The sequence below is a fragment of the Haemorhous mexicanus genome, chromosome Z (assembly GCF_027477595.1).
Source record: "Haemorhous mexicanus isolate bHaeMex1 chromosome Z, bHaeMex1.pri, whole genome shotgun sequence".
Lineage (NCBI taxonomy): Eukaryota > Metazoa > Chordata > Aves > Passeriformes > Fringillidae > Haemorhous > Haemorhous mexicanus.
This window is the reverse complement of record NC_082381.1, coordinates 37,879,521-37,951,609: the sequence shown is the minus strand read 5'-3', so window position 1 is coordinate 37,951,609 and position 72,089 is coordinate 37,879,521. Positions and strand designations below refer to the sequence as shown.

Genomic DNA, 72,089 nt, shown 5'->3' with positions numbered 1-72,089 from the left:
CCAGTGGGCCTCAAATCAACATGCTCTTGCTGCCAGGATCGGACTGAGACCTGGTCAAAAAAAAACAGATACAAGAGCAAGTTCAAAAGAAAAAGCAGAACACACACCACTGCAGCTATGGGCTTTCTATCTCCACTCGCTGTCTGAGATTTTAAACTTTTCTTTCACTACAGATAAACATCAGCCAGCACAGGTGTCACAGGCCTGTTAGGCAATCGGGAAGTAACTAATTACCTCGGTGGGGGTGCCCTCTCAGGTATTTTAAATACCTCTCAGGTATTTAAAACAACATGTCTGATGTGAGTACAGCCTGCCAGTGCACCTGGCACATCCCTTGCTCTGAGACCCTCCCCAGCCATGGTAGTTCAAGATCCAGGAGTGAATTTAACCAGCAGGACAAAGAAGGATGAGCAAGATTAGCAGGTCTAGGAAGACCATAATAAAAGTGTGTGTTACCAGTGTGCTTTTTCTTGGAGGACTGTGAGAATTGGAATCATTCAGGCACACCACATCAGAGTGGTGTGAGGGAATCAGCTCACGCACCACTGAGATGTATTTGTCATTGGGGGAAGTACAGCAGCTGTCTAGTCATGTACAGCAGCAATGTGTAACAGTTTTATGATGAGAATGCCTGAATTAATTGGACCTTTGGGGGAACTGGGGAAGGCAAAGTGTAATTACTAGAGCTGGAATTTATTCAACTTGAAAAAATCCCAGGTTATTCCTGGAAAAAGTATTATGTGACCTTCAATAGTGAAATCCATAGTTCGAAAGGAGCCAGGATGCTGGGTTACTATGTCCTATTAAAAGTTACCCAGTGCTGTAAAGAAATTGGTCAAACTCACTTTTCAAACACAAGATAATTGTAAGGGGTTAATCTCATGCAGGCAGGTCTGATCAATGAAAAATGCAAATCAATATATACCAATTGACTATCCGAGCAACAGAGCTTCTTACACTGATTTATAAATGCTCCATCCCTGGCTAAGGTGTGTTTTCTAGTTTGTTTACAACATGAGAGTAATTTAAATAAAATAAATAAGCATTATTTTCTTTCATTCCTCTGGCCACCCTGAAGGCAGCTGTCATGTTGTGGATGTGCAGAAGCCTATTGAGAAGTGATCTAGAGTTACTGTCAGACTGTGAGCTTCTGAGCAGGCACAATTCTCTATCATTCAGCAAATTTTGCACCAGATGTGATTGGTTTCTTATTTAAATTGAATTAGTTAAAGAAATATTAAGGTAATGGATGACGTTAAGCTACTATTAGGCTAGTGAGTAATTTAAATAGTACAAACAAGGCAAGTGTATCAAGCTGAACTGATCATGCTTTTGTGTTTAGACAAAGAGACAAATGTTCAAACTCAGTCTTGAGACTTACTTTTCAGTAGCAGGGTCTCTGCAGACAACTCACCTGGAGCACATGGTACTTCAGTTACGGAGCTGTCTTTGCAAAGCTACGTAAACTACGAGCTGTCTGAGCTGCAAGCATTGTTTGAGAGCCCATCAGCCACCTGGCACTTGCTGGCAGGATGGGCTGGTGCTGAACCTCCTGTCAGAAGCCACCTGGGATCTGATGCAGCTTGTGTGCAGCTGACCTGCCAGCCCCGGGGTCTTGTTGCCTTGTTCAGAATGAAAGCAAAGAGCAACTGAGGGCATGCTCTCACTGGAGGAGGCTCTGCTGTTCAGGTAGCAAGAGGACATCTTCCAGGACACAGTGTCCCACATCTAAGGCGAGTGGGATATTTTTATTATTAGAAATCTTATTTTTATATTTGCAAGCTTAGAAGGATATATATAAGAAACATAAATATTTGCAAGCTTCCTCTGGATCTTTTTACACTTTGTGGAACTAAAACTCTTATGCTATCCATACTGGCTTTTTTGTCACATGCTTTTGACAAACACAAACCCGGCAGTAAAAATCTTTATTTAACAAAACAAAACAAAACAAAAAAGGCAAAATTTGCAAAAAGGCTACTAAAATTTTTCTTGCTCATTCCCACATATTCATATACAGGCTTGAGTGAGCACAGGACAATCTTTTAGATACCATGTGCCTAGGGATGCTAGAATTCATGGAACTCTGATATCAATGAATTACAGTTTTGTGTGGTTCGTGAAAGCCGGGTGTTCCATTTGACACTTCATGTCTCAGATGTACATTTAAGAATTTGATCCAGTTAATACACACTTAAGCTTTTATCCACTAAAAATCTCCCTGGGACATATGGATTGACAAAGCTGATGACACTGTCCCAAAATTGGCTCTGAAGTGACAGTGGGCAGCTGTTACACAGCTCAGTGCTGAAAGCTGATCTGGCTTCATCTGCAGGCAGCCATGGAATTGCCTGCCCTCCAAACATTTCAGCAGAAAGAAAGAGGGATCGTAGCCAAAGGAAATGAGAAAGTGATAGGCAGAAAAAGTGGAATCAGCTCAAGTGCCACAGAGGGTGATGGAATAAGTCTAAACACAGGCACAACTTTGCTCTCCTAAGAGGCTTAGCACTGTCTTCTCAGGGCTAGCTTTCACACAAGGAAGCATTTAAGAAGAAATGAAGTGTTTAAAGGCATTTCAGGAATACCAGAACAAATTCAGTGCTAACATGATGGGGGAAATAGCTACCAGCAGCAAAACATTTGCTCTGCTAGCACAGTCATACTGCTGAATTTCATTCCTTATCTCTAAGTATTTGAGACACACTCCAGAAATAAAAATTTCAGGGGAAGACAGAGAAATTATCTCAACACCCCTCCACCAAGTCTCCTAGGAATGAATAAAAAGTAGTGGAAGTTCAGCACAGGTTTCTGCAGCAGCAGTGGTAACAGGGACTAGAAATGCACAGCTGCAACCATGGACATACACTTAGCTCAGATCCCATCTAGTAGGAGCCATTTTCCAAACTCAGGGCTAAATATGTGATGATGAGAGGAATTGCTACAGCACACTCTGACAGGACACCAGCTCCTGTCTCAGATCATTACCAGGTGTGAGAACAGACATCATCCAAAGAGGAAGCATAATACATGCCTTGCTCCCCCCACCCAAAGAGTAAGCACAGGGATTTAATTTCTTCTGAAGCTGTAATGTTGTAATGGTCTTGTCCACTAATCAGGGAGAGTCATATCCTGGTCTTCTGAGGTTATTAGTAAAATTTCCATTACATTTAACAGGATAAGGACAGGGCCTTTGATCACAGGGGATGAATCTGTCTAAAACATGTTGCTGAGGAATGTTTTATCTAGTGTTTGTCCCTGTGACTGATTATATGTTTTGCAGGTAGCACCTGAATAGGAAATGTGGAAGAGATCCTGACAGGGATGCAGGGTCTGAATGAATGCTAAAACACTACTAGAAACTAGAAATTAGACACTTTATTTGCTGGAAACAGCAATCCTGTGAAAGGCCACGGGATAACATGGCAGCTGGTGGCTCCCCTTGGCAGAATAGGGTGGGATTTAGGACAGGAATTCACAAAAGGAAAACCAATGCCCTTACTAGAGACACTCTACAATTTAAGTCCAAGGACTCCATGCCTCGTGGACTGTTCCCAGTGTGTTTAACAGGAGACCGTGTTATCCCTGAGGATAGCCTTGCCCCTGAAAGGAAGAAGAAACCAAGTGCAATGCCTGGGACCCAGGGCAAGAGAGTGCCTAGGAATCAATGACACACATTTGGTGAGAGTCTGAAAATCAGAACTGCAGAATCAGGAACAATGTGCTGTTCAGTGTTACTGCTGGGGCTGAGCAAGCCTCTGCAAGGAAATATGCAGCATGGGGTGTTGTGGTCACTTGGTCTTCAGATGTAGCTCACCCACAAAACCTTGCCATGATTTCATGTTCCCATAAAGAATTTCTGCTTTGGAAAATTATCAGCAGATACCAGGTCAGCTTCAGAAGTCAGACAGACTCTCAGGTACTGCAACATGCCCAAGTACCCCATCTGCTAATGCACCAAGCACAAAGGACATGTGAGTTTAGAACCCTGGGGGATCTTACACACAGTATCCTTAGAAACCATACAATATTCTTGGAAACAGATATTTAATAGTAAATAAAAGACTACTAAAAATTGTTGTGGTGTGAAGCTATATCCTGTCCCTCAGCTGTGTCAACTTCTTCCTTCCCTTCCCCCTGCCCCCTTGCCCGCTTTCTAACTGCTGTCTGTCAAGTTCCACATACCAGCAAGGTCATTGTGTGATTGGCAGAAGTTCAAAAGATGCTTCTCAGACCTGGGGTCATTGGCCTGTCCAGGTGTCATTGTCCCCTGAGACCCTCCCCCTCCCACCTGGTTGGTGGCTCACCTATTCTCTCCCTCCCCCCTCCCTGTGGGCTTAAAAGAGACTGAAGCCATGCGGTCTGTATTCTGTTGGAGTTGTTACTGAGATTCAGAACTCTGTCACCCTGGAATAAACTCTGGATTTAACCCTCCGGCAGAATCCGCTCTCTTTCTCTTCACCATCGCCTGAACTTTTCCACTAGAGGTAAACTGGGTTTCTACTTTGCTTGGACTCATTCTTTGTGCCTGACTGCCAGCCAGCCAAAGGTGTCTCTGAGGTGAAAAACCACAGCTGCTACCTTTGAGCATTAGGGCTGGACGAGCCCAGGCACGCTCCACCCGGCAATATTGGGATTTTTATTTTAATAAAAATATGACCACCTGATAGTTTGAAAAGGAACAACAACTGCAGCTCATCCAGTTGCACCCAGCAGTTGACAGGAGCACCCTGGTAGACGAAGTTGTTTTTTGGCAGGCTGAGCTCAGCCGATGGAGTAGCGTGCCAGGTAGGAGTCAGCAGAGCAGTGCCAGTGACCTCAGGAAGGCACCATGAAATGTCCAAAGGACCGCCAGAAAAAGAAGTAATTTCATCAATGTGACACAGGCTGCTTATATAAAGCTACTCCTCAGAAAAAAAAAAAAAAAAAGCTTTCAAACCCCCTGCTTAATAGGGCCCTTGGAGGCTTCTGGCAGGAAGAAATACAAGCTGATAGCCCTGTGCCAGTATTTACCTGCGAGAAGTGAGTCAAGAGCACGTTTTGTCACATGGCTACAGCAGAAGAATCTCCTGGGGGAAGTGCACAGTGTGCATTTCAGGGGCAACTGCATTCAGTCCTTACTGCCTTCTGGCTGTCAGCACTCAGCTCCAGCAGAGCTGCTGGGTACTGCAGCTACCCTATGTTCCACAGTGCCTTCAGTCTCAGGAAGTGGGTCACCAGCCTCCCAGCATTCAGCCACAGGGGAAAGCAGCAACACCCTCAAGGATTAGGAGGGAGAGGGCAGATAGCTACAGCAAATGAAGTCACACTTGATATTTGCCGTAGCTGCTTGCATCCAAAAAGGCTCAGACAGGACTGGGAAGGAAGTGTTTACACACAGCCAGCTTGCAACAAGGGATAAAAATCATAATGTGTGTGGCTTTGTGGAGCCTCTACAGCATAGCTCTGTTGCCATGAAACGGAGGAAGTGTTCCAAATTCTGGTCACACAGAATTTCTGGGAGTGAGGGAGAGTGAGGCAAGAATTACAGAAAATTAGGCGCTGAGAAGTGCAAACTGATGACCCCACTGATGTTTTTAGTTTTCAGTTCCTATGTGTTATCTTAGACAAGAATATAGGGATTTTAGTTTGGGATAGCATTTTAGAAAGAAAAGCATGGAAACACTCTTCTTCATCCACAAACATTGATGTTCTGTGTGCCTCTGAGCAGGTGGCTCTGAGCAGAGGACTTGTAGAGGGGCATTCCCAGTTCAATCAATTTGTCCAATGAAATTATGTATCCAAATTCACAAGCCAATTTCAACCAAACTTGGAAGCCAAATTAATTTCTCAGGCTTTAACCTAAGTTTCTGATGGTGTTTGAAAACAGGGAACTGGTTAGTATCCCCAGGGAAAAAGAAAACACATTAGATGTTCAAATATTCATTTCAAAGGGACTTTCCCAATTAATTCTAGTGACAACAAAACACCTGATCTCAAGTCATGTGGAGAACTGTATCCTGCTGAAAATCACACAGAGTATTTAGTTGCTGCTGTGGCACCACCATATTCCCCTGGCAAGGCCTTTCAGCTCATGTTCTTTGCTCTCTTTCCCCACCCAGAGCCCCGGTCTTCTTTCCAAGCTGTGCTATCATATGCTATGTAAGGTCCAACCTGCCATCTTTGCTGTCATCCACTCACTCTTAATTTGGAGTCAAATACTTCACCCTCACAACTGTAATTCATGAACATGAGGCAGTGCAGAGACAGAGAGAGAAGGTAAAATCCTCCAACGCGTTTTCCCATTAGGACAGATTGTGCAGAGAAAACCAAGATGCTTCTGGGCTCATTTTCAGCCCATGTCCCTACTTTGGTCCAGGCTACATCTGGCATTCCTGTAGGTTCCTGAAGACAAACTGATGCAGTTAGGTAGGGTCAAGCTTAACATTTGAAAGTTAAGGTGGAAAGGAAAGTCACTCCTTCCTGCCATTTGAACAACATAGGCTCCTTTTCTGATTCTGTTAGGCTTTGTGGGAGATCCTGTGAAAGCCTTGGAATTGTACATGTATCAGCATTTTCCAGTCATGGATGCAGGGATTGTTGGGCTAGCAGGAAGTTTGGTTCCTCAGTCCTCCTGAAGCAGACAGCGCTGATAATGTGGTGCACTTAGCACTCTTGGTGCTCAGTCTGCAGTCACCACAAATGACTCTGATGGGCAAATCTCATGCAAGAGCATTAACTGGCTCCTAAGAGCCAGCACTTGTAAGGTCACCTTCAGTTTTCAAAACTTCTGGACTTAGGTTAAAGCGAGGTCTGGAAACAAATGACATGACACAAAATATCAGAAGGAAGCATATGTTTTGCCTTGATAAAATGAGTGTGCTCTTTGGCAAAATTGTATTGACTTTTGGTGGCTGGGAATTCAAAATGTCTATTCAAGTTCCTGCTGTTTGCCACACATTAATCTAATGAGTTGCCTGTGAAATAAACCATTAGAAAAGCCCTTGTTAAATTGTATCAAAGTAAATGGTTATCTAAAATAGACACCACAGGGAGGTTCTTAATTAGTCTGTTGTCAGCTGGGACTGGAAATGCTTGCAGCAGCATGAGGCTAATTAATTTCTCATCCTGCCACATGGCAGCTTCCTGTCAAAGCACAAGGTAAGATTCAAAACACACCAATGGCTGGTTGCTCCTTTTCAGAGACCATAACAGCAGCAGGAGAGGGTTCTACCTTGGCTGTACTCACTTTCCATGGGGAGATGGGTTGAGGGAGTGTCCAAGCCATGTGAGTGTACCTGGGATAAACTGTCTGTCTAGACAAGGAGTCTCTGATGCCCATATTCTATAGCTTCAGCTGGACATTGCTTCCTGGATGGAAAAGGAAAGTTAGTCTTGGGAAGAGGGCATTTGGAATCAACTGGAAGCACCAAGGATGGCTTAGGCAAGGGTCTTTATCCTGTGTCAGGGTGACACTGTACGAGTTGCGCCCATCTGTTTGCGGTGCGACAGTCAGGGAAGCAGGAAGGACACTGGCTTCTCCTTTGGCAGTGTCCTTCCCTGCAGGCCTTGGGGCTAGACCTCTGACAGCTGTCCTGCTGTAACAGGGCTTCTGGGAATAGGCCAGCTAACGAGACAGTGCCCACACACCCTGGTGGCCCAAAATGCCATCAGAATCTGAGGAACCACTTGCACTTTGCAGGAAGGAGCAAAAAGTTGCCAAATTTCTATTAACATGTCTTTCCTACCACCATGCCAATGAAAAATGTATTCTTTGGTGGAAGTGATTTAAACAGTTTTGCACATGCTTTGGACAGTATTTCACCACAAGCCACAGAGCAAAAAGGGAACCTGCCATGTAGCCTTCTTTGTTGGCTGGAGTTCCCTCAACAGAGGGTGTAGGGGACTTGATGCCTGATACTGGATGTAGAGATGGAGCCTCAAACAGGGAATGGCTGGTGATGGGCTGTGAAGGGCCAGCAATAGTAAACACATTGAGTAAATATTCTCTGGCACCCTCTGCTATCTCTGGGATGTGGTAAGGAAAATTCCTGCTCAAATAGAGCTGCTCCAAGTGGCCTGAATTGTCTCTGCTCCAGCTAGAGTGCAGGGGAATGTGGGTGGGTAGAGGAACAGGTCTGGCCCTTCTGAGTCTGTTCTCAAGGCTTGGTTTGCACCAACCCCTCACTCCTGCAGGATGGATGGAGACCTTCATGTGCTTTGCTCCTCCTCTGCAACATTTGTGGCTCTTTTTACGGCATCCTTCCCCATCCTTCTCATTTCTTCGGAGATACAGGTCTGTTCTACGGAAAGGAGTGAAAAGCAGTGTATTTACACCCACGCTTGCAATCAGGAGCCATTTGATATCCCCTGATATCAGCATGCAAGGTTTTTACCAACTCTAAATGTTGCAAGCATTCCAAGTATACAGCAGTAAAAACTTTATTACACCCCTGCATCAAATGCCTTTGAAACATAAGAACACCCTACTGCATTGAAATGTGTGTAATGCTGGCAAAGTCCTTCCCCATCACTGCCCTTCACACCTTTGTGGTTACACACCTCCTCATGTAGTAAACTCCAGGATCTGTCTGTACATAAGGCATTCCCAGAGCTGTGCTCCCAGCGCAATGAAGACACAACCCTTCCTTTAATACTGCTCCCTGACACAGTACAGTACCACGACTGACTCATGCTTGTTGTTGTCATCTCACCATCTGCGATGGCTTAGTTGGATAATGGATACTTTTGGGTGCAGCTTATGGGAAAAGGGAACAAGTCCGTAGGAAGCAAATATTACTGTCTGTGAAGCTGTCCCCATAAGGTGCCTAATTAGTTGGTAGGGCAATAAGGTTAATCAGGTACACATTTAACCACTCTTATGAGTAATGTGTGTACAAGTCAGTTCCTAATTTTTAGACCGCGGTGGCATGAAAGGGCCATGGTGATGCACATGCGTTCTTCTTTGGACAACAGAACATCTAATTTTTCCCCACTCCAGCACAGAGACCTTACTACTACTACTACCACTTCCTACCCATTCATTGCACTATCCATGGAGGAAAACATCAAGATACTCCTAAAAACCATTTCTGTATATTCTTCCCCATAACTCCTCAGGGAGGGTACCTTTGGGTACAAACTCAAACACTTGTTTCCTCTGAACGCAGTCTTCAGCAGCATGTTCACTGTGTGGAAGGAAGCCTGGACAAACTTCTGTCACTTCCTGATCTTGGTCTCAGGTGTACCCAAAAGCCAAATAAAAAAAAAGGAAATTTCACAGTGTATATGTGCTTTGGTCTGATCCCCAGCAGTGCTTATTGCTAGGTATTGATCACTGGGACAGCAGAGCTGTCAGATACCTATCTCACAGCTCACCTCTCTCCCCTGGTCTTTAGAGAGGCCCTGAAAGCTCTTCCCAGTGGCCATCAACAGCAGCTAGCTGAGCTGAGGTGAGATGAGATGTCTCCCGAGGAGTGTCTGTGGCCCCACAGCTGCTGGAGGGCATTGGCTGAGAAACCTCCTCTCACATACTTGGCTTGCTGGGTGGCAGAAGGTGAAGTAGCAGGTATTTCCCAAAGGCAGCAAGAAGAGGGGCTGCCAGGGAAATGCCTGAGAGTGAGGGGCTGCCATGGGATCTCAGCAAGCCACTCCTGGTGCCTGCAGCCATGTGACAGCTGATGATCTGCTGCAGCAGAAGGTTCAGGAAAGCCATCACCATTTGACAGGTCTTAGACAGGCTGCCTCCTGGAAAGAAAGCGGATTTCATGTTATTCAAGAACACAGCTGCCCTGTGACATAGGTGTGCACTTAGTGCCCCATTGCGCACTTTTCCCCAGAGAATTCCTGGTGTACCATGCAGATTTCACCCCTTCAAAGAGAGATTCTTTCATCCTCATCTCCTGTAAAAAACGCTTTGCCTATCTCTCTCCAGTGCCTCTGCACACAGTGATGAGAGAGGGCTCAGTCGGTGCATGCACACATGGCCACACTCATCCATCATTTTCTCTGCCATAAACGAATCACAGAATGGTGCAGATTGGAAGAAACCTCTAATCAAGCATGGTCATCTATAGCAGGTTGTCCAGGACCATGTCCAGATGACTTTTGAGTATTTTCAAGGATGGTGACTGCACCACCTCTCTGGGCAACCCGCCCTAGTGTTTGGTCATCCTCACGATGGAAAAACGTATCCTGAAGTTCAGAGGGAACCTCCCATGTTTCAGTTTGTGCCCACTGCCTCTGGTCCTGTCACTGGGCACCACTGGAAGGAGCTCTGCTGTGTCTTCTTTGTGACCTCCCTTCATGCACTCATAGGCATTGTTGACATCCCTGAGGGCCTTCCTCTCTTCAGGCTGAACAAGCCCAGCTCCCTCAGCCTTTCCTCATTGCAAAGGTGCTCCAGTCCCCCAGTCATCCTAATGACCCTTCCGCTGAAGGGTCCATTGAAGTGTGGATTCTCTGCAATATGTTCACGGCTCTACTGTATCGAGGAGCGCAGAACTGGACAAAGTACTTTAGGGATATCCTCACTAGCTCTGCATAAAGGAGGAGGATCACCTCCCGGCTGGCTGGCAATACTCCTTCTAATGCAGCCTGGGACATCCTTCTCTTCCTTTGCCACAAAAGCACACTGCTGTCTAATGTTAATGTTGGTGTCCCCCAGGACTCCCAGGTCCTATTTTATCAAGATGCTTTCCACCTGGGGAGTACCTACCATATATTTTTTTTTTATCTCCGGGTGCAGGATTTGGCATTTCCCCTTGCTGAATTTCATTAGGCTCCTGTCAGCCCATTTCTCAAGGCCATTGATGTCCCTGTGATGGTAACATGACTCTTTGAAACCAGCTGCTCCTCCTAGTTTTATGTTCTCTGAAAAATTCCTGATTTTGCGATCTGCCTCATCATCCAGATCATTAACAAAGATTGTTGAAGGACCCTTGAGATACACTGCTAGTCACCACCATTCAGCTAGATGTTGTGCCACCAATCATCAGCATTTGGGTCTGGGCTTTCAGCCCAGCTCACTGTCTGCTCACCTAAGCCATACGACAGCCCCCTATCTAGGAGGATCTTATGGGAGACAGTGTCAAAGACCTTCCTAAGTCCAAGTACACAATACCTACACTCCCCTCATCCAGCAGGCCATACATTTCACTGTGAGCTATCAGGTTGATCAAGCATGACTTCCCCGTTAGTGAATCCATGCTGACTGCTTCTGATTATTTTCTTGTCACTCATATGCCTGGAAATATTATCCTGGATTAGCTGATACATCTTAGCAAAGGTGCAGATGTGGTATGAAGTAATCATGGGTCAGGCAATCAGGACTGCTACAACAAAATTTCATTTTTTCTTTCATATCCACAGCATAGGATGATTTTTTTAAAAGACATATTTGCATTCTTTAAATGAGCTATAGACTTTGATGATATCCATCCCCATTTAAATTTGCTTCAATTTTAATTGGCTTGGGAAGTTCCAATCTTCCAGAGCCTGCAAGGAACATGCATAGCCTTTTGATCAGTTCCCTTAGTTTTATACTAAATTTTCCTAAACAGACAGGAAGGATGTCAGCAAGCTTCACAGAAAGAATTAGTCATTGCAAGTACCCTAATACATGGTCATCATTATGCTTAAAACTGCTTTAAAAATGTTCCAGCATATCAAAAATTATTAGCTTCTTCTGCAGAGGTAGGTCAAGACAACCTATTTTCCCTTCCTCTTTCTCCACAGACAAGCAACTCAATTAGAGACCCCCTTTAAGAAGTGTTTTCTAAGTTCTCTGGGACAAAGCAAGCTACCCGTTATTCACCATTGTGCATAACGTGCAGTACTTGTGGGTGACTCCCCTGAGTTTACTGCATCTTTTGTGAGCAATTTTCGATAGAAGAAATAAAGTATATTTAATCAGAATCTTCCCAAAGGGAAAGAGCACATCAGGCAGAGCGATGCAGATAGATAAAGTTCCCAGTGAATTATATTGGCTAATTTATTGCCTGATGCCGTGACTCATACAGCAGCCTGTACCTCTTCCACAGCAATCCCGCTAAGTCCCCGAGGTCACCTCAAGACGGATGCATGACTCACTACCAGGGTTTCTGAATCCCACTCCTGGTGTGATGGCTCAGTGACAAAACACAAGCCCTTCAGGCATCTGATATTTCTCTTTTGCCCCTTGTTTATTGATCAGATGCTCTCATCAGCAGAGTCCTTCCACATCCGGCCAATTGGCCAGCAAGCAGCAGTCAAGCACAAATGATTGTCTACAAAGAGCAAGACCCAGGGGCTTGAGTGAACAGTCAGAGCCCAAAAATCCTCCCTCAGGTGAACTCCTTTTGCTTGAGGACATGAAGACCCAGAGAACTTTTGAGAGCAGTCCAGAGGCATGGAAGAGGCATCAGAAGTGGCTACACAGACCCCGTAAGAACTAGAAACAAGGTAATTATGGCATGTGAAGCTGGGTAAACAACAAACATTTTCAAATAGAGGAAAAAAAAATCTTTCAGCAGAGGCATATGAGGATCACAGCACATAGTAGCACATTACAAAAAAATTGTCAAGTATTTTCTTTTGTATATGCTGCCAAGAAAACACAATGTACAAAAAGGCCTGGAGATGGATGCTGCGCATTCAGCATCCACTTTCAGCATGGAGTACTTGCTGCAGACAGGAAGAACTTTTGTGAAGCAGCTCTTGAGCAGGTTTGAAGTGCCTGCCAGTGACCTCAGCAGAATGACTGACTGTCTCCTCAAGCTAATGGGGTGGCTCAACTATGTACACAACTGCATTAGTGTAAAAGCTTGAAACTTGAGTATGCACACAGAACTTGCTAGCAAAACAAGTCCCATGTTCCATATCCAAATTACAGATAGGACTTACATGATCCCACACTCAAAAAAAGTACCAAGTTTTAGCATTGCCACAGACCTTGGAAGGTGAAAATTAGAGTCTAATTTTACTTATGATGTTATTAAGGGCTTGTGGAGTTCTTGATTGGTATGAGATCTTATAAGTAAGCCAGCTGTCAATTGTAATGTATTAATTCAAAACTCCATCTGCCAGATCTTAGAATTTTTGGGATACTAAAAATTATGGCACACACACTTTTTCATGGATTCTGCAGTACTGCCTGGTCAGAGAAAGTCTTTGCTCTTGTAAAAGGCCATTGACAGAAGCAGATAATCATATCTGCAAAACAGCAAGTTCAGAGAAGGGTTTAAGAAAGAAGTACCAGGAAAAATTACCTGTCATTCAACTGGTACCCTTTCCACATCCATCTTGGTCCGTAGTTTTCTGATCTCCATCTTCAAACCTACATAAAAAACCAAAAGGAAGGTAATATATGTAAAGCTGCTTATCCAAATAGCTGTTTTGGTTGCTCCATGGTTATTAAGAGAGGTCAAAGAAAATGTACTCCTCTGATGACACGACTAGAAGACCGAAAACAATGGATGAGACGAGGCTGAGATACTCAGCAATTTTTTCATTGTCAGTCTCTCTTCCCACACCTCTTGAGTGGATGGACAGCAAGGTGGGGACTGGATGAGAAAAGTGCTTCCTTTCTTAAGAGGTCGGGTTCCTTATCACCTGAGGAACTAGAACATAGATGTCTATGGGATCCACTGAGATGCATCCCAGAAAGTCCTGAGAGAATTGGCTAATGTAGTTGCCAAATCACTCTCCACCACATTTGCAAAGCCGTGGCAGTCAGAAGAAATCCCCAGTGACTGGAAACAGAGAATGAATAGTGTGACCACATCAGTGGGCAAGGGAAGGACTGTGAATGTCATTTATCTCCTGTAAAGCTTTTGACATAGTCCCTTACAGCATCCTGCTCTTTACATTGGAGAGAGATGGATTTGATGAGTGGACTTCTAGATGGATAAGGAATTAGTTGGACTGTCATATTCAGAGGGTAGTGGTCAACAGCTCAGAGTTGCAATGGACATCAGTGACAAGAGATGTCCCTCAGGGGTTGGTATTGGGATCAGTGTTATTTAATATCTCATTCATGACATAGACAAGGGTATTGCATGCACCCTCCACAAAATTGCAGATGACACCAAGGTAAGTGGTGTGGTTGACACTCTTGAAGGATAGGATGTCATGCAGAGGGATGTGTGCAAGAGGGAGAAGTGGGTCCATGGGAATCTCATGAGGTTCAACAATTCTCTCAGCTTTTTATTGTAGGAAAGATGCTCCATACCTCTAATCATCTTGGCGGCCCTTCTCCCTATTCACTCCAACAGTTCCATGTCCTTCCTGTGCTGGCACCCCAGAGCTGGATGCAGTGTTCCAGAGCAGATCAGAGGGGCAGAATCCCCTCCCTCCCCTGCTGCCCACGCTGCTTTGGATGCAGCCCAGGACACGTTTGGCTTTCTGGGCTGTGAGCGCTCATGGCTGGGTCATGTCCAGCCTCCCACCCAGCAGCCCCCAGTCCTGCTCACAGGGCTGCTCTCCATCCATTCACAGCTTGTGTTGATACTGGGGGTTGCCCCAGGTGCAGCACCTTGAACTTAGTCCTGTTAAACCTCATGAGATTCCCATGGGCTCACTCTTCAAACTTGTCCAAGTCCCTCTGGATGGCATCCTGACCTTCAGTGGTGTCAACAGCACCACTCAAACCCCTCAAAGCAGGTTGGCTGCAAACCTGCCAATGGCTCTCCATTACTGAGGAAGACATTAAACAATACTTGTCCCAAGGCAGATCCCTGAGGGACACCATCTGTTACCAATCTTCATGTGAAGATTGAGCTGGGTTGACCACTACCCTCTGGGTATGACTGTTCAACTAATTCCTTAGCCACTAAACAGCCCACCCATCAAATCCTTTTCTAGACAATTTAGAGAGCTACTGGGTAGCTTTTAATAGGAAATGTCAGTCCAGGGAGGCTGAGAGATCAGTAGTTCCCACAGTTCTCTTTCCTACCTTTTTTAAAGGTGGGTCCAATATTTCTGCTCTTCTAGTCACCTGGGACTTCACCTGACTGCCAGGACTTTTCAAGTACTGTGGAGATTGGCTTGGCAACTATGTCATCTAATTCCTCTGAGACTCAGGGAAGCATCTGTCATAGTTTAACTCCAGCCAGCAGCCAAGCCCCAGTAGCCACTCACTCACCCCCCTACCACTGGAATTGGAGAGAGAATCAGAAGGGTAAAAGGTAGAAAAGTCATAGGTTGAGGTATATACAGTTTAGTAGGGACACTAAAGTCCATGCATGCAAGCAAATCAAAACAAGGAACTATTTCACTGCTTTCCATGGGCATGCAGGTGTTCAGCCATCTCCAGGAGAGCAGGGCCCCATCACACCTGACAGTGACCTGGGCAGACAAACATCATCACTCCAAATGTCCCACCTTTCCTCCTTCTTCCCTTCAGCCTTATGTCCTGAGCATGATGTCACATGGTCTGGAAATCCCTTTGGTCAGTTGGGGTCACCTATCCCAGCTGCGTCTCCTCGCAAGTTCCTCACCAGCATGCAAGAACAAACAGTAGAAAAGGCCTTGGATCTGTGTAAGCCCTGCTGAGCAATAACAAAAACATCTCTGTATTATCAACCCTGTGTTCAGCACAAGTACAAAATACAGCTCCACACCAGACTCTGTGAAGGAAATTAACTCTACCCCAGACAAAGCCAGTGCAGCATCTCATCCAATCCATAGACACATATGTTCATGTTCTTCAGGTGATCACAACCCTGATCTATTACAGTAAAGAGCACTTTTTTCCTTCAGTCCCCATCCTGCTGCCCACTCAAGAGGGGGAAAGAGAGGGTGCTATTGAAAACTGAGGTAAAAACACAGTTGAGTACCTAATTTTTGTGTACAGCACTGGAACAGAAACATACTTCACCTCAAAGGAGTAATTTTTCTTCTCTAGTTATGAACAGGATAGAAAATGCAACCATTTGCATTGTTGCTCAGTTGTGTTAAGTGGCACTTGCTGATCTCTTGATTTCTAGCTTGGGAAGACAATTTTAACAACCGTGGCATGCTTTCCTGGAACTGGGTGATTGTTTTCCCTTTCTATCCCCTCCTGCTGGAAGCATACAATCTTGTCTAGAAATCACTCACAAAGGGACAAATTGAAGACATTTAGTTCCACCTTTGTCCTGACATTTTCTGTGTTTTTCTGTCCACTAACAGCTTTCTGTTCCAAAGTAGATGTTCCCTCTTCCATCTCAGTAAGCCTGTTGCTTAAATTTGAAGGGCCATTTTTACTCCTGTTAGATATTCTGACATGTACTTCAGCTCTTACAGCAATTTTCCCCTCCACAAATGCCACTAATATTTACATTTCTGTGTCCTTTTTCTAGCTCTGAAGGACTGTTGATGAGTACAGCTCCAGGTAATTGCTTTTCCCAGCCATCATAATTTGTTTTTCAACAAAAGAACTATTTCCAATTTTTTGAAAAACTATCCAAATGCACTAGGGGAGTTGAAGGAAGGTCAGGGAGCAGGAACAGTGACTTTCATTGGCATTAGTTACCAACATACTCATAACTTCATAACTTACACTTTACAACATTTTAGTTACGTGGGACAGGCTTGTTGAAGGTTAATCACTTTCTTTCATCCAGAATCTAGACGATGGATAAAAAAAAGCATTATTCATTCCAAAGTGGGGACATAAAAGCTGTGTCTCTGAATAACAGCAGATGGAAAGAAACAGCAAATTTTCGCTCTGGAAAATAGGAGCTGAGAACACTACTGTCATTTCTCATACTACTAAATCCTGCACAGTGGCAAAAGTAGAAGTTAACTTGGGCTGGCTGGAAGGTTTTGATCTTTATGTCTTTCAGTCAAGAAAGGTATTTCTAACAGAGTCTAAAACATTCCTGTTTCAGCCCACTCTGCAACAGGTGAGAGGTTCAGAGTGAATTTTACTGGACAATTTTCTGGAGGACAAGTTGAAATAATGATCATGGTCCATTACAAACTTTTAATCTCAAACCCAGGCCGTTGCCACTGACTTAAAAACTCCCCACTGTGTACTTTTCCTCCCATTTATTCATCCTTCAAATGAAACAGTTAATACTATGACTCAAGACCCCATTTACAAAGTCTCCTGTAAGACAGAAGTTGCTTCCACTTGCAGAATTATATTCTTGGACTTGCTCTCTGCAAGGCAAGTTTGAAATTGACAACACAGAGGTGCTCTGTTGATGTTGAACTGTAGGGAGGGTAAATAAAACCCATGCTTTTCATGACCTGAGAAACATCTGAGTGTTTTCTAAACTGGCTTCTCCTAGCTTTCCAAGTTTGTAGTATGAGGAAAATCAATCATGTTAATGGGAAAACTTAAATGGGAAACCTTGGTTTCAAAATTTTAGTTCAGAGTGTCCTTTTCTGTTTCCTTAACTTTCTTGGAAGCTTTCTGGTATCACTCCTTTTTGTCTCCCAGTATCTCTTCCCCAGGTGAAAGCACTCAGTCTTTTGTATCACTGGCAACCTGCCTGAAGATGCTGCTGCCTTTCCACATTCCCACCTGTTTGAGATCCTTTTCTATACTCATTCAGCTGGTGGTGCTTACTTCAAATTACCATCACCAAAGTGCATCAAATCACAGGGACAGAACGTCACCATCACAGTCGGCAGGCCATGGATACCAAGGGACCCCAACAACTATGTTCATTCTTGGGGAGGGAACAACATCAGGAGATGCTTTCTCCCTAAGGGCCACCTTCAGGATGAAATCCAGCTGCCGCAGAGCATCTCCTGAAGCCTTGCTCTCCACAGGTGCCTAACTCAGAAGAACACTCGGGGCAGGACTGCCGTCTGCCCAGGAGACAATTCGTAAGCCCCGTCCCCACCGAAGAAGACGCTTTAGGTGCGGGGGCCCGTGCGGAGGATGCATATGCCGGCTTCCCGAGGAAGGACGCCCGTCGGGGGTCCTCTCCCCTTCGGCAAAGAGGGAAAGGCTGCCCGGGGTGGCGGCAGCAGCCGGCCAAGCCGTGGTGGCCATCAGGTAGGGGCAAGCCCGCCGAGCCCCCGCGCCGGCCCCGCAGCATCCCGCGCCGGGCGGTGCGCCTACTCACGGCTGTGCGGGGCTCCGGCGGGGCCGGCTGAGGACGAGGAGGAGGAGGCGGAGACCGGGCAGGTGAACCCTCGCGGCAGCTGTCTCCCCGGCCACTGCTGCTGGAAGCCGACCGGTCTCTCTACCCCCGGCCTTCGGCAGGGCTTGAGCCCACTGCGCCCGCCGCCAGCGTGGGAGGGCGCGGCGGGGCTACAGGCGGGGGAGCCGCTCCGACCGGCTCCGGGGAACGAGGGAACGAGCGAGGGAGGGAGGGAGCGAGGGAGGAGGCAGGAGGCAGGACAGCTCCCGGCCCCAGCCCGCCCTCCGTCTGCGGCTCCGCCGAGGGGAAGCCGAGCGGCGCCGGCTGTCGGGGTGCTCCGCGCCTCGCTGCCTGGGAAACTTCGGAAGCTTGCCGGAGAGCGTCTGTCCCCCGCCCCGAGGGGCGCTCCGGTGGAGGGAAGTGTCCCCGTGCGCAGCAGCTGGATGGCGCGGACCCTGAGACCCGACGACATCAACCCCCGGACGGGGCTTGTGGTGGCTCTGGTCAGCGTCTTTCTGGTGTTCGGCTTCATGTTCACCGTGTCTGGCATCAAGGGAGAGACCCTGGGAGACATCCCGCTGCTGGCCATCGGGCCGGCCATCTGCCTGCCGGGCATCGCCGCCATTGCCCTCACCAGAAAAACCGACGGCTGCACCAAGTGTCCCGAGAACATGCGTCCGTGCTGTAAGGAACTCAAGGACCGGGATGTCATGGAGCTGCTAAGGACCCCCTCGGACCTGGAGTCTGGCAAGGGAAGTTGTGACGAGCTGGCCAGGAAAGCTTACCGCAAGGACAGGAGAGGGCTGAGGGGAGAGGACACCGTGTTCATCTGCACCACCAGCACCGCCGCCGCTGCCACGGCAGAGGGCAAGAGCCTCGCCAAAAAGGTGGAGCAGGAGGAGATGCTGAAATATCTGGAGAGCTGTTACCCAGAGATGCCAGAGAATGTGTTCGTGGGAGATGGCTCCACATACAGTGCCTTGGAGAAGAAGAGCTCTTCTCCCAGCAGGGACAGCATTCCTTGCCCTGACATTGAAGACAACATTTTTGTGGCTCCTAAAGATAGTATCATTGTCTGCTCTTACAAGGATAACAGCCCTTATGACAGGTACTGTTGTTACATAAACCCCACTGGAGTCAATTCAGACCAGGAGACCATTGTGTGAAAGATGCATACTTTATATATATGTATGTATACAAAAACTGCAACTTCAACTTCTTGATAGGGGATAATATAGCTGACTGCATGGGACAATCCTGATACTATTTCAATTTAAAGTGGTATGTGACTGATACTCAAACCTTTTGTGCCTGAAGTACGCTTTCTGTAAGTAAACAAGCATGTTTAAAGGTTAAAGAATTCAATTTTTCATTTTTGGAAAAAAAGAAATTTAATTTTAATTTTCTTTTCTCCCTTTCCCTCCCTTTTTTTTTTCTGGCTGCCTGTTGTACCCAAGCCTGTAGGCACACTGGCAGGAGGGCAGCAGTGGCTGTCAGCTGAGATCAAGAGCTGAATGAAACTCTGGAGCTGTCTGTAGGAAAGAATGTGGTGCTCTATGGCTGAATAAGTTTTTGAAATACTGTCATTCATTTTGGGAGAGATTGAGAGCTGTCAGCATGAACTCCAATAGCTGCCTGATGTCAGGAAGTGTAGAAATCATTTGTCTCCCTTTGTCCTTGCTGGATTTTTTTTCCCTTTGTGTCAAAGAATAGGTGTCCTGACCCTGTGGGCTCTTCTGGAAGTCTCCTAGGAACCATACGGGCTCAGGAGAGTTTTCAAAGACTAATCCATCATCAACAGCACGAATAGAGATGTATTAGCTTAATTTGCCACTGGTCTGGAGTTCACTGAAATGTTTCTAATACTTTTGGATTTTAGAGGCATACTTGACAAGGGGAATGCAACATTAACAAGACAGAGTTCTTGCAGAGACTAGGAGCAGATGTCAGTGAACTCAGGTCTTTAAAATATATTTCAGTACCTCAAAAATCACTTCAGGAATAGACTTCTGTGAGTTATGTTCTGAGTGGGATCTGACTCTTCTGAAAATGCCATTTTCTTGTGCCTTTTCTAAAATGCCAGATATTTCTGTATGGGGGATGCATGGTGACAGTCCACTCAGGGGTCTCAAAGCCATGCTTTGCTGGGAGAAGGGAACAGAGGATCTGACTGACAGATGGTTTTTTCACAGCTTATGGATACATAGCAAGAAAATGTGAAGTGGGTAATGAAGATGAAACATTCAAATTCAGAGCCTGCAGTTTACATACTGAAATACAAACCTGGTTGTTCCGTCCAACACTAAGTTGCGTGTTCCATGCTGTGCATAAACATCTTACCTGGCCTCTGCAGTGTAGGGAACAGAGATGTGGTGTAACACAATGTGCATGCTAAGCAGCTACTCTAAGTGTTGAGGTCTTAGGATAATGGTTGCTAAAGCATAGAGTAATTTGCTAACATCTCACAAAGCTCCAGTTCCTATAACCAAACTCCCAGAACACCAAACAGCTCCTGTGTGATGAAAGTCTTAATAGCTGCTCCTACTTAAATGGTTTTTGTCAACCATAGGTTGTACCAGAGGAATGTATTGAGTTACCAGAGTAGGAAATAAGAAAAACAGGCTTTCATTTGTAGCAACCTGAGATGTTGTGTAGAAAATTAAAAGGAATTTTGCACTTAAATGAGGCTTTCCATGCCCATGGAATTGTTTGGAAAGTGAATGTAAATTTTATACATATGCTTATGTGTGTATTTGTTTGTTTGTTGAGAAACTTATGTCAAATCGTAACAGACAATGAGTGTCTGAACATGTTTCCAGAAGAAGGAAACAATTTTCTGGCTAGCTTGGTGTCTTTCAGACCAAATAAGATGTTAACCCTTTGGCCAGGCTTTGGTGGGGCATCTGGCTACTACTATGATAAAATCAAAAAACACTAGCTCTTTGAAGTCAGGCAGAAGCTCTGCATAGGTGGTTACAGGCAGCTGTGCTGCTCAGGCATGCAGCAACAGTACTGTGGTAATAAATGAACACCTGCACTTTGTGCAGCCCAGGTTTGATCCAATGAGCATAGGAATTCCACAAAAACAGTCCCTCTCCCTGACACGTTCAACTTCCACATAAAAGCACTCAGTTGTTGTCAGCAGCTTGCCTTCTGCTTAGGCTTAGTCACTACAGGACCTGATTCTGCAATGTGCAAAGCACATCTTTAATGGCACCAGGAAATCTTATTTCATGACCTGTGAAGCCAACAGCTAAAATACTGCTGAAATGAACGTGCTGACAAACAGGGTCTTTTGCTTTCTGCTTTTGAGCAGAGCAGGTGAGGGTTCTCACTGTGTTCCCAGGGGTGTTCAGCCTCCCTGGAGATCAGACCCACCATGAGAAAACAGGCTACTGGGTCCTGCCTGCTGCCTTTGACAGGGTTGTGAGTAATCGCTTGCCTTGCATAAGAGAGCAAGGCACCAGCCCGCTGGGAACCTAGATTTGTACAGTTCTGCAAATATATATATATAGGAAGAAATCAAGTTTTTCCATTTTGTCTAGGATTAAATGTTCTCTGTCAAAAGTTACATGGGCTTTTTCAAGACAAGACAGCAAACTCTAGTGACAAATGGAATAGTAAATATATAACTTGAGATACAGACATGCAGATCTGAGTCATGTGCTTTATTCCATTTGTAGTGTAAAAACGAGAGAATGCTTGTATTCAAGCAAAGTTTAATGGGATTGAAAACTTCTCACAATATAGAAAGAGATAAAAAAAAAGTGTTTAAAGTTTTACGGGCAATGTCACCCCTCCATTCATTCAGCTGATTTCACAATAAAATATAACTTTAAGCAATATTTCTAGGCTAATATACCATAATTCTCTAGATTTTTTTATTGAAAGTGTGAGAATTTGAAATTAGAGAAATGAATTAGTACTGCCTCTGAAATCTTTTATCTTTTTGTTCCCTGTTAGTTTAATGGAGGATGAAATGGAAATTGCTTAATTTGGCCATTAAAATATGAATTTTAACATTTGAAAATGAAAGTGGTTTAGATTTTTTGTTTGTTGAGGGGGGTTAGGTATTAAGGTTTGGTTTTGTTTGGTTTTGTTGTTTTGGGAGGTTTCATGGTTCTATTGGTTTGAGGTATTTTTATAATAAAGTGACCTTTTTATAGTTTTGCCAGTAGAAATCTAATGCATATTTGATCACAGAGATCATGACAGCATTTTCAAATTTTTTTATGCAGATGACATGCCCAGATCAGAGAGCACCTGGGACTTTATTTTCTTTCAGCTCATGTGGACGCTAGAACTTGTGATGCCAGTCCTGATCTTAGAACAAGCAGGAATAATCACTTTGCTTTTCAGAGGCAGCTTCTAGTCTGAATTTGGCTTCAGGATACCACCACAGCTTGGGGTGTGATTCCAAGCTGTGACCAGAGATGAGAGCTTCTTTCTGTTCTTGCTACATTAAAAAACCTTCAGGTCAGAGTCCCACTTCTCTCTTCAGTGCTCTTTTCTAAACAATGCATGAAGTTGTAGGGGAGCTCAGTTTGGGGGATAGATATCTTCGGGGATAAATGTCTTGTGAACCACATGTTGCTTAGTCCTAAAGTGGCAGGGTGTATAAAGCATTTAATGGAAAACAGTAATTTGGACATTTAGAGAAGTTTCCTAAGATATATAAACTTTCTTTTTGGAATAGGATTTATCATAGTGCTACAGTGTAGTTTGTCCTCTTTTAAGAGACAATATGATATGCAGAACAAAAGGCAATTTTGTGTTGCTTTGTTTAAATTCCTATTGTCATAATTAGCATTGTTACAGTCATACAAGCTGATCACTGCAGAGTCTTTACAAGACAATTTGAAATTTCAATCAGTGTGCACTTTGTCCTCCTGAGTGCAAAACAATAGCTGGTCCTTTCAGCCTAGAACTGAATAAGCAAGAGGCGAGTGTCTTCTGAGTATGCGTCCCTCTGGACTTTGTTGTATTCTTGATCTGCATTCTGTAGAAATGTCATACTCTTGCAGAGGCAGTTCCTCCCTCTCTGATCCTAACTCCTGGCTCCAGTAACTATTTATTATCTTGAAATTTACTGGAGTAACAGCTACTCTGACCCCCTCTCACCATATCTGCTGACCAGACTTCGCAGAGTGAGCTCCTGCGTTTGGCCAGGGTGGTAGAATTTGACACTACATCATCCATCCAATCTAAGCTGTTATGTTGAGACATTCAGTTATATTGTCAGTTGTTGCAGCACAAGCCTGGGATTTTGCCCTGGGTCAGAGGCGGGTTACTGTCAGGCCACCAAGCACTGCCAACCTGATTTTCATGTGTGTGTGGGGACTAACCTATTTACTTGCAGAGCACAATCAGCACACAAGACCTTCACTCTCAGCATGTTCCCAGTAAAGTCATGGCATAGGAAACTTTAGAGTCCTGAGAGGTTTCTGTTGATGATTCTAATATAAATTGTATTAAAACTTGTAGAGGAGTTTCCTAATGTATAGGCTAGAGGTGTTGTCTTGGCACATGGCATGGGACATAGCTGCAAACCAGCTCATGCTGAGCCTGTTTCCACTCTGCAGCCAGTCTGAACATACAGTCCCTACAGGAAGAACTGTTGGTGGGTTTGTTACTTCTCTGGTGGTATGGGCTCTTTTATGGCTCTGAACCACAGAGACAGTGGATTGAGAAGTCACTTTTCACGCACCCTGGCAAGCTTTCATAGGTAAGCATTACATTTAATTTAGCAGTCTTATTGATGCTGGAATTCCGGACACTCTATTATCTTTACCAGACATGGAGATTCAGCTTTCATTAGTTTTTAAATCTTTGTGTGTTTTGTGCTCAGAAGAGTTGCATGGATTGGCCTTGTGTCAGATACATGGAATTGTTTATGCTTAATGGTTTTACTTACAGGCTGCACCCTGGATGGGTGTGTGTATATAATGCTGTACATTTCTCTGCAAGGGCAGGAAACAGAATGCACAATCATAACACAATAATAAATTGAGATTTCCTCAGAGGTGTTTTTTCAACACCTTACACAGCTTTTCTGCTTAAGTCTATTGCTGTAATTTTAAATTCCTTCAGTTTAGGAGAAAAAACTTATTCTAAGAACAACTCTGTTGTGGCTTTTTAAGAACACACAGTTCTTCCAACAGAATTAAGATACTCCTTGTCTGTGTTTCAGTATGGCCCCTGTGAATTCCTGGAAATTGAAATCTGAATTTTTCCAGTGTTTTGTATTCAGCATTTCCCCAAATGCTCTGAACCTTTAGTCAATTCTGAAAGATGCATTTCTAGCTCTTTTTTTTTCAACCTAAAGCGTCCTTTTCACTCCTCAGGGAGTGAAAAAGGGTTAAACACTTCGAAAATCTGGCTCTGTACATGTTCTAATGAGAATAGAACAGAAGAGGTCTTCATAAAAACAAAAGAGACCAAAAAGGCATCACACAAAATATTTCATTACTTTGTCAGGATAACTGTGTTGAATTCTGGTCACAAAAACAGTATGTTTAGTGCACTGTTCCATGTGTGTATTGTATCTTTGGTAGCTTACCCAGATGGCTCCTCAAGAAGGGACAGAGAATGTTTTCCTGCCTGAAGGCATGATACAAGAACTACAGGAAAAAAATTACCACATAGTGGGGATCTGATTTTAGATCTCATCAAAACACTTATTTTCACACCACTGTATTTTAGTATGAAATGCAGTAATAATCAGCAATTGTGTAAAGTCATAAACATATGGATGCTCCTATATTAGCTTCATATTTGGCACTCTTGGTAAGAAGAACCTATTTTGTTGCTGTTGAAATCCAAGGCAAATTTTGCAAAGGTGTAACACTAAACATTTCATGTGGATCTTCCAGGTCAAACTTAGTGCTGTATGAAAACTTTTGAATCCAGTCTTTGCAATTTAGTTCCAAAAAGGATCACATACATATGTATTTTAAGACATAGTGCTGAGGGAAGATGGTAGACAAATAAGAAGGTGGGGTGGGTTGTTTCCCTGTGTGAACCAGAAGACTGCGGTTACTATGCTGTGGGACATTAAATAACATGATGTAGACTCATGTGTGTTCTTTGGAAGGTTTCAGTCATTAGGGCTCCCACACAAAGAAACACCCACTCTATCACATTTCAAATTCTGGTTATTTTATATCTCTGTATCTGAACGTGCATTTAAATTTAAAACTAAATTTACCTTAGGAGGAAAGGCAATTTACCCATATTTTATTTGGAGAGAACATTTTATTGCAAAATATTTTATCTTCGAATTCCAATTTAGAATGTATAAAATTGTACAATACAATGTTTTATACTGTAGTAGGGAAGAATTGGGAGCGGAATAAGGAGGACAAAGTGCTCATTATCTGAAAAGCAGATGGTGCTCAGCTGGAGTATAAGTAGAACAATCCTGCATAGCCTTGTCTTTTAAAGGTTTTAAAGGACAGCCCCAGAAAGACACTCTTAAAAAAAACCAAAGATTTCTACTTTTGAGGTCAATTCAGATGGAAGGGCTATTAGTAATTTTTAGGGATCTGAGTAGGTGGGAGAGATGTTCTACAAGCTGGGGAAATCTCATAGTAATCAGACATTGATCTTAAAGAGACACCACATCTTTGTCTGCACAGTCAGGCTCAACACTCATTTTATGCCCCTGCATTGTTTGCAAAGGACCCGTGACTTCACTTCCGTTTTATTTAAACAAATTAATTTATTTCATTTGATTAATTGGCTGCACAAGAAAGCAGATAACTTTTCTGTTTGCAAAAAAAAAACAACAAAAAAAAGAACCTTGGAACTAGGATTCCCCCCCCCCGCCAATAACAAACTAAGTAAAATATGTTTGCTACCTAGGGGATAAAGAATAACTTCTGGTGGCAAAACCCAGTCTTTTCCTATGCCCATGGTTTGAATAAAATCTAGGAAGTTTTACATTTAGAAATACATTAATGAATTTTTGGCTTTACTTGTTGTGATTTTTTTAAAATATTGTGATTATTCAGTCTGTTCCTCAATATTCAAGTTGAAACAATATAGTGAAGGTTTATCAATCTAATAAAAGACTTTCATAAGTCAGTTTCTGTGTTGTGTGATTTTTTTTTTTTTTAATGTTCCTGCCTGCATTCTCACTGCCAGGTAGATGGAGCTGTAATAAACAATAATCAGAATGCACAATCTTTCCAATAAAATCACCACATTGTAAATAGAGTCTTAGTATCCTCTGTATTATCTTGCATGACTGTAGAAAATGAATGGCCACTCTTTGAAGTGATCTATAAAGTACATGTCACCTTCACTTCTTCAGCTCTATTATTGCAATTGCTTTCCCATTTTCTGGCATGGATAAAATCATCAAGAAAAGGAAGAACACATCACATATTTCTAGTATATAGTGCCATTTTAGAAAAGAATGCTTGCTAGATTAGCTGACTAGTTCCAAATCTGGAATGTAAATCTCTGTGGATTTAAAGCATCTCACTTAAAGATGAGCACTGTGCTGGTTATCATACTTCAGTTTTACAGGGTGGTAAATGCTTTCCTGCCTCTCTGCCTCTGAAATATGGCCATTGTCATTGACTACATCTGTCAAAATGACTGAGATTAATCTTAAAATATCTGTCAGTTGACTGAGGACACTTCTGTTTGTGTCTGTAGTGTTCACTACTGTTCTTCTATCTTCCAAAGTCAGTCATATCATCACAGTCATCAGAAAAACTGACATTAATAAGGACTGTTTCTTGAAGTTGCAGAAAAGATATGACAGATTCAACAGTCTGTAGAAAATAATTCTCACTCTGGAGATGCTCTGTTGAAGGAGAGGATCAGGAAGTAACAATAAAACTGAGGTAGGGTGACCCAGGCACTCTTCAGGCTGTACCTCTTTTACAGAAAACCACCAGGCTCTAAGACTCCTGAAGTCAGCAAGAGTCTCTCCTGTCTTCAGCAGAACTTGAATACTACCCAAAGACTTGTCAGTGGTTAAAGCTTTCAATCCAGCAAGCTTGCCATTGGTCACTCATCACTCATTTCTATTTAGAAGATTTTAAACTCATAAGACACTTTTAAAAAATCTTTTAATTCTATAGACTACATTAAAACAAGGCAGAAGAGTTAAAACTGAAATACTATGGACAAAGCATACACTTTCACATCCACATTTGATAAGGATATGAATATTTTTAATAAAATAGTAAACAAATACAAACTCATTAAGATAATATTGTAAAATATTTAATACATCATAAAGCACTGTAATAAAGCAGAGAATTTCACAATTTCTAGATAGCATTTGGATAAAGGAAATGGTTGTATTAGAGAATATCTCTGGGCTACTGATAACTGAAAGGTTTATTCTGCTAAGATTACAAAAACAGTAATTGTACTATACCTTCTAATATGAAATTTAAAAAAAAGAGAAAGGAATTTTTAAGCTTAGAAAAATGTGAAACTAATTAAAAATGTTGATTTAAAAAAATTTGGCTGGACTTTATGTTGGGATCTCATGTGCCAAAGTCAGCTATGTCTATGTCCCTCACTGCGATTCACAGACTTCTGAGACTTACTTTCACTCAGAAGGATATACATCTTTTCTATATAGTTCAAAAAAACTCCCATAATTTGGAAGTATTTAACTTTCTACCTTTGTTAGGCATCCCTGCAAAGTCTCTCATTACCACTGCACTTACTTCTTACAGGAGCCGAAGAAAAACTGCAGTGCGACCCTGCTATCACTATCACACAGCACATACTTGGAATTAAAAGTTGTAGCTATGCTATGTTGCTATGCTAGCTACATAGAGACATGAACAAGTAGTTAGCTGCTTGGTTAAACTCCACAAATTTAAACCAGAAATACTGCAACTACATGCATGTTTTTGTACTTTTTCCTAGGATCAGACAGATTGGAGGGTAAGGGAGCAGAATAAGCAGGATTAAGTGGTGCTATGTTACTCAAAGTCCTTCCTTTCCATCTCCTCCCAATTAGCTTTATCCAGTCTAGTTCACATTATGGTGGAAATGCTTTGAACCCTTGATATGCTTTGTCTCTGTTTCACTTATGCTTTGTCTCTGTTTCACTTCTTTTCGATTTTTTGTTAACCAGTTGAACTGGAACGGGCTAAACTCTTCAAAATAGATTAGCCCTGAAAGGTAAGTCTTTAAAGAAAGCCAACACCAGCAATGCTCACAGAATCATGCTCATCTAGAAATTACTCCACTTGTAGTGATGTAGTTCTCTCTTTACAGGAAATGCTGGCTCAGGAATGACCTTTCCTAAACTGTGTCCTAAATTACACAGTGACTCAGAGGGCTGCCTGATTTCACTGATGGACAGCTATTGAGCAATAGCTTGATATTGCTGGATATCCAGCAATAACTGGATAATCACCGCCACTTTATTCAAAGCAAAAACATCAGCTAACGTAAAGAGCTGTTTTTCAGAGAAATCCCAGAGCAGCCAAAGACAGGAGCAGCTGTAGTTAACTTTACCCTGTTTAGCAACAGCATACAACATCTTGCATTTCTCTACCAAGATTTCCTACAACAAGATGGTAGGTGTCATTAGGAATTGCCTGTATGGAAACACACCAGACTTTCTTCTTAATTCCTCTTTCTATGCCCCAGACAATGGAGATTAAGTGGAAGTAAGAGTACAAATTCTTGTTTCAATTTGTATCCCCTATAATTTCTGTGATTTTTCATCCTTCTCTTTTGATGGATCTTACTTCCTGACACAATACACACCTGATTTTCCCTTTTACAGCACAAAAGCAACCATGCCCACAGGGTTAATGATACCACTAAACAGCAACATTATACTGTCTCCTTTTCTGTGGGAGCACCTCACAGGCTGGAATGTCCTACCAGCTGATTTTGAGGTCATGGTGGTTGCTGGCTGAGCATTACCTATCAAAACCACATCAAGAAGTAACACTGGGAGCTACTTTCTGATTTGGTAGCTGGTGGGCCATTTCTATGTATTATTCCTTAAGATGAGTTTTAGCTTTTTTTGTATTTTCAGTGTCAGCGCTGGGAGAAACACCTGTAAATAAAGCCTGAGCTCATACATTCACAAGGCCAAAGGGCTGTATTATCTCTTTTCTAATTTTCTAATTCAGCATGATGACCTAACAGACTGAAAGCAGAAGGGATGTGGAGTTAATGAGTGACTAGGAAGCAGGACTTCAGAGAGGATCACTGGGAAAGACACCTGGTATCGGACTATATGAAAATCTGTTGGCATCTTGAGGAGTCACAGAAGTGCTGGTGACTGCCTTCTGGGTGACAGAAGCTTTCTTACCTTCAAGCCAGTATGTGACCATGTCTCCTTTCCCCTAAGAAAGAATATTAGTCATGGGGTTATAAACTATCTGCCATTTATGAAATAATTTTCTTACTACAACTCAAAACAAGTCCCAAAAGGAGAAATATGTGCTTGTGAGCCACTTTACATAGAAGAAAAATGAGGCATAAAACCTTTTCTTTAAAGTCAATAGCAGCAGTATCAATTTAAAAAATTCTTTGAAGTCCCATCCAAAACTGGGCCCACACATGTTAATTCTCTTGTGGAATTCACATGATGATTTGTGATGTCTCTGAATGACCTTTTATGATTTCGTGAAGCAGTCGTGACAGTGAATGTGCCATGCAGGACTTCCAAGCTTGACTCCTTTGTCTCTGACTGACCAGGTTTGTCCCATGAACAAGTCCATGGCATTGGTCCTGGTTTAAAATCTGAAAATGCTCCCTTCAGGTACAAAAATTAGTCTAACCAAAGCACTGTGAGATATAGAGGACTAGAAAATATAGGGGACTGCATGGGTTAAAATTCAAGGACTCCAGAGTACTTTCACACTCTCCTCTCTGAAAAGCTGAGTATAAATGTTGCATACACACCTTGACTTGTAAATTCCCACGGCATACTAACACATACTCTCCAATCTGCTCCAACAGCTGGTATGCACTTGAACTGCACTGTATTTTAAGAGCTGGAAAGAAAGATAAATATCATATTAGCAAACAATTTATACATCTAGGACAGATCCATCTCCCAAAGTGTGTCAAAATTTCAAGACTCATTAAAGAACTCTCCCTTGGGCTTTTTTCCCCAAGTCTTTCCTTCCATTCCTTGTTATTTGTTATTCAAAATGTTTGCACACAAGCTCCAGTATCCTGGCCTGTTTGTGAGAGCATCTCAGGATAAATATGGGGCTGTCAACAAACACTACTCTTCACATTCTGCATCTAATAATATTTTTGTACTCTTCAGAGTTGTCTATCTGTGCTACTGATGAGCATCCTTTTCATCTGGTGAAGAAAACCATACAGTTCTACTTCCTGGTCAATAAAGAGGCAGTGCTTTCTTAGCCCCTTTAATTTTCAGCCAAGTCTAAACGCTAGAGAAACAGCCACCGTTGCTCTGACTCCAAACCTGTAATTTAAGACAGTTGGAAGTTATTAACATAACTCCACCAATTTTTTAGCATTGTGATTTTTCCTTAGTTGAAATTTTTATCTTCATATAAACCATGTTAACCTCATTTGTCTTGCCTTTTGCAAATGACGGAAGAAGGACCAAGAAGGACAGATAGAAGAAATTCTACTTTTGCTGGAAAGCAAAATTTTGCTGAAATTTAAAAAAAAATTTAAAAGGTTTTTTTCACCTGTAACATTCTGTGACACAGAGCCACTCATTATTCTTTTTTGTTTAAAAAACATCCTAGGTGATAGTAGGACTGGCTAAGATTGTCTGATTTTTGTGATATTAGAAAATGACAGTTCTATAATGTCCACTTTTGTTTGTTTAAATGTTTTTTAGAGTCTCAGAATACTGCCTGTAGATCAGGACATCTATGTCTCAGATAGATACATATCTCAGAACTGTTCTTTGAAGATACAGTGTAGTTCAGCTTGTCATCTTGCTTGAGAACAAGACACTAGCACTCAAATTCCAGGTGATAGCATTTTTAGTGTGCATTGGTAGTAATTATTCTATTTTAAAGCAATCATCTTAGGGTTAAAACTTGGTAATGTAATTTGAGGTCCTCAGATGTATGTGGTCAGAATAAGAGGGAGAGAAAATAAATGCTTGAAAGATAAATGCTCTGTCTTTATTTGTGATGTCTCTTTATTTGTAAGTCTATAGGGCTGATGCACCATCGGATAAAGAGACTTGCATACAGAACAAAAGATAACCTATGAATGATGGAAGCAGATTTTGAAGGTATTAGTTTTAAAGGAGTTCAGATAAGATGACACAAAGAACATGAAAGGAGTTATCTGGGAGATTGACAAAAAGAAAATGAAGTCATATGTGTTCCATCCAGGTTAGCATTTGCTTTGGAAAAATAAAAATGGTGAGAAGCAATGGATGCTAGTGATTCTCAAATCCTTTCAAATCCATCATTCAGGACTATTCCCCTGCCTTTCTGCCTTGTTTTTAGAGGATGGCGATAGATGTTGAAAGCATCAGTTTTTACCATTAAATTAAACTTGAAGAATCTTGCATGTGCCTAGTTCATTTACAATGCATTACAATGTGAGCCGTAAAACTACTCAACTTTGTTTCATGAATGTCAGGAAACAAGCCATCAAGGTTCTGTGACGTTGAATCACTAAATCAGCCAAAGTATTTCAGAATCTGAGTTTCAAATGTTCATATTAGCTAAAGACAAAGTTTTCTAAGTAAACTTGGAGCTCTGTTATCTCTTAGGAAGAAGCAGTGAGAATACCTCCACAAAATTTCTGTTTAAACTCTATCTAGAGGGCACATACATAATCTTCTGTACTGGTTGAACAAAGACACAACTCCCATGACATCCTACTGTTTCTTGTGTTCTCCATTAGAAAAAGTTATCAGCAGCAAAAGAGGACTAATGAAAATATTCCTACCATAAATCCAGCTGAGTGCCAGGAACACATAGAAACAGTGAACAGAACCACTTGCCTCTTTTTTTTTTTTTGTTTTATTCCAAACTTTTTTTACTGCAGAGAACTTCAAAGCCACAAAAATCCCTTTCCAAGGCTTGAGAAATAAGGGGATCTGATTGCAAAAACAGTTGTAGAGAATATCACTCAAATAATTTGTCCCTAGGCAGACTGGACTGAGAAATCAAGAAAATCTTTACAGGATTCAGAATCATTTGAATAGGTCAGGACTCAAAACTCAGCCTAACATTTTTTAAGAACTAATTCAGAAATTATTAAAACCCCATCTGCAGTTTGTTCCTTATTACCTTCACTGGTAGATTCCATCCTGGAAGCTGTGTTCACAGTATCTCCAAATAAACAGTACCGTGGCATTTTGGTTCCAACAACTCCAGCTACAACTGCCCCTGTTAAGAAATGGAAAGCAAGAAATTTTGTGTTTATAAATCGCATAATCAGTCACACAGTCTTCTGATTTCTTCCTACACTATCTTAAATCTAATTCAAGCAGATAAAGACTGAATATCAGTATTGTCTTTACATGGGTTACAAATCTGTTTTACAGGTGATTTAAAACACAGAAGATATGATTTCTTGGTAAGACAATGTACGCTGATTAGCTGGCAGATGCTGGGCTGCACAGGACATGTCCAGCTCTGGCCATCTATCAAGAAGGAATTGCAATCATACATCAGATTTAATCAGGGAGCTAGGAGTCTGAGAGTGAAGGCTAGATCAGATTGTCAAGAAACAAGTCACTGTTTTGAGAAGAGAACAGCTGATAAGAACAAGTAACAGACACAGAATGGCAGTTCTAACTCACATCAGCAAAGGCATGGGGGCTATGGGATGTTTCCAATGTTGTATTCAAAATTGAGGTACCAATATCCCATGTATCCAGATATAAATTATTCTGTTGGGATGACCTCTATGTTGTGTATCAAAAAATTAACTGTGTATCAAAAAATTAACTTTATTTTTAATGGAGAGGAAATGGCCACTACAGACACATTTGTAAGGCCAGAGAAGACTCTTTTGCAGCTTTCTCAACGTACCTGAATGTATTCCTGCTCTTATCTTTAGAAGGGTATTAGGCTTGTGTGGGATCTTAAAAGTCCTGCAGACATCCAGAAGGTCTAAAGCCATGCTTGCAATCTCACCAGCATGAAGGATCCCATTCTCCTTGGGTACTCCCGACACCACCATATCTTAACACAACAATGCAACTATGTTAATCTTTGGCATTACACGTAGATTTACTAAAGTATGCTGCCTACAGTAAAAAAAATTAAAAAGGAAGAAATCCTATTCCTTCATATCCCAAGGCACAGTAGTGCCTGCTGAGCAAAGAAAACCAGAAACAAATGAATGCTAGGGCAATGGCTCATGTGTGGAATTACCTTAGGTATGAAAAAGGATGCATTTCCTTCTTATTTTGACATGAGATTTACTCCCTCCAATCCTTTCTCTCTTCATCCTCCCCTCCACCAAGAATGGTTAAAGTGGGACAGGCAGTGCAAATGTGGCTGTTCAGTGCCTTCTGTCATTCGGCAATTATAAAAAAAAAGGCAATGACTCCAACTAGCGCTTCCTGCACTATGCTTTAAAAACTGATGATGGGATTTTGGGGTCCTAGAGTGCTGAGCTGGACAACCATGATTGTGAGAATGATAAACTCCCACTAAACCCTGAACTTATGTGGAATTTGCTGCTCTGTAAATCTATGGGACGTGATGGGATTCATCCCATAGTACTCAAAGAACTGGTGAAGTCATTGTAAGATTTCTGAAAATGCTTTTTGAATGATCATGGAAATCTGGAGTGGTCCCATTCTACAGGAAGCTGGCAAATCTGTCAGCTTTCAAGAATGGCAGAATTTCTTCTGCCAATTCTTTCAAGAATGGCAAGAGGGATGACCCTAAATACTACAGGCCTGCCACTTTCACTTCAGTGCCCAGCAGAATTTTGGAGAACATTTTTCTAGGAGGTACAGAAAAATACCTGAAGGACAACACAGTCATTGGTCACAGCCAGCATGGCTTCATGAGCAGAAAGCCCTGATTGTCATATCTGATTTTCTTTTATGACAGGATAACCCACCCAAGTGATCAAGGGAAGCCAGTTGATGTTATCTTTTTGGATTTCAGTGAAGCTTTTTGTATGGCTTCTCCCAGGATCCTACAGCTTCTGCCAGAATCAAACTGTCTGGCACACAGCTGGATAAACACATTATGTGATGGGTGATCAACCGGATCACGGGTCAGGCACGAAAGGTTACAGTGAATGGGGGGACACCAGACTGGTCACCTGTCTCTGGGGGCTTCCACAGGGCTCCATGCTCAGCCCTGTGCTCTTCAACAGCTTCATAAATGCCTCAGACACAGGACTGGAAGGGTTAATAAGTCTGCTGATACTATTAAATTGCCTCACTAGCAGAAAGGCCCTGCTAAGAGACCCTGAGAAATCAGAGGACTGGGCAATCACCAACTTCACGTTTAAGAAGGAAAAGTATTAGATTCTGCTCCTGGGATGGGAGCATGGATGTTCAGACAGATTAGGAAAGGAGAGGCTGGAAAGCAGAAATGAGTGCAGGAAAGTGACCTGGGTGTCCTGGTTGAAGTTGAACATGAATCAGCAGTGCTCTGGGGGGCATCAGGCACAGCATCACAGCCGGGCAAGGGAGAGCATTGTCCCGCTCTGCTCTGCACTGGGGCAGCCTCACCTCGAGTGCTGGGTGCAGTTCTGGGTGCCACAACACAAAAAAGACATTGAGCTGTGAGAGAGTGTCCAAAGGAGGCCACGAGGAAGGTGAAGGGCCTTGAGGGGAAGCTGTGTGAGGAGTGGCTGAGGTCACTTGGTCTGTTCAGCCTGGAGGAGACTGAGGGGAGACCTCACTGCAGGTACAACTTCTTGTGAGGGGAAGAGGAGGGGCAGACACTGATCTCTTCTCTGTGTTGACCAGTGACAGGACCCAAGGGAATGGCCTGAAGTTGTGTCAGGGTTGTGTTTAGGCTGGATATCACGGAAAGGCTCTTCACCCAGAAGGTGGTTGGGCACTGGAAGAGGCTCCCCAGCAAACTGGTCACAGCACCAAGTCTGACACAGCTCAAGAAGCATTTGGACAACATTCTCAGGCACATGGTATGACTCTTAAGGATGGTCCTGTGCAGGGCCAGGAGTTGGACCCTATGCTCTTTGTGGATCCCTTCCAATCAGGATATTCTATGATTCTTTGATTCTGTTACTGTATAGGGCAAGAAACTGGTCTTTTAGGGATCTATGGGGTGCATTTATTCAGAAATTTTGTGCTCAAGAATGTGCTCAACGGTTCCATGGAGAGAAAAGAGTGGACTTTTTTGTTCTCCATCTCTTATAAGAATTCTGTCTGTCTCGTTCAAAAGCCCTGTTAAATTTTCCTTAGGTTTTACAGAACTCAATTTTAATCATAGTCTATCTGCAGTAGATTGCCATGGTAGCAAATATAAAGCCATTTTCCTACAAAAGAAAAGATGCAAAAGAGAAGAGGCAGTCAAGCCCCTACAATGTAGTAGGAGAAAGAAGATTGTTACGGTCTTTGCAAAAAGGACAGATAATAAAGCTTAGAGTATGGTATGTATGATCCCATGTAGAAGATAATATTTTTAGTTGTGTTCCCATGACACAGAAGTTGCCATCTGGGATTAATCTGCTGTCAAGACTTAAAGTCAGACCTCACTAGTAATAGGAACCAAATAAACAGCAGCAGTATTTTACTCCATTAATTTATCCCATTCACAACACTTTTTAACCACACAAATGATTAAATGTATGCAGGAAAATGTTCCTAAAGTTTGCTAGGGCTCTGCTAGAACTCATCTCCTAATTGTTTTATTTGGTCTTCCCAGTGGTAAGAAGCTTTCCAAATCTCCTTCAACTGTTCTTCCTTGTCATCAGAGGGTCTCTATCCTGATGCCCCAGGCCCCTTCATCATCCGCAGCACAAGGAACTTACAGGCATCTCCTATGGTCTCCACTTTATAGACATCATAGTTATCTATGATTTCATCAAAAGTGGTATAAAGCTTGTTCAAGAGATCTACCACTTGGTATGGTGTGCTGCTGCTGGACAGCTCAGTGAAGCCAACAATGTCACTGTTAAAACACAACAGAAAGAGCATAATCATCCACTGCCCTAATGGTTGCTGATTAGTAATCTTAAATACACAGTAAAAATTTCTCAATGCAATTACATCAAGCTTCTCTTTTCAATAATTCTCGCGCTAAGATTCTTATTGGATCGTTTTGTCTTCATTTATTTGTATTTAGAAAAGACTCCTGCCATTTAAAAAGACAGACTGATCTAAGTCTTTTTGCTTAGCAGTGCAGCAAAGCATTTTTACAGGTAGACATTAATCTGTAACAGACTAAGCAGTCTTCCATTTTGTGTTATGTATAAATAGAAAAAAAAGGGAACTTGATATCTGTTCTTTTATGACAAGTGAAGGCATGAAATTTGTATGTTGTTTCCTGCATGCATAAAAAATTAGAACTGTAAATCCAAGTGGACTCTAAGGATAGAAAATTTTCTTTACATAGGCTAAATGGTGGATTCTTTACTTAGACCTATTTTATGAAACATAGATTATGCATGTGTAACACATGTAAAGTGATGTGCTGCTGTTTGTTACAGCTTCAGAGTAATGCAATTTTTTACTTAAGTAATTCTAATGAAAAATAGGGAGAGAGTGTGAGAATTTTGAAAGACAATTTTGTAGAACCACCTATTACAATAGGTGGCAGTTTAGACAGAAATTCTGTACTCAGGAGTTTCACCTCCACTAGAAGACTAGGAGTTTCTTCTGTAGGAGACAGTTCTAGTCCTATCTCTTATTTTTTATTTACCTGAAGAAGATGGTGGCACTTGAGTAACTTTGAGCTTGTGCCTGTTTTCCCTGCCTGAGATCATCTGCTACTTGTTTTGGCAACATACCTGTTGTAGAAAGTAAAGCATTGTAATCTTTTTACATGGATAAAAGAACATAATAAACACAACATGCTGGTTTAAATGCACAAAAAATGTTCATAAATGCAAAGTATTATGAAGGTGAAAACAAACTTTGGCATCAAAATCTGCTCTTCTGTAATGTGAGAATTCACAATAAATGTCACTGATAACACATCCAGATTCTTCACATGGCCCATAACTTTTAGGCCAAACAAACCAGTATCTATACATTATAAGAAAGAGTAAGGTTAGATTCTAATGGTGTGATCTGGGATTTTACTAGTTCTCTCTTTGTGAACTCTTAACTCTTTCCTAATGCTTTCTACCTGTGTTAGGTTTGTTTACTATCTCTTCCCTGTTTTGTTTTTTTAATTGTATTTGTTCCCTCTATCTTGAACTTTCACATCCCTTTGTTTTTTGCTTTCTTACATGCTATTCCCATCTCTTTATGCCCTTTTTTCTCACAGAGTTCTGGAACATCCACTGCCATCAAAAGGAACCAACTACTTTTCCACAACATTTATAACTGTGTAAAAGCCTGCCACACCAATGCAAAGTCAGAGCAATATGGATTTTGGGCCATAGCTCTCAGATGAGTGTACTGACTTCTAGGGGGGAAATACAGAGAGTAGCTAAATATCTTTCCAGCTTTGCAAGAAACAAGTATATTAATTCGTTGCTAGCTAAATATTACCTATTAAATAATCATCTATTAAAGGGTTCTTGTTTGTAGTTAGAAAGCTGAAATAAAATGATTATTGAGAAGAATATTCAGTATTTTTTTCTTTATAACTTACTATACAACAGACGATCAGTCTTCTGTTTTTCATGCATTAAATCCTGGGTTCTCTCAGAAACCAATATCTCCAGATGTTTGTTATATTTCTCCATCTAAATAACAGAGAAATTTGTAAAATTTTTCAGAAATTCATCTTTTTACTGAAACACATGCCTAGCTGGATAGGATTTAAGTATTTGAATGATTCTGCTTTGAAAACATTCAGAGATAAAAAAGGACACAGGCCTAAGATACCTAACACTTTTTTACAAAATACAAAGATCTGGTTTCTCCTCAAGTAAATTTATGAATTTAGACTTGAGGTTGTTGCTTACACACAAGACAGCAGAAGGCAATTTCAGGCTTTTCAAATTTCATGCAAACTTGAGGGGCCAAATCCAATGCAGAGAGCAACCTACAGACAAAATCTTAACAAAACAAAAGGTAACTATGTCCTAAACTTTTATCAAAAACTCACAATACTTTCATAAACTAGCTTGCTATGCTAGTCTGTGCTTTGCTTTTTGCATCCCTCCTCTGTGTGAGGCAATAGTCTGGAGGCAGGGATCTTTCTCTGCTGATGGGCTTGAGATACTCTGCTCAAAATGATTTACAAACATGCTATTTGTAGCATGCAGGGATTCTATATCTCTGCTACTGTTAGAGCACTGGGCCACAGGAAAGGGGGACTATAGTTTGCAAACAACATTTGACAGACAAAAAAATGTTCAGCCCCGAAGAAGCTGAGAAAGTTAAAAAACTGATTGAGAAGAAAAGCTGGGTTCCAAGCAGAACTGCAGCTACAGTCACCCCAACAGAACTGAACAAATAACTGTGAATATTTTTTCCAAACAAGGGGTATAAGATTTAAAAAAAACCAAAAACCTGAAGGACTGAGGTTAAAATTATTGAAAATTAGCAGATTGGATTAGATTTAAAAGCTAAATTTACCAGAGTCATCATCATGTCAACAGGGCTAACAGGATTCATCTTGTACAACATTTTCTTGACTTGTTCAAATGTAGGCCTTTGGGATGGATTATTTTTTCTGCACCTTTCAATTAACTGTAGAAGGGAAAGAGAGTGAGAAAAGCAAACAGCTTTTTATTATTCCAAGCACACGCAGTATTTTAAGTTAATACTTCTGTTTTCTTGGTGCCAGCTACCTATGTGAAGGTCTATCTGCAGTTGGTGAAGTGTCAGAGCCATACTGAAGCCTCCAGAGTTCTGCAGGCTTTTGCTGAATGAAGGATATTAGTTCATGAAAATGCTGGTATGGGAAATCATGAGTGAGATATACATGTTCCTTCTGCTGAACACTGCTTAAGCTCTTGTCTTGTGCTGTAAGAGAGTTATGCTGTTGGAGTCACATACTGTTTTCAGAGGACTTGTCTGTACACAAATTTCACGAAAGATTAAGAGCTGAAGTACCCCTTAAGAATGTTAACTTATGATTAAAAAACAGTGCTGCAAAGGAGAAGTTTTTTTTACATTTATGTTGTTACAAACCAGCAAAGGTGAATAATATTGCACTTAAACTGAAATGAGGATGACCCCATCTTATTCTGATTTAATTAAACTGGGGGGGGGGGGGGGGGGGGCAGTGTACTTTATTGAGGCTACTGAAGAGAAAGGCTTGTTGCATAAGAAACAAACCAAACTCATAATTTGCTTGAGACAGACTTCATTATGTGAAAGCCCTCTGTCAATAAGCTAGATATTACTAACATAAAATATGTATGGAATTCAACACTTTATAATAAAACGAAATTGCACAAAAATCAATGATTGAATATTAAAAACATAATCTATTACACTGGAAACTGGAGAGGACAACTGAATTTTTCATTGTCACAATAACAGGTTATTTATTAAGGGTACTTGATGTTATCACTTTGCCTTGTTTGAGATGCACTTCTTGATTTCTGGGTTATTTATATTTATCAAAGGTAATGTTGCCATAAAACTTCTATGATATGTTGTAAATTCAATAAATTATTTTTGTCCACAATATTGTACTTTACTCACAATTTTTACTTTACTTACATTATTTTATTTTACTCACCTCTACATAATCTGCAGGACATGGGCAAGAATTCTCAGCCTTTCCTGAAATGCATTCTGCCAAAGGTGGGCACCAAGAATATTCAGCTGAATGCACATCATCTTTCTAGAGAAAAGGGGATTAAACAACGTTGAAACAAGTGTTATGGTTCTCATGACAGACACTGAAAATATATTACTATTATCATAATCACTTTTATAACATCTTCCCTATCACTTCTGAGTCAGTTTTTTTACATAAGTGCACAACGGAAAAGAAAGGATTAAAAAAATATATAACCCAGTCTAAAATGGGTCACCTTTTATGAAAGCTTCTTCATGGCTTTAATCTTAATGTTTATATGACATAAACAACTTTTGAAACAAATGAATACCTGGCAAGATATTGGGAAACATTTAGGAGACCACAAGGACTACATTAGTCTATTATCACAAACTGTGAGGACTGGATAAATAGTAGTTTTAAGTCTTTATTATTACAATATTATTATTATTTCAGAGAGAACATGGTTACATATTCAGACTATCTGTTTCCAATTTCAAGGTGCATTCTTTTTGTGTTTGCCATTTAGCAGTGATCAAAAAACATATGCAAAACAAATATTTTACTCATGGAGAGCAGCTAATTTGCTTTTCTAGATTATTCTTTTTACTGCAAGATTCCACTTAAAGGGCCTGTAAAAGACATGAAAATATGAAGTAGGAGAAAAAGAAAGATATTAATACATACATTCTCTCTGCATCCACCTAGCCATTAAGCCTCACAAAACTAATTGAAAGGCAGTTTGGAGCTACATTATTTTTATCATATATTCTTCTTCAAAAAGCTCTGAAATGGAAAACTGGTAGATCTATGAGGAAACCCTAATTGCATGTTCCATGGGAACTGAACTGGTATCCACAAAATCGTGAGGAAAATGCATGCACATAAGGTAACTCAAAGGTGCAGTAAATCAAAGTTTGATTTATCTTCTGCAGAAACAGAATCAAAGTTGTCATGCAAATTCTACAAATTCTTTTTTCTAAGATAGTTTATCTTAACTTACTGCCAGAGGGTCACTTCTTGTGGCAATTTCTAGTAAAATGATGGCATAACTGCAAAATAAAAATGAAGAAAAATCTTAATGCAATAACAGGTAATTGAGTCAATGATTTCTTCTTTTCATGATTTCTTACTCTTCCCCATTCTATGGCTGAAATCCCAGTATCTCAAAAGGTAGGATGGCAATGGTGCTGTTACTTGTTATTGCTTTGTGTTTTCAGGGATTTGTTACTGAATGTTTCATAGCATTTGCCTCTCACAGTCATAGGCCTCAGAGATGTTTGTGTTTGATGGACAGCAAAGCAATTTTCTCTGTAAGTATTAATGGAATCCAGAGGTGATATGTCCAGGTTTATGCACATGATTCCTACCAGTTAAACACAAGGGTCTGATTTTTGCTCCAATCAGGAGTCCAGCAGATTCAACAGAATCACCAGTGGGGGGAGTGGTTTTTCAGCCACCAAAAAGACTGCTGTTCTAGAAAATTTTCATAAAGTCTGTGATGACATAGTGTGTCCAAAGGAGATATTTTATAGTAAGCATTTTTGTTTGTTCCTTCTGAATTACATTCCTGTGGTCATTATCTTCCTCAGTTGACCTAAGGTCTAATACATTCATCAAGGATGAACAATGGAAAAATACAGTGGAAGTAGAGAATTTAGTCTTTTTTTCTGAACTCATTGGAGATCTTCCAGAACAGTGATCTCTTAGAAGCAAGCACCTCCTTCAGCAAACAGGCTGGATAAAGACGTCTCTTTATATAGTAAAACAGTGTAATTATTTATGCCTGCATGCCTCTCAGCTTTGTAACATTTATTTTTTTAGAAAATATTAGTTTTCAATCTGTTGTGTCACTAATGGTTGCATTGGTCTGTAAGACATTCTGTTGGTAACAAAATATGTTTATCTTGTCTTTGAACCACCATTGGAAAATAAAATAATGCATATAAAACACGATGAATAATTTAGAAATTAATCTGATGATATTTTTATATTAATTTTGTGGTGATTTGGTAGGAGAAAGCAAAATCAATCCTGGTAAGGCAGCAAAGCTAAAACATTTCCACAGGTAATAATTAGATGATAGTAACTCTGAAAAAGTAGCATTGATTTAATTAATCTTCAGCTGAACTGCCCAATAAAATTCATTACCCATTGTGGATAGTGAAATTCATGTGATGATTACAAATGAAGAAGAACCAATCTAGGAGAAACTGTGACTGGAAACAGCCTCTTCAGCTCAAAACAGGAGCTACGTTCATGCTTCTGTTCTCATTTCCATTTTAGTTTTCCCATCTGACCAATACTTTCCTAGAGAACTTTAAAAGCAAGTGATTCATCTGGAAGAGCACACTAAATTACAAGTCCCTCTCCCACAGTTTCTACTCATTTTTTATTTGGACTTCATCTACAAGAACATTAATGGAATATTTGCACAGATAAAAACGGAGATTTCAAGACTGAATCAACGCTGCCTGGCCAGTGAGGCCAAATACATGTATCAGGAAGGCTTGCCTCCGGCTCATAAAATCAAAAATAAAATTTATTAAAATGTAAATTCTAAATAACAGCCCAGATAAGAAGACAATGGTACAGGGTAATTCTCTATCTTCCCTGTCTGCATGTTGCTCTTCTCCCTTTTTTGGTGTGATCTCTCACTACTTTTACTTTTTTTAATCAAGAAATTAATAACTGCAGTGCCACAAAAGAAGAGATAGGTTTTTCAAACTTGTGTGTGGGACAGCAAGATGAATCCAGGAAACATTTACTGAATCTGTCAAAAGTTCATTGTAGACATATAGGATATGAGCAAATCAGATCTTAGGACTATTTAAAAGGGAACCCTTGGCAAGACATGCCTTCAAGAGGGAAAGTTGCCTGCGAAGTCAAATAATGCTATCTATCCGGAACAGGATCAAACAACAAGCCAAGGAAACATTTTCTGGGTTACATTTTGGCTGCAGGGCAATGGTAAACTGGAATGTATAAGACAATCCTAAAATTATTGTTTAGTTGGAGCACGGTTCTTTCAAAGACTACTTCATGTTGAAAAAGTACAGACCAATACAGGACAAATGAAAATAGCCAGAAATACCAACCCAATCCCAAACTGCCTTCGCTGACCTATTTTGGAGAAAATTCTAAGGACATATTTAAATGTTCTATAGGCAGAAATACTACTGAGATTTCAAGTTCTTGGTCAGTTAATCTGATAGAATAAATAAAAAGCACACTGTATATGCAGACATTTGTTTACAGTTGTGTTCCCACTTATCTGAAAAGTGATTGGATAGAAGCAGCCCACCACTGGGAGGGAAAGCCACTGGAAAGCAATCTTCTATAAAGGCTTTCAAAAGGAAAAGAATGGAGCTATTTGCTAGTGCATCCATTTTTTTCCCCATTCTCTTTATTTTTCCACTGTAAACCAAATATTGTCACCATGTATATGCCTCCAAATAATTGTATTGACATTCAATAATAGAATTACAGGATGCATGTGTGCATTATGACATTCTAGAACATTGATGCTATTAACTTCTAAAGTATTGCCATTGTTGGAAATAATTCTACTTTTCATGAGAAACAACAACAGAAAAAAAAAAAAAGGATAATTAGATAATAGCAGATCTTTATGCCTTTTTATCTTAACAGTCAAAAGACTCCTTATAAATAATTGGGCCAACTCTGCTTTTAAATAATGTCAGTGAATTCAGCATTTGATTACCTACCTTGAAAGAGAAGATCCTGTGATATCTATGCTGTTCTGTATTCCAGGATCAATCCTTTTAAAAATACAGTCAAACATATACCTGGAGTGACAATCTAGCCTAACTGTTAAAGAATACTCAATTTTGAGAATACTCAAGATTACTAAAAGTGAGATCAGGAAAACTTAGCTACCTGTAGACATCGGACATAGAATTGGGTTCAAAATCTGAAAGAGTATGTATTTCAGGAGCTGTGTAAATCTGTATCAAATGCTGCTGGGACGAATTTGATCCATCAGGAAAATCTTCTTTTCTGTATGACTGCAAGCCATAATCTGAAGTGGAAGAAAACAGGAAGCAAACTATTCAGTGGATACTTCCCTGAAACAAGTGCAGTAGTAGACAGTAACACAGCTAGTCTAAATAAATTAATTTTCCCTATTCTAAATACACATCTTAGTCTAGAAATAGTGGGGTTTGTGTGGTCTTGCCCCCCTAAACTATTGCAAATATAGCATCTGGAAAACCAAATATTTCGTCAGGACTGAATGACAGCAGGCAAACTGAACTACGTGACCCATTGCAATCAGAATTATTTAATGATTTTATCAAATTATTCTCAGATAATAGTCTCACCTCAGTGCAAGAGTTAGCATGTAAATACATGTTTCTGTTCTACTTTGTCCCTTGATCCTTATCTCTGGTGGCAGGTTGTTCAAGTAATTACTAGTTAGACAGACTAACAACTGAAAATCAGATGGTGGGCGTTACTTGAACACCACTAGCATCAGAACAAAGGCAGCATAGATGTGAAACATCTTTCCATCTATACTTCTAGCCTAATATAGAAGGAATTCTTAGCATATGACTCAGAATCAGGAAGAATGAGAGAAAAACAACTGACTTCTGTTTTCTTTCTTACGTAAACAGCGCTCTACTGACTGTATGTGAAGGCTGGATGCAGACATCTGGTTTTATCTGGAGTGACCTCTAATTAAGATGTTCCTAGGGATTGAATCTTTATGTGGAGGTCATTTTTAAAATAGGTCCCACATTTGTTATTTATGAGGTTTGTTTGACATTATTGCATCCAGATAAACCATGAAGATTTGAAAACCCTACAGTTTGACACAGAACAGAATCAAAACAGAAGTTGCTGAATGATTTCACAGATATCCTATTCAATTGAGAGAAACTGTGCTAAGGTGATGCAGTGGATGTAATCCAACTATGTCTAATTTTCATATTTTTCTCCAGAACAGGCTCCAAGCAGAGTAGGCAGTACTGAGGACAGAAGGATACTGAAGGAGTTGGAGAAGCAAGCCTGGCCCCATGTAGGAGCTTTAGTTATAGGATATACCACTGAAAAACAAATCTGCTGCTGCTGCTGCTTTCAGGATGGCTGTGGGTTAGAGAGTATGATGACTGCTTTGGGCAAAAAGTAGAAGAGATGGTCATTGCCTTAATTCCCTTTGGCAGCTGCAAACTAAACTAGACTCTCCAGTGGTTTTCCTGTTCCCACAGGCTGTCTTCCTGTACTAGGAGTAACCTGACCTGCAGCTCCATCTCTAGGAGAATACAATTCAATGCCATAAACAAGACTTAAAAGCTCTGAGTTGAATCTGCTTTTCTCCATTAAACTACCTTGCGCCTACCAATCAGTCAGCATTACTACATCTCTTTACACCACTGTCCATGCCTCGGGGTTCTCTCTCTATCAAAAGAGAGAAGGAGGCAGAGCTTCTGCTCAGATGTTGACAGGCTGAATCATTTGTGGGATCTGAAGTGTGCATCTATGACACATGCTAAATTACTTGACTTGCTAATGTAACATGAAACTTGCTTCAGCACAAGGCGCTGCTAGTGAAGTCTGGTACAGTCAGCAATTCCACGCGAAATATCAATATGAAAGCACTTGGGAAGAGTGTTGCATGTGAAATCTATAATTAGACGGTTAGCTGGACAGTTCTGAAATTTTTTTCTAGCTTTCTCCTTACCTGCAATTTTACAAACCCACCGGTCATCTATCACACAGTTATTAGACTTCAACCGACCATGATACATTTTGTGGTGGTGGAGATAGGCCATTCCTTGAGCAATATCGGTAGCAAAAGAAAACCTGAAAGTCAAAAAACAGCTAGCTAGTATTTCCAATTTCACTCAAAAAAGGCTCCAAAGCCTACTGAAGTTTACAGAAACTGTAGTTTTCAACTTGTGTCCCCATGGCCATTTTTCCAAAACATTTAAGGTGACTGCTTGAAAACCCATATCTTGCTGAGCTCACAGGGCAAGAGAGTAAAGTTTCTTCTAGAAATTGTCAGCAGTTTTTTATCCTTGGAAGTGCTTTCACATGTTTACAAGTGAAACAATTTTATTATCTTCCTTGCTTTATTTGGGAGGTTTCCTTCCTGAAAACCATTTTTCTTTGCTGAAGGCAAGCATACAGTAGAAGCAGAAAGGACATGTCAAGAAGATCGATCTCAAAAAACAATGTCACTGCCTTTGTGAAAGTTTCATTGACAATGTGAACTCATTTCCTGTATTGGTAAGAACAATAAACCACTTGCAGGTATGCTAATCATTTCACCAATATGTCTTCACAAACAGAGATGTAGTGGGTTTTAGTTAAATAGGGATACCTAAGATATTTGGGAACAAAATAAAGTTATATAAAACAGTTTTGCAGTATAGCTAGAGAAAGCTGACAAGTCATTGGCTTAGCATTGCAAGGACTAAACATGTAATTTCTCAAAACACCCAAAAGACAAGTTGGACTGGATATTCAAATTTCCCTCCTTCCTTCCTTCCTTCCTTCCTTCCTTCCTTCCTTCCTTCCTTCCTTCCTTCCTTCCTTCCTTCCTTCCTTCCTTCCTTCCTTCCTTCCTTCCTTCCTTCCTTCCTTCCTTCCTTCCTTCCTTCCTTCCTTCCTTCCTTCCTTCCTTCCTTCCTTCCTTCCTTCCTTCCTTCCTTCCTTCCTTCCTTCCTTCCTTCCTTCCTTCCGCCACTTCCTTCCGCCACTTCCTTCCGCCACTTCCTTCCGCCACTTCCTTCCTTCCGCCACTTCCTTCCGCCACTTCCTTCCTTCCGCCACTTCCTTCCTTCCGCCACTTCCTTCCTTCCGCCACTTCCTTCCTTCCTTCCTTCCTTCCTTCCTTCCTTCCTTCCTTCCTTCCTTCCTTCCTTCCTTCCTTCCTTCCTTCCTTCCTTCCTTCCTTCCTTCCTTCCTTCCTTCCTTCCTTCCTTCCTTCCTTCCTTCCTTCCTTCCGCCACTTCCTTCCTTCCGCCACTTCCTTCCTTCCGCCACTTCCTTCCTTCCGCCACTTCCTTCCTTCCGCCACTTCCTTCCGCCACTTCCTTCCGCCACTTCCTTCTTTCCTCCACTTCCTTCCTTCCTCCCTCCTTCCCTCCCTCCCCCTATACCATATAGTACAGGCTTGTCTAGACAAGAACTTTATCTAAAATTAATATCTCGTCCCAAAGAGCATATAGCACGGTCTATGTCATTTAGCTATTCAAAAGTTGGATTTTTTTACCTGAAACCCCAGTTCAAAGGAATATCTTCATTGAGGAGCACATCACTCAGGCTGCCTTTGGGGCAGTACTCTGTAACAATGGCAACATTTGGAACTTCTATACAACCTCCAATGAATTTGCAGAGATTGGGATGGTCAAGTTCCCTGTGAAAATCAACAAAAATCACAGCATAACAGTAATTTTCACAGATGTCCATCCTGGTTTTGTAGTGCAACTGGAAAACCAAGTGTCTTGTCTCACATATAGAGAAAAAGTAAAACAAACATAAGGAAATTTTAATCTTTGCTCTCTTTCAAGCAAAGTTTGAAATAAAGAGGAATATGAATTTACAGTCACATCTGGAAAGATTTTAAGCCCTAAAAAATCAGTGTAAAAATGGAACAACATACAGTTCTTAGATTTCACTTCTTACCTCACTTGCTTTACTTCTTTACGTATGGTTTTAGACAGTGTGAATGCCTTCTTCATTATTTTCTTTATGGCCACTGTTCTACCATCACTGAAAAAGAATGAAATGCTGTTTACAGTTTTAGGGCAACTTCAAAAGCCAGCAATACTACAAAAATGGATTGCATATATTTTATATCGGAGAATAGCTCCACATCTCTAGAGATGAGGTGGAGAATTTAAGCATGTCCACATGTGGTTGTAACTCTGAATCTAAGATAAGAGACAGGACCCTGTTTCTTTTGATAAAGGAAACATTAGCTATTATATTCATCTTGATCTGTGGACACCATTTGGAATGTGAGTGTTAAAGTCAGTTGGGGCAATTTGATGATGGAGCATCAAAGGAAATGTCAGAGCTAGAGAAATACATACAGCCACCTCCCATCTATCCATCACTTCTGGCTGCTGTTCTGCAGATGCTTCACTGACATTTAGCAAAGTTTTGTTCTCATGGGGTTGAGCATTCTCAGCAAAGAAGCAGCTGAGTTTGATCAAGAACAAAGAAATTTTCCTTTTTAGAGTAAAGGAATTCAGTGGAGATACCTGATGCAGGAATTTTAGTGATGAACACCATATAAATACAGAGTATGGGGTGTTTAGTGTAGCAGTTGAAGGTGCTTTACCAATGAGTCTGAATGCCCCATTATACCCTTGATAAATGCTTTTAACATTGAGTCACCTGAGGAAGGGGATGATGATGATGATGAAAATGTCACCATTCAGAAAGAAGGAAAAAAGGTCAATGCTGAACACAGTATTTCATCAATGAAGTGGCTATGATTTTCCACAATCTATGCTGAAGGCACTTTCTCCCCCAGCCAATGATCCCAAGTTAGCTTCTTTATCCTGCAAAGCAAGATCCTTCTCTGCACATTCAGATGATAAGTACCGCTTCCAGCTTTGCACATGTTCAATGCTTTCTGGATGGCAGGATATATCTATAACATTTATCCTTATAGTTACATGATATGCAGCTTTGCAATTTGATTCAGAGGTGAAATGCTCTGAATCTTGAGTCGTGTCAGTTGGTTAAAGGACAAGATTTCTGATGTGCTGATTTTCTGTGTGTAGAGGATGCCCTTCTTTAGAGGAAAGAACCTAGCTTACTCTGCCTGCATTTTAGAAAAAAGGGATTTATAAAAGTCTTGGTTTCAGATACATTTGAACAGCAAGGGCCATTGATTAACAGATGCAGGACATCTTATGTACCAGCAACCTTTTAACAAGACCCTAAGAGAAATGGAGAAATGACAACCAAACCAGAAGCCTGGTGTGTTAAAATACTCCACAGCCAATATGCAGTACAGAAGTCAGATGATGATCTTAACTTACCCAATTTGGCCTGACAAGATAAATTCATGCTTTTTTGCTGCCTATCAATTGAAAGGGGCAAGAACCAGAAATTAAGGTGAAACTAACATAGTAGATACTGCAGTAAATGAGTAATAATATTGACTTACTATCTCCCAGTCTGGGTGAAGTATTTCCTCCTGGACATGTTGGCCGCTGCTGTGCAGGAGCTCAGAGTAGTAGCACAACTGACATTGGAGTCACTGAGTGCTGGGGGAGCACTCATCATGCTTCCTGTTGCTGTCCGTATAATGCAATCTAAATGGGACGTGGGACAAGAAAAAGCACACAAAGGTTCCTATTTATGCACAGGTGGAGACTCCAGACACAAAGAAATACAGAGAATTTTCAAAATCTTTGCATCTCATCTGCTTTTGTTAATACATAAGAGAGAAAGCCATTGCTTGGAATCCGACTGCTACATAAAAAGTAAAAATGTTTCAAAGAGGATTCATTGCCAGAGATACTTCTCACTAATCCTCAGGATTTGATGCAACTTTCATTTCTCTGCTCTTGAGATGGTTAGCCCTTGCTCCTACATAGAAGCTGAGGACAGAACCCAAGGAAGGAGAGTAAACCCTGTGCCACATTTTAACAAGTCTATTTGGAGCTCCTAGAAGACTGTAAAGTACAGGAATGTGGGAAGTGATTCTGACACCAGAGAGAAGTCAGAGAAGAGCAACAATACAGTAAGTGGAAAAAAAATCGCAGTGATTTTCAATGTACATTTTTTAATGTCTGTTGACCAGCTCACAGTAAAAAAATGGACTTCAAAACAAATTTAATGAGCTACATGTCATGCCATAATCTCCAATCAAAATCCAGATTTAGCCAATTAGCCTCAGAATTGCTGAGACCTCTCAACTCTCCCTGGTAGAAATATCTTGCTTAGGAAGTTCAACATCTCACCTTGAATCAGGACTGCCATGTTCCCACACCATAGTATTATCCATATGCAGTTCAAAATTGCATTGACATTTGAAGCTTTCTACAGCATTCCATCCAGAAATGCTTTACAGATCCCTGAGATAGTTTTAAGAATAAGACTTCATATATATCTATATGTCTATATGCAATGCAATACACAAAAAAAAGAAAGTTATCTTAAAAAAATAAGCTTATTTTTTTATACTGAGTGCTACATACCCTGGGTACAGCACTGCTGATGTGTTTTCATTTAGATATCTTTGCATTTCAGGCTACTGAAATGGGTAGCTCTGAACAACTCTATCCAGAGAAGACATACTGTCTGTGACCTTATAATGTTATCAGTCCTCATTAAGTTGTTAATCATCACTCTTAGAGCAATACTATGAAATAGCATTGCTGCTTTGCAGGCTTTTTTCCAAGAAACTTATATCTTTCATCTTGGAGTTTTCAAAGTAATTTTAATCTGTTATTTTTTGTTCATGCTTCTAATTTCTCTCAGTCTCTTTCTATTGCTTTCCCTCACATGTGAAGCTTATGCCATTTTCTAATTTACTTTCAGCTGAAAATTTTGCTTATATTACTTTTTGCTGTATTGAAAAACATTTTCTCCATTTCTGTTTTCAAATATCTGGATTGAAATTCATTTTGGTTCCTGTAATCAAATTAATTTCTAAGCCAAAATCTCTTATTTACAACAACAAGGATATCTTATCAAAAGTATACAGAAATTAATGTTCAGGTCTAAGGCTGAAAGTACCTCTACTACATATTATCACAAGAACATCTTGACACTAGCAACCCAACAGAACACAGACAAAGCAGACATCTGCTGAGCAATTTCTCCCAGAGACAGATAATGAGAGTGTGTACAATCAGCACAGCAGACTTCTATAGATTTACCCTTTCTGAGCATCTAGGTATTGTTTTCCTTCTGAATACTAAGCAAAGGAAGAGCAAAGTGAATAATCTACATGTATCTTAAGTACAGCATAATAAAACATATAATAACACCCAAATTTATTCTTAACCTGTTTAATTAGAACAAATTAAATCATATTTTATACCAGAAAAAAGAATTAAAAAAAGTCCTCGAAACCTCTGGCCAAAATTAATTACTTTTTGTAGCAAGTTTGCCACTGACAGCATACACTGAGAAAAATTAAGATATTACTATAATCCTCAATGTCTTTGTGCAATTCCAGGACAACTTAGTGAGATCAATTACACAGAAAGGTATATTCACTGAAGCAACTGTAATTTGTTTCATCCAACTCCAGAGCTTATCTGTTTATTATGGGGTAGGCTTGTCTTTTTTGATTAACAAATCAACACATATAAAAAGAAAGAAACTATTTAAAATAACTTTGTCATCTAAATGTTTGATAAACAAAAATACGAATGAGCAGCTCACAGAGATTACAGGGATGAAATATTGAACATGTCATTCAAAAACAGCTTCACTTTTTGCAAGACACTTAAAATATGAAAAATATAATTGAGGTTATTTCTCAAAATTAATAAGAAAACTGATCACAGTATCAAAATTACAAGTGTCTAACCTTGTTTGATGCAGGTGAAGTCTATAATCCAGCTTTCATCCCAAAGCATCTTTTGTTTCTGATATTGAAACCACTACAAGAGTAAAAAAAATTTAATTCCTAATGTAGCCCCCCTCTCTTTGAAGAAATTGACTCAGAGATTATTTTTATAAAATATGAAAATTTGAAAGTATACAAACTAAATCTGAAGTGTAAACATTCAGCATATCTCTTAAAGCAACATTAGAACCAAAAGTATTAATAACAGGCTTGGAAGAAAACAGCATCTAATAAACATACTAAAAACCGTACAGGCTATATTCCAGAACTAATTACATGTAATATTTTGCACTGTCTAAAAACTCTCCATTATTGTCAACATTTATGCATTTACATTTCAGCCTGGACATCAGAAAAGGGATTTACATCATCTCATCTGATGGAAGTGCTCTATGTTATGTAGGTACATGACAAGAACGCACTTTATCCCAATCCTGAGATAAAGACCAATGTATTTTATATCTTGGAATAGAATTACCCAAGACCTACTAATTAGGCCATACTATGTCAAATACTCTATCATAAAGAATATAAGGTAGGGATTCTGTGGCTACTTTGTAAAGAAGGCATTGAGCTAATAGCTGATTTTTGGGAGACCTGACATACAAAGCTAACATTTACTAAGTGTAAATACATGCTTTCAAATGAGCAACAGAATAAATTATGCAACTGCAGTCAATGCCAAAATGTCAAATCAAAGCAGCATTTTATCATCATTATACCATTTTCTATAGTTCAAAATTTAATATTAGGACTGATGCAGTCATTGAAACAGGTAATAAAAGCCCAGATAATGAACAAGGAAAGGATTGTGGAGATTGTGTTGATATACTGGTTGAAATTGTGACAAATATAGAGCTCACTGAATCAAAATTAAGTCATCCCATTTATTTCAAAAGGCTTCTGAGGAAAGAAACCTACATTTTATCTTTCAAAGGTGTGAATGTATTAAGATATATTGGCAAGAAGTCAATACTAGTCTTGCTTCCTTTGACACTGATATCAAAGGAATCCTTTCTGCTTCTTGCAGCATTAAAGAAGGCATTAGTTTCCCAGATGGCTCCATTTACATGATATCAATTCCTGAATTGGACAAAATAATCTTTCCTATCTTAACTTAAAAACCCCATTATGCTGCTTCTTCTATTGAAGAATTTAGCAGGAATATGGAAACAGAAATGAAAGAAGGAAAAAACCCAACGATTCCAAACATACAGAAAAAACAGCAGAAATAATAGATTTTGCTACAAGAACTTTAAATAAACATATGCAAGGCCAAGAATCTCCGTTGCTCTTTCTAAAAAGCCAGTCATATAAAACTGTTTGAACTTCTCATCTGTCCAGTTGCATATTTCTATCAGATTATGTGGTTTTACTGGACACTTGCTATAAACTCATTGTCACAACTTCCTTGTGGATTATGAATGCTCAAATAGCTTTCAACAGTGTTTCTGTTCCTAATTCACAAAGTCACACAGTGACAAGCAAATGAACATGATCCAAGCTGATGGCCGACAAATTTATGGCCCTCAATTTGTGGGCCATCAGCTTTCTCCTACTCATTCCCTATCTGTGCAGCTGCCTACCTCAGATGCTCACTGCAACTGCAGTATAAGATGGACAGAGAAGGAATCCATGAGGAAACAGGAGCCTAAAGTTTTACAGGATATATAGGCCAAGGGCTAAATAAATTAGCCATTATGAACATAGTCAATACAATGACTCTATAGCTGCCATATTCACCTGATAAACCTCTGTTATGAAACCTGAAAATGCATTTTTTTCAAGATGCAGACACATAAGGAATGTAGATACTCTTTCCCAGAAGCCCTTAAGTAATAAACATCTTAAGTAATAAGCCATAATATCATTCTCTCTTTATACAGACATTTTCATTCAAAGACTCCCAAAACTACTTCTCCAGTATTGATACATTCCTCTCTCCTCATTCCCTTTTTGTTTTTCCTTCATGAGTCTGCTATAATAATTGATAACTATTATGTAAAATTAATCACTTTGAAAGGAACCAAGCTGGTTGTTACACTAAGAAAACAAACCTATTAAAAAAAATCAAGCAACCAAAACGGAAAAAAAAAAAATTATCCTCTCCCCATTCCTTTGAGAATATCCTAACTTGAATATTTTGCTTTTAAAGTTCTATTTGGACTCTGAGATTTGATGGCTTCTTGTGGAGCTAGTCCCTTAATGAATTACCTAATTTGTTTTTGATATCTTTTATAATTCTGGCTTCTATAAGGTTTTGAAACTATTAATTTCATAACAGAGTTCTATTGTGAGTGAAAAGTACTCTTACTTTTTTGGCATCTCTCACTCCTCATGCCATGGAAATTTTTTTTCCTTTACCATAATCTACCCATCCCCCTGTTACATTCCACCTCAGTCTTCTCTCTTACAGGATGAAAATTCCTAGTAAAATGTGACTTCACTAATATGGAAGCTTTAAAAGTTGTTTCCCTTTTTCTTCTTTTTTCCATAGCACAGAGATGCTGGAGGCAGAAGAAAATCTCTCCCTCTTCTTAGAGAGAGCTCCACTCTGTCTAATAAATTCATTGAAGATAAAGGAAATAAAAGAGTAGAGAACAGGTACTTACCATGACTGTCAAAATGAAGCCAGTGCAGACTAAACATATTGGTAAGGCAATTGCTATCCTAACATCAACAGAAAGAGGGCATTCCCCACAGTCTGCTGGACAGATAGAGCAGCCTTCTTCTTCCTCACAAAAGCCATCTCCACAGACTGATTAGAAAACAAAACATTTTAAAGGCAGTTTCATCCATCCACAAGACTGCATTCAGATTTAAACATGTGGTTCTTGACCTGGGAAACCTCAGAGTCCCAGAAAGAATAAATTTTGAAGAATTCAGAGATACCATCCCAGCAACTTAAAGAGCAATCTGAATTTCTGAAAATATAGGTTCTCTTTCATCAAGTTAAATGTTAATTACATGTGAGCCTTTGACCTTTTTTTGTGTATAAATCACTTCATCACTACTGTGTTTCTCATTATCCACGCTTTTTTTTTTTTTCTGAAACTCAAAGTTCTTCAAGGCAGACATTATTTTTTGCATTCTTTGTATTTAATCCAACACTTGTGATTCCAAGAAGCCAGGGACCCTTCCTCAGCAGCAGCAAAAGACGCTGGGGACTGCAGAAAAAAATCTTGCAACCCACACTTCAATTATTTCTTTTACTTACTCCAAGGTCTTATATAAATTATCAGCAATATTAGATGTAATTTAAAACAAAAGTCTTAAATAACAAAAGTCCTTCTCCCATGTCTTGAATGGACTTTCAATTTTACCTCTGTGATTAAACTAATATCATGCTGTACTTCAGACTTGAGAGGTGAGCTGAAGGTATTATTCTGCCATTATGTAATTTTTCTTAAATTAAACAAAAAACCTAAAAAAAAAATCCACTGCTCAGTAATAATTCTGTTTCAGCCTCACTAATTCCAGTATAATACCAAGATAATAACAGAAGTCACTTTCTGTCTCAGGGGTAGAGCTACATTTTTAAAAATTTCTTCTCTGATATAGTGTAAGTTTCCTGGAAAATTCAGCTGCAGTTGTTTTGCAATGAGTAGAAAATTCTATAGATAAATACTTCTATTCACACTGGAGTTGGTTTGTGTTTTTTCTTTTTTTATGTAACATTGTGAAATATAGTCTCACACTTCCAGAAGAGTAGCTAACAAGAGTGTTGTGATGACACTTTTGTTTTAGCCAATATTTTTTTTCAGGTTGTGTGTTTAATTTATTAAGCAAGTCCACTTTTAAAATTTGGCATCACTAAGAGAACTGCTACAGTCATTTCTGCTTCCCTCCATACAGGTATACTAAAGAGAATGGAAGACAGATGCCCTTGGGAGCAATTTTTAATGTGAACAAGGGAACCAATATGGATTTCTACCTTTCCAATATGTTTAAGACTAGTCTGCTCCCCTTCAGGGGAAAAGTGTCTGGATTCTCAGAACACTAGCTGGAGGAACATTCTCACATTCCCATGAACCGCAGACAAGCCTTGTAGTACCTGAAGCCATTGGTCATGGTATTTGACTACTTATTTGACAAGATTGGCTTTCTACTGTTCTAGATTAATACAACTGTTAGAAGCTCAAACACTTTTTCAGACTTCAGTGTCAAGTGAAGAAGAATTTCAGGAAGACATTTATGTATTTTCAAAGAAAGGCTGGGGTAGGAATTGCTTTTGCTCTTGGTAACTATGCATGAATGATAATAGCATTGAGATTTGCAGTCAATAAGAAGTTAGGTCACATTTAAATTTTATATCATACCTGCTGCAGGAAGGACTGTGGTTTTTGCTTCCAGAGCAGCTTGGATTCTCCCAACTCTGATGTGTGCGATGAGAGAAGTCACACCCACGTGAACTAAAACAACCTGTGAAACAAGTGAACAAACCAGCAAGCATCAAAATTTCACTTGCATACACTTGCTTTTATAACAAGAACTGACTGACTGTGGTATTCTTCAAAAGAATTTGTGCATTTCTTTCAAAATCAGGAGAGACAGCTCTTGTGAGAAAGATTGGTTTGATTCCCTCCCTGGTGTGTCTTCTTCTCACCAGGTAGGACTATCAGCCCAGTGCATTCTGCCATGTATGCCTTCCTACTCTTTCTTTCAGGTAGAAGCTCCCTTATGGTCATTTGAACCTGCATCACAGTCCAGTCAGTAGTGAGATGTATTCTTAATGTGGACCTCACATGGACAGATTATGCTATTCATTTTCCTGCCATCCCCACTCCTTCCACTAACTACCTAAGGTGTAAAGGTACCTTACTTGACTTCCAAGTGAGCTGGGAATTGATAGTCAGCTCAGCTATATGCACAGCATAGACAATAACACATGCGTATAAATGAAATGGGGAGCATGTTCATGAACTGCATTAAATTACTAGCAAGTAAACTCCAAAAAGAGCAAAGGAGGTAAAATCCTACATGCAATACATATACTTTACCTTGGCAGTCCAGTTCCTTTGGCTCATTTTGCCAGCAGCAGACAACGTGTGAGTAAATATCTGACCATCATCTGGGATCCATGGACCACATATTCCTCCTTTAGCCTTTAGTAGACATATTTGTTAAGTCAGTATACCATAACACAATGAAAGTCCTAATTCCTCCTCTCTTTCTTTCTCAAAATTACTTCTGTTCTCTAACAGCAAATAAAGTTCTATTTTATAACCAAAACTATCAAAATGCCAAAACACAAGCAACACTGTTCTGTGACAAAATAACAGAGAAGCAGTTGTTCCTATATTCAGTTAAGATCTCACATATATTGTTATTTCTTAAAATATGAGCCTCAGTAGTGTACTCATAGAATGAGTGTTGTTATGAAGCTGGTTCATTTTTTTGGATTTCCTGTGCTAGAACCAGAATTGCATTCCACTTTTAATATTTTTCTCAAGAGGTTTTACTGAAGTGTCACTTTTGATACAGAAGCTTTTTTTCTTTTTTCTTTAATGAGAAAGGGAGGCACTGCTTCAGGGTCTATTTGCAGAGCATTTCTCAATAAAGCTATTAAGATGTAAACCTTCTGCAACTGCAAACATGGAGGATTAATTTTGGCTGCCCAAAGAGCTTGTAGTTTTTTGTTTACTTGAAAGGATTAACCCTGTCTCCTAATTCCAGATAATTCTTCAGACATTTCTTTTGAAGGACTGAAAGTAATAGAGCAGGTCAAAAGAAATTGAGCACATTAACTAAAATAAAATGTTTTAGAACATATGACACTGAAAAAATAAAGCAATGAAAACCCAAACTCCTCTCAAACAATGGAAAAAACTTACTTGAAGTGTATGTTCAATCTTATGCAGTGATAGTCAACTCTGTAAAAGTCAAACAGCTCAGAGTTCCTTTAAGCAGAAACTCTAACATTTAGAGTACTATGAAGAAACCAGATGATGCATGTTGGTCAACATGCTTTTGCCATTTCCACACCATAATTTCAAGCAGAACTAATTGTGAAAATAGAAATAATAGAGAGGTTACCAAAGCAGTAGGATGTTGAAGTTTTTAACTGTGGTTCTAGACAAAAATGTTGATGTGATGGCTCCAGCGGGGATTCCTCTTTTAAACCAAAGTCCTGGTGCCAGCTAAGGCTTTCGGAAAATCATTAATAAAACAAGTCCTCAAGAACAGACTGCCAAGAAACAAACTAGAGCTGTTGTGGAGTCATTAGACCTTCACATAGAAGGATGTATGAAACAGCTGCAAGATGTGTAGGCTAGGCTTCCTATTATACCACCTTTGATCGTGAAGAATGTGTCACATTTCCAGAAGGGAGATTAACCAGAAAAACTGGGCAGCTGCATGGAAGTTCTTATGCAGGGTAAAGCTTACCTCACAGATTAAAAAAAAAAAAAAAAAAAAAAAAAAAAAGAAAAAAAAAAAAAAAAAGAAAAAGGTGTTCCTAACTGTATTTTTAGATCAGAACTTTAAGTAGTTATTCAAAGAGGGACAGGCCAAGAAGCCAGGCCAAGAATGGATCTTATCTTCACTGCATGAACAAAGTCTGTTATTTGTATTTAGAGTCTTTTTTTTTTTTCTCTGATGCAATGAAGAAAAATCATTCCATCACAGGACACAAGTTCAGTTCTACAAGTCACAGCCAGTAATACTCCCCACCTCCTCCCCGCCCCACCCCCCCACCAATTCAAATAATCCAAGCAAATTATTCACACTCACTCTATAAAACAGAGAGACTGGAATACATCCAACTGAAAATTTGCCCTGCTTGTTTTAGAATGCAGTGATATGTCTTTCTCTCTTGGTTGCATAGTAGTCCAAGTCAGGTGAACTCAGACTGATGAAATTGGTCCCACTAATGGGAGATTCTGAATACTGCCTTGCAGCCTCAGCATCCAGTGCAAAAAAATTCTAAAACTGACAGACATTGCCACAGCGGTTTTAATGAACCATAATTTGTGAATATATAGTGAACTATATAAATTTGGTCTAATTGTAATCACAGAAATACTTCACGAACTTGAACCTGCCTATTACAATGACATCTCAGCCAGTAGCAAGAACAGAGCACATGGTGCTGCACCATCGCACTAACCATAAAGGCCAAAGGACAGGAATGAATGTTGGCATGGTAGACACAGCAGTTGTCCCCATTTGCATCTTTCCATCTGGCAGGACAGTCATGCTCCTCACAGAATTCCTTTGCAGCAGTAGCATTGCTAACCAAGCATAAGAGAGAGAAAAACTTTTACATCCATTTCGCATTCACAAAAATTGCAACAAACACATGAGAACTTGCTCTTTATCCTGCACAGATAAATTAGCAGCAAAAACATATGCAATGAAATAAACACTGTTGAACCATTTCTTTCTTTTTGTCTTCTAGTTGAAATGCTCCTGGAGCATTAGAGATTGTTGTCAACTGGACCTTTGCCAGCTGCCATGTACTAGGGAATTCTAGCAGATACTGTGCTGCAATCAGGGACCAACCTTCACTACTCTTTCCAACCTGACTTCATGACCAGGTGAATTAGGTGGGATTACTTTGCACTTCTTCATCTGGCACAGACAGAGACACTATTATTCTGCTTCCACTCTAAGATATATGTGTCCCTGGCTACTTCCAGTCTCAAAGTTTTCAATCAGAAACCTTCATCTATGTATGAAATTCATACAGACCATTTTGCTCCAGTCTTCACAATCTAAATTGCCAAGGAAAATAAGTATAATGGACTTACACATCAGATACAGTTTCCCAAACCACAAATTTAGAGTAGACTTTCTGAACAGACTGTGCTGCAAAACAACTTTTGAAAACTTATTCCTGAAAGGTGAATGAATTCACCTAGAAATGTGTGATGCAACAGTTTCCTCAGTTACACTCTCAGTGGTTATCACCCTAATAAATTTGGCTGTAAGATAAAATTGTTTTCCACAAATATGATTTACTCAGATACAGCCAGAATCAATTGCAGTTCAGCTGAAATGTTATGAACTTGTGTTGGATCTTTATAAAACAATATCAGAACACAGAATTTGTATTTTGGCTTGTTTTTAATGAAAGAATTAGCCAATAATGAATAGGTCTAAAACAGTAGGCTTTGTTTATTATGAGAAGACTGTGTTTATTATGACAAATAAACAAAATGACAGAGGATTAGGTTAACATAGATTGTACTTATAGCCAGATTTATGAGGACATAGACATATTTGAAATATGACAGAAGCAAATATGTCAACCTCCAAAACACCTAAACAGATAAAATATTAAAATTTATTAGCCTTTGAATTCATACCGGAAGTTAAGAAAAATACTTAATTAATTTGGTGTCTAATTCTATCACGTACTTTTCTTTAGGGCTCTTTTTCAAAATTTATCTAGTATTCTTTATTTTTTATTCAATAACTTCATCATGGCTTTATCCAATTACAGTGATGCCCATACACTGACTTGCCAACCTCAGGTATATTTGGGTCAGCCGCTGTAAATTTTGGTGTCAGCCAGACAACCTAGATAAAATGAGATGTAAATTTGATCCCATTGAAAAGTGAAGCATAGATTTATCTCTCTTTTTATAGAATATTTGCCATCTGTCTCTATGTTCAAGATGTGCATAAGTACACAAAAAGCATTCTTTTCCAAGTTCCTTACTGATTTGAGGGAGTGGGTCTCCCAGGGAAGACAAGAAAAATCAGATTCATGCCAAGCAGTCAAAAAACCTGCTCCATGGTTAAGTTCTCAGAACTATTAGCAGCCATACGTTTCAGAAAATGTGATAGACAAATTTTAAGTAGTTTTTAAACATAGTACATAGAAGACCAAAATTTTTAAAAATCAACTTTTTGTGGTTAAAAATAGATTATAATCATCTTTCAATATTAAATAAAATAACTCTGGATGACAGTTCTTATAAAGTGAACTTTGCAATGTCAACACTCAGGCAGAGAAAAATGTTCTGTAAACATCTCTTACACAACAGCACAGGAAGTGGGGTCCCACCCACTGTCTCAGGTGTTCCTATATAGGAATGGAGAATTGCTACTTACAGACAAAAGCATGAAATCAGAGTGTATTGCCCCTGGGTTTATAAATCCAGATCTGTATATCTGGAGCTGTATCCCTACATACTCTCTAGCTGCTGATGTCCACAGTTATTAACGCAGTGTGTGAGCTGACATATAAGCTTTTGGAGTGATTTTATTCCCACAGAAATCAAGCACGGTTGACCACTGAATTAAATGGATTCAGGACTGGACTAGGTCTTTTTCATATCCATGTTGTGCACTTGAATCATACTTATGACTGAAATAAGATACAGAGAGCCTGTGACTCATGATTAAACTTCAGCTATAAATTCAGTTTGTAGAGAAGGCAAGAAGTGATGTCCACAGTTGCACTGTGACAGTAGTGATGTGCCTTGTCTCCTACCTAGCAGGCAAACATACCATGATGGCTAGTCTGAGAGCAAAGGGAAAAATAGCAGGGCAAACAGAGCTATGAGAGACCTCAAAAGATGGAAGGAATTAATGAAGAACTTCAGAGTGTCAGTTCCAATTATATCACTGAATATGTACACACAAAATCCTCAGGTACTCACAATCATTACAGCATTTTTATAAGAAGTAATACCTGTGGGAAAGGATTCCATTTTGCACAGCATATTGATAAAAACTGTCTGAAGCAAAGACGGCATAAGTCACGTTGAAGGACTCCCCACTCACAGCCTTTTCTGGAGGCCTTTCCACCCATGTCATCTCCAGTCCTAGAAAAAGTGCAATCACAGGTCAGATTATTTGCTGTACTTTTTTACTTAACAGATACATACAAATGTATAACTTTCTCTGTAGTGATTTTCCTCTATTCATTGGTTCACAGAGTGGTTTGGATTGGAAGGCACCTGAAGGATCACCTAGTGCCTCCTCCCCTGCCGTGGGCTGAGACACCTTCCAGTAAACTAGGTTGCTCAAAGCCCCATCAAACCTGGCCTTGAACATTTTTAGAGATGGGGCATCCTCAGCTTCTCTGTGCAGCCTGTTCCAGTGCTTCACAACCCTCTGAGTAACCTTCTCAGTATTCTCAAATTATTTTTTATGAGCCAAAAAGAGTAATTTATTTTAGAGGCTGGACTGGTAAATACAAATGCACATTAATTGAAGAGTTCTGACACTCAGACCAAGCAGCTGGAGAGATGCAAAAAAAAAAAAAAAATCTGTTCACCTTGTGTAAACTAACTTTGCTTCCAGTATATAGCGTTGCTGTTTGTTGTGGTATATTTGCTTTCCTCTTTTGATCAGACAATATTGCTCTTAATTCTCAGCTGCTTTCACTGAGACACACCTTATTATGGAATAGAACAGACAACTCCACCACACAAGAAATTCAGTCAAAGCCCTTAAATTCATGAAACATAAATACTAATAATTACATAATAAAGAATGCATTATCATGTGATGGAACCATATGGCATCTAGAACAGAGGACAGTGGAAGGAGTGCTATCAGACATCTGTTCTTTTCCAGTTTTGCAATTTTAACTGGGAAAGATCATTTACCCCCATCATGTCTCTTGTCCTCTGGGCCTGAGAAATGAAGGAAGATAAAAGTTGGGAGAAGTCTTAAATCCATAAACTTAACACCATCAATATCTTCCCAGTGCACTCACCAATTTTTTTGTCTACTGTTAGATGGTTTTAATTTGCACCATATCAAATTACTTACATAATGAAAATGTGTTACTCAGTTTGTCAGGAAGTCTTAAATTCCTTCTGCAGAGGACTGGTAAACCTGCCTTACAAGACATCTCATTTTTTTATTCTTCTTGTTCGGTTATGACCTCTTTTGTTACTCATACTTGTTTTAACAAGTACGTTCTTTGCTTGCACTGTACTGAAAGCACTATTTCCCCCCTAATTTACTATCAGATTTAACTAGGCAATTTGTAAAATAACCTCGATTTCCCTTGATAATCTCCCTTGAAAAGTAAAAACTCATTTTAATTGCTAACATTATGGGAAAAACTATAAGACAAAGATTTAAAAAAAATGCTAGTGTGATTTCTGCTAAAAGGTAAGCAAGTTGAGCTTCAAAGAATATATGAGAATGAAGACAAAAGGTCAGCACAAATTTCAGTTAAATTATTTTCAACTTCCTTATAAAGGTCTCACAAAGGTAAACCAAACTCTTCTCTCAATGACAGTTACTCCCACATATAAAAGCTTTGAAAATCTTTTGTTAATTTTACAGCAATGAGGCTAGAGTATATGTGTTTTGCTTTGCTTCTAGCAATGCCCAGAAAATGACAAAGAAAACCTACAAAGTAAGGGAGGATAGAGCTTGAAGCATTCTAAAACTGATTGTAATGGGTATACATTAATTAAACAACCTACTCACATTAGTTTTCCTAGTACTTAGTAAAAATAGCTTTAAACAAGGTATCTGTAGTGATAAATAGCTGTTTCAGTGTTAAAGAATAGTAAATTCATACAGGGACAAAAGTCTTCATTGAAATTATCTAGAAAGTCTCTGAACTTCATTGTTCCAAGAGATTTAATTGAAGAATGTTTTACTGTAACATTGAGCTAAGAGTGTGACACAGCAGTATATTTCCTGGAGTGTTTTATTAGAACCACCTTCTGAGGTGCTCTTGTGTTTTTTCTAAAAACCCTATTGAATGCTTGTCTCTGGTCCTACCTTTTACAACACAAACAAAGTGTTACTTTACATCAGTTATTTATTTGTTACAGAGTCACAAAATCACAGAAGAGTTCAATTTGGAAGCTACCCACAGAAATCATTCGGTCCAAGCCTGTGTTGCTCAAGGCAGGGTCATCTCAAGGATGTTTTTCTAGCATTTGTCTAGTCAGGTTTTAAAAATCTCCAAGAATGGAGAAGCCCCAACCTTTCTGAGAAACCTGCTCTACTGCTTCATAACCCCTAGAATACAAGAAACTTTTCTTATACCTAAATTGAGTTTTACACATATCAGTTGCTCCTTAAATAGTTTTTAATCTCAATAAATTACCAACATAAAAAATTATTCTTTTTTTTTTTTTTGATGTTGTTGCTATCTTACCATGTAAATTAATTTTGGAAACTGACAGAAGTAAGTGATTAAAGGTCTCAGGGTTTTTTTTAGGTACTCATGGAAGAGTTTTGTGCAAGGTGGAAAAGCATGATGTAGAATCAGTGATTTTGCTTACTGGCTTACTGATTAAGCACCGTACACTTTTGAAATGACACTACAAAGTTTCAGCAAGTAGATTTGCTACAATGCTGCACTGTCTCCCTGCTTTGTTTGGATTAAGTTCCATTTGGTTTTCTATTGAGAAAGAAAATGTTTTCAGTTTCTGTGTGGGAAAATGGATACAGCTGTTGTTATTACTTTCCTGTTGGAACAAAGATATACTGGACAAATAATTACTCTGAAGTATCTTTAGTTGTTTTCTTTCACTTATTTCTCTAGGAAGAGAGGTTGTCACTGATTTAGATGCATTTCACCACAGACAACATCCATCATGAGTAAGCTATTATTATGAATACATCAATGTTGGGGTTTCAGCCATTCCCCAAGTAAGATACCAAGTCTTCTTTATGACTCATTCACCTCCGCAGTCCAGCATATTATACTCATCTGGCTTTTCCAGGGGCCAACAATCATAGTCTTTGTTATCTAAATCATGCCACCCCTCCACTAATACCACCTGTCAGGAAAAAGAAAAAAAAAGAGTCAAAAAAACACAGGATGAGAAGAAGGAAAGGATGGATGGATTCCATCTCCTAAATTTATAATCCTTCTACAGAAATCAAATAAAATGCAGAAACATAGGCTGGCATATTTTAACCTCTCTAACCTCTGGAGGGAAAAAGGAAAAAAAAAAAAAAAGATAATTCCATACAAACATGTTATTTTGATTTGTCCAGAAACTGGCATGAAACAGTTAGGGGAATTAACTAACCTTTCTCTCTCAAAATGGTTCTTTAAAAAGAGCAGATGGTACTAGGACCATATGCAGAGAGACAATTTATTTAAAGAAGGATTTTTTGTTTGCTTTTAGAATGCACTCCCCCCCAAACTGCTCAGTTTCTTTTAATCTTTCCTATCTAAAATCTTTGAGGGAGTAATTTTTTGTTATACTTTTAATAACACAATACAAATTTTAGCCATATAAATGTTTATATATACAATGACACATAAAATAAGAACTGCATAAGCCTATTATAGGTAGAATACAGCATCATAATAGCACACAGATTTAACTGTAACAGTAATAAAATATACATTATATATGTATATATAATACATTATAATGGATTATATTAGTCATATATTAAAAAATACACTTTAGGGTGTATACTAACAGATCAGAACACTCTGGGCTTATTCTATTTCTAGTAAAAGATAATAGTTTCTACTCATACAATCTGCTATTCTTTTTCTACATATTATTAAAGCATAATCATCTACTGTATTGTGCAACTGCTTATCACAACACAATGTGAATAGAATAAGACAGAATGGTACAACTTATTTTTCCAATATATCTTCCATTACTCTTGGTTTCTACATTACTAAAATAAAATTCAAGAACTAGTATAAACAGCTGTTTCACTGTAATAAGCCATATACAGTTCTTTCTGAACACACAGATCAGAGGAATAAGTTCTGGTAAGCAGATCTAGATAGACCTACCAAAAAACTGAGGAGGCTTCGGAGCTCTACAGCTGGTGATTTGACAGCTCCCATGCTCCCTAATGTGCACCCAGCTCACCAAGTGTCAGGGCTGCTTCTGATGTTGCTGTTGCTTCTGAATTAGATACTCTTGCCTAAGAAGGGGGTTGCTAGGCAAGCTGATCCTGGCAACTCCAGCTGCTGCAGCTGTTCTGCCCCTTCCTTGCCTCTTCATCCACTTCACAGTGCAGGGTGGAAATACCCCTCTGCACCTCTGCTGAAACCCTTCGAAAAATCCCCACTTGTTTTCGGGGCAGCCCCACCCTCCTGAAATTTATGTCCCTTACTGCTTAAAACTAGAAAATCAATTGGGGGGGTTTTCTTGCAGAGCTTTGTCAAATGTGATCAGCATCCGACCCTCAGGTAGATGAATTCATGCTGTGGACATAAACAAAGAGACATAGCTGAGCCCAAGCAGAAGCATATAAATACCAAGGCAAGCAAAGGCTACCAGCATAAGATGAACAGTAAGGCTGACCAGCTGACCAGCTGACCAGCTTCCTGAGCTTCCTTCCAACCTGAATTGCATGAATTCAATTTCTGTGAATTTCTGTGAATTCAATTTCTCGGTCCCTGAAGGTGTAGAACAACTTGTATCCAAGTGTCTTGCTACATACACAGGCAAAACAGACTTCTGTGTAGCTACACTGGTACAATAAAGACATAGACGTGTCCACGAATATCATTGTTCACCAATTCAAATCTTCAGTTATGGTTCTCTATGTTGCCTCTTGAATTCTCTCAGCCCAATCTGATACTAAGAATCTTCGTCAAACTGCTTGAATTTCACTATTTCTTGCATCAAAATGGCAGGAAAAAACTGCAATGTGTGCTCAGAGAATCTTGAAAGAGCTGCAGATGAATTAAAAAATCTGTTTGGCTTCACTCATTAAAGAGCTATTGATATAAACTATGTTTTAGGTTGAAATTTTATGTTTGTTGTGAGATGCTAAACCTCATGTGTGTTTTGTCTTCCTGTGCTATGATAGGTTTCACTATGTGGAAATCTTTAAGAGTTTTTTTTGGTTTGTTTTTTGTACATTTATCTACTTAAAACAGCCCACCTATATTAACATCTTGGAGAGGTTTTATTGGCCCTGTGTTTTAGGATGGCTGCTTGATAAGGAATTTGCTGGCAGGGGAGCTAAGGATTATAACTTGTTAGATACTACAGAAGCCAAAAGATTGCCAGACTGATCCTGTTTTCTTTAATTGGACTGATAAATATTCAGATGACATTGATATCATGATTCTCAAGGACTGTAAATATCATACATTACATTTACAGCTACTTGTCTATCATCTTATTCAGAATTCCTGGAGAATGGCCACACATACTTGGGAATCTTGGATTAAAGGTGGACAGACAGGAATGACTGGCAATTGTCTGATTTAACAATCTATCCCAGCTACTTTATCTGATTTAACAAAGTATCCCAGCTACCTGAGATGCACACTACCATCTCTGCATTGAAGCAGAGAAGCACAGGAAATTTTAAAAATAAAACCAGTGCATTACAAATACATAAACCTTTGTAAAAAGGATTGATAGCTCAGTGAGCAATATATTCTTCAGCTCTATCCAAAACTCTCTGGATATAAAAGAAATTAGAAATAAATTTTAATAAAGTGCGGTAATCATCTTAATAATAATTGCTTTACATTTGCCCCTTTTACTGTTTGTAAGTTATATGTAGTTGCACAATTTGCACTAATATCCTAACACTCCATCATACCACAGATGAGTTTTTTACCACAGCCAGACCCATTCTAGCATGGATTAGTGAATTCTGTGTACTGCTGCTTGACTGCTTAGTGCAGTCAAGTTCACTGAGTTCTTTGGCTTCTTCTCTTCAAAGGATCTCTTAATCTGAAAAAAAAAAACCTTTAAAACCCATGTAATTTCTACTGATTGAAATTAAATTATCAAATCACTTTATGTTTACAGATGTATTTCTATTATGTTGACTGTACTCAGGCAGTCCCTTAAGCTACATTATTTCCATTTCAGTAATTAACACAATAATAACTTCTACTATGAAAGAAACAGAGGCAAAATGAAGATATTTCAAAAATTTATGACGAAGAAAACTTTAGATATTGTTAAAAACATGCATTCTTGTTAATGTTTCAATAATCATATAACTTATATATAAATTTTTAATATTTGTAGCAAATAATGACAATGGATACAATATTGCTGAATAAAAGTTGCCATCTGTGCTCTTTCAAGTATTTTAGGATAGCAATTTCCAGCAGTAAGTCAAAACAAAAATTAGTGTGATTAAAGCTTCAGATATCCTTGAAAATATTTATTTATTCTGACATTCAAATTTTCCAGATGTTCTTTTCTTGGAAGCAAGACAAGGATTCTGAGCTACAAAAACAAAACAAAAAAGCCCAAACAAACAAACAAAAAGCCCAAAAAAGCCAAAACAAAAAAACCTCCAAACCTCCTCCCCCCAAAAAAGCCTCCTAAAACTGCAAACAAACAAACCAAAAAAGCAAACCAAAACCTCCAAACCCAAAAAACAAACAACCAAAAAAACCCCAAACAAAAACTCAAAAGCCACTATCAGGGCTTATTTGACATTTAAGAATTATGGCATTCCAAAGACACCATTTGATGAGGGCTGTGATTTGTGAAATCGGTAGCTAAAGCCTTGGTTCTCAGCATACAAAAATTCACTTCTGCAGAGTATGCTCATCCTAGGCATGGGCTGGCATCCCGCTCAATGCTACACCGCTCCAGGTTCCTAGCATCTAAGGGATGTAAGATTATCCATGCTATTCTCGTCTTACAGTGAAAGCTCCAAAATTTTAAACGACACAGAGTCCGAGTGATTTTCTCACTGGGACCAGCACAGCTTCCCCTACCCGCGGCGTTTGCTGGGTATGGCCAGAGCACTCTGACGCTGCTCTCTAGTGGCTTCCTTGCAGCACAGCGGCAGGTCTGGTTCAAGGACAGCTTCCTCCGGATGCACCCACTACGCCCAGCCTGGTTTAAGGAAAGCCTCCTCTTGATGCACCCACACTGCACGGTCTGGTGCAAAAAAAGTCCTCTCTTGATGCATAAACTGCTGCAAATGGAGTACAGAGCAGTAGCGCAGCACAGACCCTGTTCAATTTCAGGTGCTCACCAGGGAGTTCAGAGGCACCAGATGGTGGCCCTCTACCTTCTTCCCCTTGCAGAGGGATGCACTGTGCAGCCACAAGAAATTTCCAGGGCTCTGGCACGTGGTCACAGTACCACAGCACAAGCGATCACACCTTCACTGGGTCGCCCTAACAATTTGTTTATGCATTTTCAGCCTGCAGAGAAAGGGTTTTGCTGACCTGTGTAATGCAGCCCTACAGACAAAGGGTGTTGACTTTTGTCTTGCAAATCCACATTGAAGCAAACAATTACATGTGCCAAAAGAGGCCTTTCAGCATGGGCTTCTTGTTCTCTTCTCAATGGTGCTGGTCTTCCAAGCTTTCTGCTGCTTATTAAATGAACTGGACAACTGGATCAAAAGCCTGATCTGGTTACAACTGCAAGGATGATGATGATTGTTATTATTATGCATTACCTTAAAAAGATTCAGTGCTCTTTTCCTCCCACCCTTTGTCTTTTTCTCATCATTCTTGCTGCGAACACTTATTCAAGCAACACACATGTGAGCTCATACAGTTCAGCAAGATTTACACTTCATCTGATCCTGGATTAGCAGATTTAAAAAATAACACCTGATTTTCTCCAGAATTACAGCTAATTTAATTAAAAGACTAAACATTGTAATAAATTGCACAGTAGATTAGTATCTTCAGAGGCACTGAGTGCCCTCAATCTGCTGGGACAGCTTAACAGGTAATAAAGTGTGGGTCTGAAGAAATATTGGAGAGCAGTCAGCAAGATCCTAAGCCTTGCACACACACCATCACTTACCTTTGTAGTACCTTTCATTTCTCTAATACATTTTTCCAAATACTGAAAGCTTGAGATAATTTCAAAGAAAGAGGTCTCAAGCTAAAAAAAAAAAATGGTAACCATATCTTAAAGAAAGAAGTGATGACATATTGGTTTTCAAGGATCTGAAAGGTTAATGGTAGGTGATTGATCTCTTACGACAGTTTACTTACAGCAGAAGTAGCAGTTACAAACTTACTCAAAGGAACAGACCAGGGAGGCAGTATGCAAGCAAAACAGATAAAAAAGGTTAACTACAGTCAGTGAAAACTACAGCAAAGAAATTGCTTATTCTGATGACTACCCACAATGTTGTACATACCTCAGAAACTCAGAGGAACCTCAAAAAAGCAAGTGGTATTAATTGGTGAAGATGGCAGGTAATTTTCCCTGCACTCTCAGGTTACTGGGAGTACTGAACAAATGAATGCTTTACCTGATGCATTCCTCAGGTTCACTCTAATTCATGACACATCACAGGAAGTCTTGTTCTGCCGCTCTATGTTGGATTTGATCTGAGTCACTAAACAAGCCAAAATATTTAGTTTATTTCAAAAATTATCAAAACTTGAAATGAAAAGAATCTTGTATACTCCCTCCAGGTCATATGAAGACTGTCACTGAGGATATGTCACAGATTGAGGAAGAAACATTCTTCCTGAAGAATAAGACTATTCTCTGTTTAGACAAATGACCAGTACATGAACTATTGTGGACAAAACCTCAACATTCTAGAATTTTCATGATGTAAAACAACATGTAATTTTTCATCTAAAGAGAAGACAGAGCAATGATAATCTAGAATCCTGCTGGGAAAACCCTCACGGGTAAAAAATTAACAGATAACAATGATTATCTCATTAACTGAAAATATTGGTGATGCTAATTATTTGACATATTATATGACTGAAAGCCTCTAAAGAGACTGGATAAGAAAAAAGAGATGCTCAGTTCTCAGAAAAGCCACCACGAATTTTATTTTCAAAGGATTAAACTTTAGAAAATCCTAGCCTATGTACATAACTTAATATAGATTTCTGCAGAAGGGATTTTCCTGACCAAATCTGTGTTTCTGTTACTGTAACATAGCATGTCAATGCTGTAGTTGTTCAAAGGGCATTCAGCAAGTCTGAGAATGTGAGAATGAATTTCAATTTTCCATGATGACTGCCTGGGAAGCTTAAGAAGAGTAGGTCCCAGTTCAGCACAGAATAATTTGAATTTTTCAGCTGAGCAGAACATTACTGATGTTCTCAAATTCTTCCCATCTTTCAGTCCTCCCACACAGGCAGAAACGTTACAGATGTCTGCAGTGCTTAAGAAAAGAAACCCTGGCTGCTCTACTGGAGATCTACTGGAGCACCTGGGTAATAGTGACATACAGCAGCTGAGGAGCAATTCTGTTCTTGGCCTGCATCATGTTCCTAAGATACACTGGTTATTCCACTGGTAGTAGTGGCATCCAACTGAAATGTACCTTTTCCCTGAATTAGTTTTTCCTGTCCTCCTCACCTCTCACTGTATTAGTCATTCCTTTTTCCAGAACTCTTCAATGATTTTCTGAAGCTCATGCTTTTATGTACAATTAGCATTGCACATCTAAGGACATTGCACACAGCCCTTCTCTCCCCCAGAAAGATGCCCTCATAAGCCCCAATTACTTCCACGTTTCCAGGATGTCATACGATCAGGAATTCCTAAGAGACACTGAGAGATCCCCAAGACAGGGAGTCTCTTAACTGAAGGAACATTTAGCCTTATGAACATCTCTTTGGACCCACCCAAAAAAGAAAAAGAGATCTAGACTATTTCCCTTCCTCAAGTCAAGATAATTTCTGCATATACCACGCTATAGAGATGTTTGCCTAACCTGTTTTTAATAACCATTGGAAATGGAGCCTCTATCCCTTCCTTTGTGGTGTAATCCAAGGCTTCACTACACTTACTTGATAGAAAGGTTTCTCTATAGCCCTACCAGCTTCTATCTTGCTGAAATTTAAGTTCAATACCTACCCCAGCTACACAAAGAACAGTCAGATTGCTCTGTATCCTTTCTTTTTACATGCTCCAAGTCTTCACCGGTCTGGTGTCTGCCAGTTACTATGTATCAAGATGCCTTACACAAATGTATTCAAATGTATTCTCACATTTCTTCACAGGAAAAAAGGATCATCCTGTTTTCTGTAACCCAATACAGGAATAAAGGCAGATTAAACAAAAAACAAAAAACAAAACCAACAAAAAAAAACCCAAACAAACAAAAAAAAAACCAACCAAAGAAATACAAAGCAGAATAGATATTTCAACCATAGAATTAAGAACGTTGTCCTCGGAGTTTCGTGTGCAAACAAGTGATTGCAAATGCAGCCTGGGATCACTATCATGCAAGCACTCTCATTCTGTAATTAAAATAAATGTTAGTTACAGAGAAACATAAAAATCAGTCTTTCTATAACATCATAGCCTTTCTGCTGACTTTGTCTCATGAGCTTTTTTAATCTGCACCTCAAGTGGAGTAAACTTCTTTGTTTGGCATAATGCCACTGTGTAGAATGTTTTGTGTAGAATGTTTTAGTCTAGTGGGAGAAGAAGAAGATTTTAGTATGCTACTGACCCTGAAAAGATTTCTCCGCTCTTCAGGATTCTCTGGTTCTTTGGATACATTACTTCTGCTGCTGAAGTCAGATATGTCTTTCTTCTGTCAGAAAACACTGGGAAGTCAGGAACTTCTTTACGCAGAGATCAATCTACCACTTGCATTGTAGCATTGACACAAGACATAGTGGCTCAAATGGTCACTGAAAGAAAAGTCAGAAAGTAAAACGGGTTTGATTTCAAACCCAAATACCTGATGTGACATACCTGTTGGGAATAACATAAGGTATCCTTTGTAGCCACATGCAACTACCATCTGATTTAGGGCTCAGACTCACTTTAACTGAAATCCCTGGCACATGTCTTTGCTTTTCCCAATGACATGCTAGTTCCAGAA

The 72,089-nt window shown here is 39.8% G+C and overlaps 2 protein-coding genes across 2 annotated transcripts; one reads left to right on the top strand and one right to left on the bottom strand.

The window, feature by feature from the left end:
- The first annotated feature begins 18,426 nt into the window (after nt 1-18,426).
- TMEM215 (transmembrane protein 215) lies at nt 18,427-19,352 on the top strand. The gene has a single exon (XM_059836705.1). The coding sequence runs from the start codon at nt 18,479-18,481 to the stop codon at nt 19,199-19,201; it is 723 nt and encodes a 240-aa protein (XP_059692688.1). The 5' UTR covers nt 18,427-18,478; the 3' UTR covers nt 19,202-19,352.
- A 9,875-nt stretch (nt 19,353-29,227) lies between these two features.
- LOC132322483 (atrial natriuretic peptide receptor 2-like) lies at nt 29,228-65,163 on the bottom strand. Its single transcript, XM_059836971.1, has 23 exons — nt 65,110-65,163; nt 64,024-64,120; nt 61,047-61,183; nt 58,516-58,644; nt 56,408-56,512; nt 55,727-55,829; nt 54,020-54,165; nt 51,369-51,441; nt 48,990-49,137; nt 47,492-47,578; nt 47,079-47,222; nt 45,543-45,664; nt 43,739-43,880; nt 40,845-40,890; nt 39,797-39,901; nt 38,683-38,796; nt 37,751-37,844; nt 36,851-36,938; nt 35,961-36,100; nt 33,026-33,178; nt 32,279-32,377; nt 29,940-30,031; nt 29,228-29,377 (listed from the first exon to the last, which is right to left on the bottom strand). The coding sequence occupies exons 1-23, from the start codon at nt 65,161-65,163 to the stop codon at nt 29,228-29,230; spliced, it is 2,568 nt and encodes an 855-aa protein (XP_059692954.1).
- Nucleotides 65,164-72,089: the final 6,926 nt, after the last annotated feature.

Coding starts and splice junctions, on each gene's coding strand:
- TMEM215 (XM_059836705.1), top strand. CDS start 18,479: ATGGCGCGGACCCTGAGACCCGACGACATCAACCCCCGGACGGGGCTT.
- LOC132322483 (XM_059836971.1), bottom strand. CDS start 65,163: ATGGGAGCTGTCAAATCACCAGCTGTAGAGCTCCGAAGCCTCCTCAGT. Junction 58,645..61,046: donor GAATCCTTTCCCACAGGTAT/TACTTCTTATAA, acceptor CTCTTATGCTTG/GTTAGCAATGCTACTGCTGC. Junction 36,939..37,750: donor GACTGATCGTCTGTTGTATA/GTAAGTTATAAA, acceptor TTTCTACAACAG/GTATGTTGCCAAAACAAGTA.